The 72,089-nt window shown below is 41.0% G+C and overlaps 6 annotated features.

Annotated features, from left to right (window-relative positions):
• Positions 19,112–20,311: an enhancer, noted in NCBI's record as "CDK7 strongly-dependent group 2 enhancer chr20:59251235-59252434 (GRCh37/hg19 assembly coordinates)". NCBI's record gives its function as "activates an origin of replication core promoter dependent on BRD2, BRD4, P300/CBP, MED14 and CDK7 cofactors, with strong dependence on CDK7, by STARR-seq in HCT116 cells {active_cell/tissue: HCT116}" and the evidence as "EXISTENCE:reporter gene assay evidence [ECO:0000049][PMID:35650434]".
• Positions 34,415–35,092: an enhancer, noted in NCBI's record as "NANOG-H3K27ac-H3K4me1 hESC enhancer chr20:59266538-59267215 (GRCh37/hg19 assembly coordinates)". NCBI's record gives its function as "activates a minimal SCP1, AML or CMV promoter by ChIP-STARR-seq in naive H9 embryonic stem cells {active_cell/tissue: H9 hESC(naive)}" and the evidence as "EXISTENCE:reporter gene assay evidence [ECO:0000049][PMID:30033119]".
• Positions 35,093–35,769: an enhancer, noted in NCBI's record as "NANOG-H3K27ac-H3K4me1 hESC enhancer chr20:59267216-59267892 (GRCh37/hg19 assembly coordinates)". NCBI's record gives its function as "activates a minimal SCP1, AML or CMV promoter by ChIP-STARR-seq in naive and primed H9 embryonic stem cells {active_cell/tissue: H9 hESC(naive and primed)}" and the evidence as "EXISTENCE:reporter gene assay evidence [ECO:0000049][PMID:30033119]".
• Positions 35,770–36,446: an enhancer, noted in NCBI's record as "NANOG-H3K27ac-H3K4me1 hESC enhancer chr20:59267893-59268569 (GRCh37/hg19 assembly coordinates)". NCBI's record gives its function as "activates a minimal SCP1, AML or CMV promoter by ChIP-STARR-seq in primed H9 embryonic stem cells {active_cell/tissue: H9 hESC(primed)}" and the evidence as "EXISTENCE:reporter gene assay evidence [ECO:0000049][PMID:30033119]".
• Positions 57,701–58,301: an enhancer, noted in NCBI's record as "H3K4me1 hESC enhancer chr20:59289824-59290424 (GRCh37/hg19 assembly coordinates)". NCBI's record gives its function as "activates a minimal SCP1, AML or CMV promoter by ChIP-STARR-seq in naive H9 embryonic stem cells {active_cell/tissue: H9 hESC(naive)}" and the evidence as "EXISTENCE:reporter gene assay evidence [ECO:0000049][PMID:30033119]".
• Positions 71,267–71,945: an enhancer, noted in NCBI's record as "OCT4-NANOG-H3K27ac hESC enhancer chr20:59303390-59304068 (GRCh37/hg19 assembly coordinates)". NCBI's record gives its function as "activates a minimal SCP1, AML or CMV promoter by ChIP-STARR-seq in primed H9 embryonic stem cells {active_cell/tissue: H9 hESC(primed)}" and the evidence as "EXISTENCE:reporter gene assay evidence [ECO:0000049][PMID:30033119]".

Consider the following 72,089-nt stretch of genomic DNA (forward strand, 5'->3'; position numbering starts at 1 on the left):
TTTATGAACACCCGAGTGGTTACTGCAGACACTTTTGACAGGCCCAGCAGTCTGGCAAATTAAATCTTCTAGCCCAAGCAAATCCTGATCTGGAATTTCCGCACAATCCCCCTGCCTGTTTCCTGGGTTTGTCTGTCTCTTCCTTGATAGGGTATCAGTTTACCTCCCTGTGGGTGAGGGTTAAATAATAAAAAGGTTGAAAACAAAACAAACTTATCTTACAGGCAACCCACCGCTACTATTGCTTTTTCATAACAGAAGAGAGAAATGGGACCAGGAAGAAAAAAAAAAAGAAGAAGGTATCGTGGAGGAAGTAAAAAAAACACACAAGGTGGAGAGTGAGACGGGAGTCTCTTGGTAGGTGGATAGGCAGCTCCGAGCCAATGCTGCTAGAAAAGAACCTGTGGTTAGATTCCTTTCCGTTCTACTGGGGCAGAAAAAAAATTGTAAATGTTACATTATGAATGGGAGAACTGGCCTGGAAAAAATATGAATCTCCCATGACCTGCCCCAACCTCACAGCTACCCAGGGCCGTGCACTTAGCTGAGCTGATTTCCCTCCGGTCCATCCAGCACATTTCTTTTTCATTTACATCTGCATTCCCCCTTCTCAGTAAAGCCGGGAAGCAGAAGGCAACCTGAAAACGAACTGCTGGCCCCGGCCTTCCGGTCAGAGTCAAAGTCAGAACGTCCTTTCTCACAGTGCATTTCAGCCACCTCTGGCCTGGTTAGAGCAGACCTGGGGCCTCTTGCAGGACTGATACAAGCAGGTGAGGGCAAGCATCACCGATGGGCAGCCTGGGCCAGAGAGACCCTCCATGTGCCAGCTCCGGACCTGTTTTTAACTCATCGGCAACATTTTTAAAAATAAGGTATTTCACATAAAAGTCAGTATGTCCAGGTTTTGGGGGGAATGATAAGATTCAGTATCAAGGGGCTCCTGTTCCCAGATGGAAGGAAACGGGCAGGGCCGCCCTTCACACAGCGTTGCTCCGTCCAGCCGCTCACTCCCTCAGAACTCCTCATCACGCATCCTCTCACACGGGATCCTCTGTTCCTTTCATTGGTCGCTGCCAGTCCCCGAAGGTATCTGCCTGCACAGGAGAGTGATGGGTTTGGGATGGAGGCAGAGGCAGAGATCGATGCATGGGCAGAGGAGACACTCTCTATCCCGGAACCCGGAGGCTACCCAGGCTCACCATTGTTTTGCTACAACAGTCATAATTTGATGAAGATTTACCAACAAAAGAGAAATTAGAGCAGATTCCAGGTTCCATCTGCAGAAGTATCCCTCCAGCGTGGAAGGCAGTGTGATAGGATGCTGGGAACCCAGGCTTAGGGCTGGATGGCTGCTGCTCCCTGAGAGTGGGAAAGTCGCCCTTTGGATGCCTCAGTTTCTCCATCCGGAAAACAGGGATCAGGACAGAACCTGCTCCAAAGTTCCTACAAGGAGAGGGTGAGATAAGGGCTACAGCAGAATGATACCTAACACAGAGGGTGCAGCCAGGAAGCACACTATTGTCCTTTCATGACCTGTGCTTCCGAAATGCTTTTCTGAAGAAAGGGATTAGAAGGGATTGGATGGTGGGGAGATTGTAGAACAGCTCTCCTCATCTGAGCTCAGGAGAGAGAGCAGGGCCGCCATCCTTCCTTCATGAGTATCTCAGAGGAAATGGGGCTGAAGACAGGACTGTCAGCGGAGCCCTCACGCCCCCCTCCCTCAGCAGCTGCCAGCCAGCCAGCGGTGGGGCTGTGATGGTCGGGGGAGCAGCAGGGGGAGGGGGAGTTGCTAAAGTGCAAGGCCCAGAACAGGGTCCTTTTGTCCGGGTTTGAGGGCAGTGCCTGGTCTACAAATCCTATTCCCGACAAAGATGCAGGCTAGACTTACCCTGCAGACGTGCTTAGCTGCTACTGGGCCTGCTCCTGGCCTCCGCGGCGCTTCTGAGACTGTCCACCAAGGTATGCAGCACTCGTGGCTGTAAATTCTTAAAGGGTCTGCCTTCCCTGCTGGTCCGTTAGTCTCAAGAGGCCCAGGCAGCTTCTCTCTGTCCACGCCCCTCCCCCAGAGTTGAGTCCTGTGCCCAACACACATCAGACCCCCGATGACTATCCCCTGAATGACCAAACCGGAGACCCTGCTGGACACAGGCAGGCTCCTTCTGGTGTCCACACCCCCTCAGGGTGTTTGAAGGGAAGACTTTTATAGAAGCAAAGTCTGCCCAAATAGCATTTCCGTGGGGACCAACAGTGTGCTGGCCAGTCTTTACCTCCATCAAGTCACAGCCAACATTGGGTAGTATCCTACCACGATCACAGACCCACCCCGGCCCAGCGAGGCTAACTACGTGAGCACTGGGTGAGCTGCGCCCACAGCTGCAAATCGTCATGGACATAGTGTATGCAAACTGCTTCTGTTTTCTCAAAATGCTTTTCTCTCCTACTGCAAGCAAATCAGAGCCAAGCTCACATATTAATGTTTCAGTCTCAAAAGTAAAAGATATACCCAATCCCCTTTTTTAAAAATCAAGAGTAGGTCGAATTCAAGAAGTAGACCCTGATAATGGAAAAAACTTACATAATTTTTTAAAAATCAACATATGGAGCAATTGTTAGAAAAAGGACACAGTCTACTGCATTCCACTTAAAGGAGTAAATGGGTAAACACCCTTTCTGCTTAGTTTTACTTATAATCAGGAGACAACACAACTTCAGAGTCCTTGGACTTTAGAGTGGGCTACAGACAGTTGGAAGAAAGCTAGATATTTGTTTTTGACCAAAACGGAATGAACTTACCGATAGAGAGACTGTCAGAAGTTGGATGATGCTACATCTACAGAGAAAAAACAAAATATATGAAATTCAAAGAATATAGGACGGGGAATACTTCTGACTTCCCCCAAAGGAGAAAAAGCAAGGATTTTTACCCCGATTTTAAAGTAAATCAAACCAGGGCCCAAATCCCCACTCTGACACTTCTGACCTAACCCTGTCGTCTGTACTCATAAAGAACTCCAGCTCGGGTGCAGTGGCTGACGCCTAGAATCCCAGCACTTTGGGAGGCCAAGGCGGGTGAATTGCTCGAGCTCAGGAGTTTGAGACCAGCTTGGGCAACGTGGCAAAACCCTGTCTCTACCAAAAATATGAAAGCTAGCCAGGCACGGTGGTGTGCACCTGTGGTCCCAGCTACTCTGAGGGTTGAGGTGGGAGGATCGCTTGAGCCCAGGAAGTTGAGGCTGCAGTGAGCCATGATCATGCTACTGTATTCCAGCCTGGGTGACACAGCAAGACCCTGTCAAAAACAAACAACAACAACAACAACAAACAAAACCGAACTCTAGGATGGCAACTTGGTCAGGCTGTAGGCCCCGGTTCTTAAACACTGAGCCAGGTGTTGCTCTGAAAGTATTTTACAGATATAATTAAATCCTTGATTTGTCCACTTTAATAAGATAGTACCCTGTACAGTGGGTGGGACTGAGTGAATCAGTTGTAAGACCTTAGAAGCCGCGCTGAGGTGCAGAGCTTGGCCTGTGCCCATGGGTTTCCACCCCACACCGTCTTCCTTTCTGGACTGCCTGCCCTATGGGTTTAGAACTTGCTTGGGAAGCCCCTACAACAGAATGAGCCCATTTCTTGTCATCAATGTCTCCAGATATATAGATAGATAGGTAAATAGATAGATAGATATAGATAGATGATAGATAGACAGAACAATAGATAGAAAGATAAATAGATAGATAGATAGATAGATAGATATCGAGATATACTCTTCTACTAGTTCTACTTCTCTTGTTGAACCCTGACTGATACCAACTCCTAAATGGTTTTATTTACAAGCCGTTGACGGTCCTTCAGATGATACTTTAACCTGTATTCATTAGATCCCAACCAAGCAATGCTTTAACATTTCAAAGCAGAAGCATCATTAAATTTGAATACCTGACCCATCCGCCGTCTCTGCCTCCTCCTTCCTTCTTGGAAACCAAACCAAGGTTATATGTACCTTTTTACATTATATATGTAAATATATATGTGCATATGTGTATATATATGTATTTTCTTTATTGTGTATTATGAAAGAAACTTTCATAAAATAAAATGTTGAGGCCAGAAAAAAAGATAGGTTGAATCTGGGATGTTGCTAGCAAAAAAAAAATCGTAGTTCTTATTTGAAGTATTCAGTGAGTATCTGTATTTGAGTGTGCAGCAACCTGACATGGGTCCACCTCTGAGGAACTCACCATTTCAGGCAGATAGCCTTATTTAGACTCCCAGTGCCATTTGTGAGATTACAGTCTAGAGACTCCTGAAAATAAAAAGCCTTTGACCTACAGTAGGTGGAGGAATGATCACACATACACACACAAAAAAAGCAGAAATGAAATGATTCAATACAGGGAATGGAGCAGTGGTTAGCATGTGTTTGCTGGCTATTCTCTTTTGACCACCAGTGGCTTGGAGGGAAGGGGGCAGACGATAGGTTTCTTGTGGGGCGAGGTCTCTGCTCAATCATTGGACAAGGGAGCAAGTCCCCGCAGCGTGGCTTGAGGGGACATTTGGCTAACACAGCCCCTGACTGGGTCTGCATTCTTACAGCTCACTGTCTGGGTGACTCAGTGCTTGCTTTTTACCCGCCATTCTCCAGCCTCCTCACATTTGAGTCTAGCGGGATCTCATATTTGAGTCCATCTTAATTCATCATTTAACATAGGTCTCTGTGCTCCGAGGTCCCCAGGGTACATCTCAGATGTGGCATCTTAGTTGTCTGGTTTGAAACGTCTAAAACGTTTTGCCGACTCGCATGAGATATTTTGTGGGAAAAGGAGTTCTGAGTGGAATACACCAGTAGGAAGCCTGGATTCCTCATTAAACCTCCCCTCTTAGAGCCTCATGGTGAGTACTGATATATTAAAGTCCTGCAGGGGGGACACTTGCTTTGCTTCGTTCAACCCGCTTTTCTTGGACGTTTTAGCCCAAGGAACCTCTTTGCAAAAGAACACTTGTAACACCCAGGGAGCTACTGTGCCAATGAATATGGTTTAAGGAAGCCTCATCTACAGAAGAGAGACACTCCATTGCGTGCAGAAACTGTAAATGAAAAAGTTAGAGCAAATGAAAACTTCACTCCATTTTAAAACAATTGAAAAGTAAGAGGGTGCATTTGAGCTGAATTTTTAAGATGAACAAAAGTCTAAGATAATGATATTGATTGATATTGGCATCTCTCCATCCTTCCTTCCCTCCTCCACTCAGGAATGCGAATATGAAATAGTCCATCAGTCGTGAAGCCCTCTCTTAACTTCAGACTCTCTCTTGCTTTGCAATGCTGACTGCTTTCTGTAATAAGTCCCTTAGTGTTAGAGGGTGCCCCTTTAACTCTGCTTCTGCCAAATTGAGAGCCAACTCTAGCACGTCTGCACATCTCAAATGCAAACTGCCACCCTGTTTATTCTGAGAAGCTGTCAGAAGGACACTGCTTCTTGACTGTTTGGCATTTTAATAGGAGGGCCTCTGCAAGCCAGTTTGCATATTGCAGGGGCTCTCTGCCCATCAGGTGCTCACACCCTTTGGTGCCAGGGAAGGAGATCTCTCCTTTCTGATTCCAATCTTTCCCCAAAGAACAATTCTTCCCCAATTTGACGTATAAAAGGCAGAACCAATTTGCATCTGCCAAAACAGCCCAGAGATGGTGTTTCCTGATCTTTCTTCCCTTCTATAGGATCTACTCTTTGTTAAGCTCTGACCCTAATGTCATTAGAAAGAAATGCTTGCCTTCTCCCCACCCCCAGAACACAGGAAACCTTGCAATGCCCCAGCATGAGTGAAGGCAAGCAGGAACATCTCCCCAGTTGTCTATGCCTCAGTGCCTGGCTCCTGACCCTCACTGACTTTCCCAAGTTTTCTTGTTGGCTGGAAAGAGTAGGTGTTCCAGAGTCTATGAGGCAGGGCTGAGCTGTTCCCAGAACACCAACATAGAATCCAGCATTTTCCCCCATTAGGCACTTAGCTCTCCAAGCAAGAGTGCTGCAATGAGAGGCTGTGGCTTTCCAGAAAGTGAATCAGGTTCTCTCAGCTCCTGGAGGAGGTTCTGATTCTGCACATGCATATAACCCATAGAAAATAATCCTCTGAGAAACTCAGCATTTTGGAATCCCCAAATACCTCTCTCTACACTGCATCATCTCTAGCATGGATTGACGTAACCAAATGATGGCTAGGAACCATCAGGGTTTCCTATCAAGCAGTGCAATAATCTACATCATTAGCAACTGTAATGTGGAAGCACATTACCCTGCAGAGGTTTCCTGAGCACCTACTACGTGTAAGAGACTGTGGTCAGTGATGTGGGGACATCAAGCACTGTTCTCATCCTCATAGACTTTGGAATATGACTGAAGAGGCAAGCCTAAAAAATACACAACAGTACAAAATTATAACAAATAGTGTCTAATTAGGGGCTTATTTGCTTGAGTGGAAGTACAGGAGCCATTTGTTGCTTTTGTGTTTTGGGGTGCTGCTTCTCCCCCATTCCATTTGATTCTCCAGGGGATCATGGATCAGATTGCCTGGCTATCCCAGGCTCCAGGGATGCAGGTGATTCAGCTCTGGTCAATTGAGTGCTCCATCCCCAGCAACAGGGGTTGGTTCAAAATGAGACCATGTGCCCAAGCAGGGCCAATCAATCACTGTTGCTGGAATTGATTTGCAACCTATGAAAACTGTGAGAGAAGGAAGCTCTTTCTGCTGGGATTGCTGAGCTGATGGTTCCTGAATTCTGTGCAGAGCTGGGCCTCGGGGAAGGGTGCTGGGGCAAGGGTCATGAAACGCAGCAGGTACTTAGTCCTGCACAGCCCTGAGAGCCAGAACCTCCTTGAATTTGGCCTGAGGTGCCTCACTCACCTCTCCCTAGTCCTGGCCCTGACCCTATGCCTCAAAGCCATATTTCCCTGCCACATGGAGGAAACCTGTTAGGAAAAGGAGAGAAGAAAGGTAACATACCAAGGGTAAACAGGGTAAAGACACAGAAAGAAACAGAGCCCCAGTGACATCTTGGGAGCTTCTAGACCCAGCCATGCCTGCAGCATGTACTTCCAGTCATGGAGCTGATATGTTGAGTTTTTGCATTGCTAAATACGTCTTGGTTACAACAGAAACTGGCACCTTAATATAAAATGGACATTTGGCTGAAGTGACGTGGCAAGGAGGGCCAGTGGGACCCATGCCCCATTCTGGGGAGGTGGCCGGCCGCGCCATGCTGTCTTAAAGCAGCACATGGACAAGGACATTGCAAACTTGGGGAGTCAGACCTTATGCCTGTCTAGATGTGAGGTCCAAGGGCTCAGAGGAAAACAGGCAGGTTGTTGGAGAGTTATTATTGACCTTGTGGAATGTTTAGTAGCATCCTAGGACAAAAGACACTTAGCCTGCCCATCTGAAATTAGAACGGGAACAGAAAAAGTCTTTATTTATTGATTATTTATCAAGAGACAAAGCTCTGGATCCAACTACACCTGAAGGGAGCTTCTGCCTTGCTTTCTAAGTCAGGAAAACCAACCATGATTGCTAAGAAATTGCCCCTTTTCTTGAGCCAGTTCAAGATGGGTAATGTCCATTGAAACTAAAGGACTTCTGGTGAAGGTAGGATTGGAACCCAGCCCCTCTCTGACCACAGTCTAAAGTATAAGCTCCTTGGGAGCAGGTGCCTGGAGCCCTCCACTGTATGCTCATTGCCAGTGCAGCCTGACACCTTGCAGGCCTGGTCCAACGTGAAAAGCGAACAAGGGAATCAGTGTGCAGTGGAGAGGCATCTGGGCTCCCTTTAGAGGAGGGAGGGGTCACTTTGCTGGGCACACCTACTAGGCATACGGCCACTGTTACCTCAGAACAGCTAGACAATGAGGCAAGGTGAGAGGTTTCTAGGAAAGACCACCTGGGGCCCTGGGCCCTGGTGCTGACAAGCCCCACCCTCAGCAGAAGGCAAACACCTCCACCTTCCTGGGCCTCCTTCAACCTTCCTGCCTTGTCCATGAAAGGATCTGAGAGTTGGGGCGAGGAGGTTGTATTAGTCTGTTCTTGCATTTGTATAAAGAAATATCTCATGTTATCTTCTAGAATTTTTATAGTCTCAGGCCTTAGATTTAAGTATTTGATCCATCTTGAGTTGATTCTTGTATAAGGTGAGAGATGAGGATCCAGTTTCATTCTCCTACATGTGACTTGCCAGTTATCCCAGGATGGCTGTAAGTATTTGGGTTTATTTCTGGATTCTCTATTCTGTTCCACTGGTCTATGTGCCTACTTTTTTTTTTTTTTTTTTTTTGATCCAGCAATCCCACTACTGGGTATCTACCCAGAGGAAAGGAAGTCATTGTACAAAAAAGATACTTGCTCATGCATGTTTATTGCAGTGCAATTCTCAATTGTAAAAATGTGGAACCAATCCAAATGCCCATCAATCAAGGAGTGGATAAAGAAATTGGTATATATACATACATACATACATACATACATATATAAAATATATAATTAGTATACATATATACCATATATACCATATATAGGTGTGTGTATATATATATACACACATACACGCACACCGTATATACCATATATTGGTGTGTGTGTGTATATATGTGTGTGTGTGTATATATATACACACACATATATCTATAATGGAATACTACTCAGCCATAAAAAGGAATGAATTAATGGCATTTGCAGCAACCTGGATGGGATTGGAGACTATTATTCTACGTGAAGTAACTCAAGAATGGAAAACCAAACATCATATGTTCTCACTCATAAGTGGGGGCTAAGCTATGAGGATGCAAAGACATAAGAATGACACAAAGGACTTTGGGGACTCAGGGGAAAGGGTGGGAAGGGGGTGACGGATAAAAGATTACAGATTGTGTTCAGTGAATACTGCTCAGGAGATGGGTGCACCAAAATCTCAGAAATCATCACTAAAGAATTTACTCAAGTAACCAAACACCACCTGTTCCCCAAAACCTATGGACATTAAAAAAAAATTTAAAAAGAAGAAACAGGACAGGCATGGTGGCTCACACTTGTAATCACAGAACTTTGGAAGGCCAAGGCAGGTGGATCACCAGAGGTCAGGAGTTTGAGACCAGCCTGGCCAACATGATGAAGCCATGCCTCTACTAAAAATACAAAAATTAGCTGGGCATGGTGGCACATGCCTGTAGTCCCAGCTATTCAGGAGGCTGAAGCATGAGAATCGCTTAAACCTGGGAGGTAGAGGTTGCAGTGATCTGAGATTGCACCACTGAAATCCAGCCTCGGTGACAGAGTGAGACTCCGTCTCAAAAAAAAAGAAAAGAAAGAAAAGAAAAGAAAGGAAAGGAAAGGAAAGGAAAGGAAAGGAAAAAAGAAAGAAGGAAAGAAAGAAAGAAAGAAGAAAAAATGGAAAGGAAGGAAGGAAGGAAGGAAGGAAGGAAGGAAGGAAGGAAGGAAAGAAAGAAAGGAAAGAAAGAAAGGAAAGAAAGAAAGAAAGAAGAAAGAAAGAAAGAAAGAAAGAAAGAAAGAAAGAAAGAAAGAAAGAAAGAAAGAAAAACCTGAGACTAGGTAGTTTATAAGGAAAGGGGTTAAATTGGCTCACAGTTCTGCAGGCTGTAGCGTAAGCATGTTGCCAGCACCTGCTTAGCTTCTGGGGAGGCCTCAGGGAGCTACAATCATGGCGGAAGGCAAGGGGGGAGCCCGTGCATCACATGGTGAGAGTAGAGGCAAGTGAGAGTGTGAGGGGGGAGGTGCCAAACCCTTTTACACAGCCAGCTGTTGTGAGAACTCACTCACTATTGCAAAGACAGCACCAAGCCAAGAGGGATCACCTCCATAAGCCAATCACCTCCACCAGGCCCCACCTCCAACACTGATTCCAATTCAACATGAGATTCAGAGGGGACAACATCCAAACCATGTCAGAGGGTATGCAGAACACACCCAAGGTGACTCTGAATGAGTCACAACCCAGAGAATTCCCTCCCCCAGCCCCTGCGACTGGCTTCTAACCAATGGTATATGAGAAGTGCAGGGATTTTTTGGACATAATTAAGGTCCTAGTTTAATTAGTTGATGATGATTATCAAAACGAGATTATCTCAGGTGGGCCTGACCCAATCCAGTCGGGGGGCGCCCTGTTAAAGAGGCCTCCATCCTTCTCTGATGTCAGAGATGTCAAGCAGAGACATATCCTCCTGTGGCCCTGAAGAGGCAAACCCCACGTGCTGTGAACTACCCGTGGAGAGGGCTGGCTTGCAGGAGCTGCAGGCTTGGAGGAGAACTCCACCCACCACCTGAGATGGCAGCCCAGGCAGCACCTTGACTGTAGCCTTGGGAGACCCTGAGTCAAGGGCACAGCAAGGCCCTGCCTGGACCCGAGAGGAGCAGCAACCCTGTGGTAATAAATGTGTGCTGTCCCGAATGGCTATGTTTATGGGAATTTGTGAGGCAACATTAGGAAACGGGTGCAGTGGAGTAGGGAGGGGAGAGGAACGGGTAGGTGAAGGAGATAATCCTCTGTGATCTAAAATGAAGAGTCTTTTGCTGTGCAATGAAAAAATGAAAAGAAGAGGCTTTGTTCTTTGCCTTTCCTTCATTTAAGTGTGGCAAATAATCTGCAAGGAGTCCCCGAACCTGTGTAGAAAATGGGGTTGGGAGCACATCAGAGAATGAGCTTACCCTGTTGTGGCCTCTCGGAGGAAAGCAGGCTGGGAAGGAGGAAGGTCTTTCATGCTGTCTATATGAGCTGATTTAATTTCTGTTCTGAATATCCATGAGCTCATTTACACATGTGCATTCAGCCACATTTCTCTGACTCGAATTTATTAAACATTTCTGTTCGTGCCCTTTGTTCCCAAGATTTCCTCTTGCCTCTGTTTTCCCACTTAGCTCTCCGGGAAACCTCAACCTCGCTATAACATAATGTCCTCAGCTATCTTAAGAACTGTGTCATTAAATAGCAGAGTGGATGAAATGTTCTAATTCCCTTACTCAATTATATTAAATTATACATTCCCACAAAAATCTCTCCCATCACTGCATTATTTAAGTAGAAAGAGCTAAATAAAGAAGACCTCTATTTTTCATTCCTAATTCTCAGATAATTATAAATATACTGACTTTTTAAAAAAATCATGGATTAACTTTCATGGAGTTGGTTGATTTCCTTTTTATGGAGACTTGATTTTGACAGAAGCCCTAAACTTGTAATAAAGATAATGCTGAAGGTACCACCCATTGTGTTCACGAGAACACCTCACCTGGGCATTTCTATAGCAACTATCATTACAGAGCAACAGGCCAAGGCAGAACGCACTGAAGAACACTTTTTCTTTGGTTTTGTTTGTTTGTTTGTTTGTTTTCTTGAACTCAGCTGTTTTTTGTGACCCAAGCAATGTTTCTGAATCCAGGCTGTGCCCTTTGTGGAAAATGTGTTCATTATTTTATGCAGGGATTTGCAAATGCTCACAAACTGAATTTTAGCAAGTTGAGCTCTGGTTTCCCCATTTACTTACATTTTATTTTCCCAAATGGGTTTTCCGTGGGTGTTGAATGAATATTTGATGGTTCCTTGCTCTACTTCCTGTCCTTCAGAGTTTTTCTAACTCATTGTAATAAACCAACAAAAAGGAGAGCTAACTATTCAAAGAAACTAATCAATCAACATTGATCTAAAACCCAGGTTCATTTAAATAATGCAAATCATCAGACCATATCATTTTTAATATTGGGAAAATGCAGTACAGCATGTAAGAGCATGGACTCCAGAGACAAATGTCCAGGGTTTGAATCCTAACATTTTCATTTACTAGCTCTGTGACCTGGGCCAAGTGACTTAACTACTCTGTGCCTCAGTTTCCTCATCTTCAAGCAGAATAATAATAGTATCCAGTGTACAGGGTTATTATGAGGGTTAAATGAGTTAATGTACTTAAAGCACTTAGAGTGGTGCTGAGCCCAGCATAAACGTTGTATGCATTTGCTGTTATTATTGTTGCCATTATGTTTATTTTTATAAGATAGATTTTGTGGAAATGGACACCGCAAGTGATTTGCTGATTTTATTTATTCACTCCCTTGCTCATTTATTCATTCACCCCACAAGCATTACTTCTATGTTCTCAGGATAGGGCCAGATGCTGTTGCGTTAAGATGTAAATTTTCTGTAGCATTTTTCTCATAAATGGAAAAGAGCTTAGGTTCCCCTGTCCAGGTTGAGCTGACTTATTCTTGCCAACACTGAGTCTTTTCCAGTGTGTTTTCTACAAGTGAATACAGACCATAATTGTTTTTCATGGGCTCTAGATGCATCTGCCGAGAAAATGTCACACAAATGAGGTCAGTGGGAAAAAATAAGCCGGATATACCGTGTAGGCGTTCCGTTGAGCATCTGACGTTTTCCTATTCACTCAACTTTCTTGTTACTTGAGAATCTTTGCAAGTCCTGGGTTTTGTGCAATAGAAATATAGGAACAACAGATTCAGGATTTTATTATTCTCTTCTGCAAGTTTATTTAAGAACATTCTGAGCATGGGTAGGTTTTCAGTGGGCAATATCTAGCTCACAGAGGGAATACCTGCATTTTCATCTCATAGATTGTGCTAAATCTATTTTAGTGGGGCAGGGATTTAGGACGCAACTGCTGTGGTCATACAGGTTACCACAAATGCATCCCTAAGAAAACATTAAAGCAAGAAAAAGATGTAACCAGCCTTCTATTCAGACAGCATCATTAATTTCTATCACACTACACTGCCTTCAGCCAAACATTCATTCTTCTTTTTACTTATTGCAGCAATTCTTCCATTTGAGAAAATAAGATTAGCTATGCTACACCCACTTGGTGAAGATAATCAAATTACATGTTTTCTTTCTTCTTCAAATTTAATCAGTGGCAACATCTGTCTCCCCAAGATGAGACAAACTAGCTCAATGCCACCCTTTAAGCCAAGGTGTCCTCTCCAGTTCGCGAAGGATCTGAGAACCCCAATTCATCACCCCATCCACCCATCCAGATAGAATGCCCATAAACATCAGCACAGTCACATTCAGTGGACACAAATGGAATGGTAAGACAGCAAAACTTTTAAAGAAATCATTTTTTTAGGCATTTGGATAACATCTTTCCATTGGGATACAAAATTTTAATTAAAAACAAAAACAAACATCTATCAAAGCACTCAGACTTTACTCATTCTAAGCTTGAGGTCATTGATCCAAGGCAGCGCTTCTCCACTGGGGGCATCGACTGGGTGGAGGGCAGATATGGTGCTAGGCCACTGAGCCCAGGACAGCCCACAACAAGGAAGTGTCTGCCCAAAATGTCACTAAGTCCCAAGGCTGAGAAATCCTATTACAACGGTTGATGTGGGGATACAGCATGGTAAGCAAGTTACTTTTTTCGTCTTGCTCTATCACCCAGGCTGAAGTGCAGTGACGTTCTGCTCACTGCAATTTCTGCCTCGTGGGTTCGAGAGATTCTCCTGCCTCAGCCTCCTGAGTAACTGGATTATAGGCAGCTGCCACCACGCTCAGCTAATTTTTATATTTTTAGTAGAGACAGGGTTCCACCATGTTGGCCAGACTGGTCTCAAACTTCTGATCTCAAGTGATCTGCCTGTCTCCACCTCCCAAAGTGCTGGGATTACAGGCATGAGCCATCTCGCCTGGGCTAACAGGTTACTTTTCTAGGACATTTAAAACAATAACTTGCTAAGCTAAGTCATAATGTAGATATACCTTAAAGAGGAATATTTTAATGCAGTGTCAAGCTGTAAGTTCTTGAGTTACCACCCATCTGACTAAAATTATTAAGGTTTTTTTAAGCCACAAAGCTACCCTAAAATGTCACTTTTTTGTGTCATACTTGTAATTACCATTGTTGTAAATATAAAACAATGTTTATTGAGCAGATATTACCTTCTATCCAATGAGGACACCAGCTTCATCGTAGTTCTGGTAGCAAAAGAGCGAATGCATAGGTGCTTGGTTCAGTAAATGTCCAGGCTACGCACCGTGCAGGCAGATGGTGCCTGGCCAGTAAGGGGCAGTTGATATCAGGCACTGCTGCTCCAAAGTTGCTCACTTCTCAGCTTAGAAATGTGCATATAAGAAAGTTCAGGGACTCACTGAGGTCATCCAGCTAGTTAGCTCAAAAACTGAATCTAGACGGCAGTTCTTACCTTCTTATCTCCATTCCACAGAGAAAATTCTCCCTCAAATTAGCAGAATTAGCATGATCCCGTCTTCACAGAGGCAGAGGCAGAGTCCATTTTGCCCCACCTAAGGGTTCTCACTCACCCGGCTGTGAGTTTGTGACTCAAGCTTTCCTGAGCCTGTGGACCTTGTTCCTTTTAAATAATTGAAATCTCATAGCAAGAGATGCATATTTCTTCCTCATCTCTTCAGGGGCCACAAAGTTAAATCCCAAGAGAGCAGGAAGGTGGGGAGGCAGAGAATGTAAAGGAACGCTTAGAGTTAGCAGTCTTCACAGCACAACCCCATCACACCACGGGGTCGGGGCTGGTATCTCCCTTACAAAAAAGAAAGCTCGGGCACAGAGACATTAAGTGACTGACCCAGGTCTTCTAACCCTTTAGTGGAGAAACTGGGGTTTGTCCCAGACTGAGAGCATAGCCCAAAGCCTCAGCTGCGGGTCAGTGCTGCTTAGGAGCCAGGGCACTGGATTGAAAGTTCAACACCTCAACGCTCACTAGGCTGTGTGATGTTGGAAGGGCAGTTTATGTCTCTGAGCCTGAGTTTTCTCATCTGTAATTTGACGATAGCAATAAGGTGAGGATTAAATCTGGCATTTGGAATATGGTGCTAAGGCCAGTGCCAAGCACATAGTAAGTACATTGGGAAGGTGAAAAGGTGGGCCCCTGTCACCATGCCTACTGGCCCAGGTGCTTAATGAAGTTTGCCATATGGAGGCTCCATGTGCAGAAGATGAAAAACCAGCCCAGTATGCAATCCAACTGTTCATTGAAATGAGTAGAGCTTAACACAATTGAGCCATGCGGTCTGTTTCACCTTGAACTCCGGGTTAGCTAGAGCAATCTAGGATACCTGTTCTGTCTCACTTCTCTGTAAATGTTACCCCACTTCCATGAGATTGTACAAACAGGCCCTAAATTGCCTGCTCTAATACATTTATGTAGTTTTCCCATGGATGGTGTTAAACAACGCAGCCTCTATTTCACACTTGAAGTACAATTCTTCAGCCTTTTAGCTCCACCACAGTTGTGAAAATTGGGGCATGTTATCTGGCTACCCATAGAAAGAGCCAGAACATCTCTTCTCCACGCGTGGTGAATTTCTGTCTAATGTAAAAGCAGGGTGACCCGCAGTAGCCTAATTTCTTTAATCATTCTAATTAACAAGTGTATAGGGTTTTATCTAAATACACCAGAAAAAAAAATGCAGTAATGACAGATACAGTAGGCAATTAACAATACGAGGTCTAGAAAGCTGATGGAAAAGCTTTGAGCTCCTTTGTTATTTCTCCTTTCTTAAAATAGACCCTGGCCATATTACAATACCCAAAAAAGAGAAGAAAATATCTAAGCAAAGGCCAAACTGAGTTGCCATGTGCATCCCATTCTCTTTGAGGATTCTTGTCAATTTTCCACTCTGGAATTTATGGCACTTCATTCCCACAAATTAGACGACAACTGTTAGACTCAGTATCAAGGTTTTGCTGATGATTTTACCCCGCTCCTCCAAAATAGGAGTTCACCAAGAAAACACATAGAATTAAGGCCAAACATGCATTCCACATCTTCATGGCTGATGAAGGTGTGAACCCCGAAAATCTGAGACAGGTCTCAGTTTATTTAGAAAGTTTAGTTTGCCAAGCTTAAAGATGCGCGCCTGTGGCAGAGCCTCGGAAGCTCCTGATGACATGTGCCCAAGGTGGTCGGAGCACATTTTGGTTTGGTCTGGATCTGGAAAGGGGAGACAACTCGAAGAGGGACAGGGCTTCCAGAGCATAGGTAGATAAGGGACAAATGGCTGCATTCTTTTAAGTTTCTGACGAGCCTCTCCAAAGGAGGCAGTCAGATATGCATTTATCTCAGTGAGCAGAGGGGTGACTTTGAATAGAATGGGAGGCAGGTTTGCCCTAAGCATTTCCCAGTTTGATTTTTCCCTTTAGCTTAGTGATTTGGGGGCCTAAGATATTTTCCATTCACAAAGGAAGCACCAAATCTCCGTTGACTCTGCCAGTGAGTGACAGCCTCAGCACCACTGTCTACAGCCACCAGGCGTGGCCTCAGCATGGGGACTCATTAATTCTAGCTTTGCTCACCAAAAAGAAAGGATGTGCTATTGTGGTTTCAGGAGCACTGCAGTCACATCTGCATCAAAAGACCCTGGAAGATAGCACCCACCTTCCAATCCCAAGTCTCTGGAATTCGACTTTTCTCATCTAATTTTTAAAAAGCATATAGTGATTTTTTTAAACTAGCAGAAGAAAATAAAGGAAACTGAGTAGGGATTTACAATACATTACTTGTCAGGATTGAGAGACGAATGACCAGAGAGGTTGCTGTGCCAGGAACACTTTCAGGCTGTGGGTCTCAGGAGGGTCCTTGGCTTCTAGGAACCTGTAATTTGACTGAGGCAGGACATTGAATTAAAAACACCATGAGATGAGGCAGAAGCTCCTTTTTAGCCTGGCACTGTGCAGCTCCCCTTCCAACCTCCCACAGCTTGATGGCTCTCTGACATCCCGTAGGAATATCTCTCTAGAAGCCAGAGGACATATAGGAGAATTGATGAGTGTGTAGATGAGGAGTCAGGCCACCTGTTTTTGACTCCTGACTTAAAGCCATTGACTTCACCAGTCTCTACCTGAACTCTTGCATGGATGAAAGGAAGAGAAGAAGAACATCTCTGTGAGTTTAATCTGAACAAGAGATGAGATGGTGTTTGTTGGGTATTTGGCACATGGTGAGCAAATGTCCATTTCAGTTTGTGTTATTATAAGCAAAACAACCTTGAACTCTTCCTTTGTAAAAGCTATCTTTAAGAAAATAGTCAAATACTAAAACTATTGATAAAAATGAGGCAAAAGTGAAGTCGTCCAAAAATGAGATGTTTTTGGAAAATTTCAGACTTTACAAATTCACAGTATAATAAAGCCAAGGTCTGTTGTATTATCATTCCTGATAATTTAGTGGAATAACATGGCAATAAGTAAAAAGGCATTTAGAGCTCAAAAGCAATGCAGCACTTTATTTCTGTAATGATAAGTGTTATTTGTATAAATTCTTTGTTTCCCAGGGAAAAGCCACCATAGAAATTGAAGTGTCATGTGTCATAGAGTCAGACAGGCGTCATGACAGCCATTCACAATCGTGGAACCTTGAGCCGGGCGGTTAACCTGTGTAAGCCTTGGTTTCTTCATCTGTAAAATGAGGGTAATGCTATCCACTCTTCAGAGCCATTGCCAGAAATATATGAATGAATGACTCCAAAATGTCTCCCATATTTGCCTCTTCAACCGACGTTTAATTCCCTCTTTGCTAACAGGGAAAATGTCCCTTTACTGCTTAAGGGAGAGAGAATAAAGGCGGAAGCACCAGGTTAAGAAATTCTGATGTTTTCACGCATTAGCTGGTGCTCCTAGCTTTCTGATTTCCATTTTCTAGATAAGGCTTTAAGGATAAATTTTTCCTTAAAATAATAAACATTCATTCTCATCATATTTGGTTCTTTTTTGTCAGTTTTTGTTTACTATTTAAAATATTAATTCTAGCTTTGCTCACCAAAAGGAAAAGATGTGCTATTGTGGTTTCAGTAATAAAATAATAACTACCTTCTCTCACTTTGAATTCTTGCACTGTACGCTTTCCTTATTTTTACATGAATGATGGAACCATTCACAGAGTTTGATTACAACAGTGGGCAGGTTAGTGAGCAATTCTTCTTTTCTCTGATTTCAATTGCTTTGAAGTAGCAATAGGTGAATTGAGGAGAAAGAATAAGAAAAAACAAATATGGGTAAATAAAGGTAGAATATAAGTGTTCAAGAGAGAATACAGGTTATTTATATTGTGCCCTTTTATCTGAATACACTACAAGAAAAAAAAAGTTCTGCACTTAAAAAAATGGATTTGAAGGCTCAATACCTGTGGCTAAATAGAAAGTATATGAAATATTATAAACTAAAAATAATGTCTTCAATGTGTATGCCATTTCCAGTGTGTACAATGCTTTTATACGTGCCAGCCTATTTTTCTTCTAAATGGTTCTGTCTGCTCAGTGTCATTCACTCCCTCATTGATGAAAATTCTGACACTTGCAGGTAAAATAGCTTTCTCCATAGCCAGGTAGCAGTGCTGGCAAGAACCTAGATGTTTTCACCCCAACCCTATGTCTTCTCCAAGAACCACAGCTGCTTTCCAAACACCAGGATGGTCATTCTCACTCTCCAGGGTTTTAAGATGTGCCTGATGTCTGGTGCCCTGTCTTGGAGGAACATGTAAAAGGGAGAAGGCATGTCCCTGTGATCTGCTATTTCTTATTCCAGAGTTCCACAACCTTGACACTACTGATACCTGGCAGATAGTGGGCTGAATAATTCTTTGTTGTGAGGAGCTGGTCTCTGCACTGTGGGATTTTTAGCAACAATCCTGGTCTCCACCCAATAGATGCCATTAACACCTTCACCCAGTTGTGACAACCAAAAGTGTCTCTAGACATCACCACATGTCCCATATGTTACAGAACTGTCCTAGCTGACAACCATTGCCTTATCCTGCTCAGAATATTACTTATAATTACACGTTATCACTTTTTACTGTTTAATTACTTGTTTTATGTTTTGATGAAAAATTAAGAACTTTCTTGCAATTTAAGTCATCTCTCCAAGTTTTGAGAGAAAAGAAAATACAAAACTTTTGCAAACCTGGCATACCAAGAGTAAATAACAATTATGCCATATGGGTTTATGTCTGGGTACAGAATTTTTACAAATATATTTCAGATTCAAATTGTTCAAAAATATCTGTCTAATGATATGTAGTTTCAGAGTAAACACTTCATTTTTCTTCTAAATGAGCATTCAGTTTGTAGAAATGGAGAACTAATGTATTTTCTGCTGCCAAAAACAATCTCCATGGTATTCAGAGACCCTTGTTGATTACTTTTTAGCTACATAATGTTTACATTATTCAAACCAAAAATACCAAAATGATGGGTGTATGGATCATCTTGGATTTGCTTTCTTATCTGGCTTTCAAATCCAGTTTCCTGTGTAATCACAACATAAAAGGAGAGATAACTTGATAAAATGGAGAATTGATTGTAGGTAGCTTGCCTCAGTAACCCAATTCCTACTGAAAGGAGCAAAGAAATGAAAAACTGGGGGAAATGACAGTAGCATTAAAAAGGAAAGTATCTCTTCATGGCACAAAATAGAGGACTTTCTGCTGGATGACGTGCATGTGAGACCGCCTTCGAGGAAGACAGGGAGGGGCCAGACTGCAGCCAAGGAACTAGAGAAGGCCGGATAGGCCAAGGGGAATGGAACGAAGAGACCCCATGTGTGACAGCAGCAATCTGGGAGGGAGTTTCTGCAGGAGCCGCGGATAGTCCACCTGGGCCGTCTGGGTGGTCAGCCCCCAAATGCAAAGGAAGGAAGAGCAGGGCTGTCACTTGACTCTTGGTGGCAGCTCCAAAAAGGCAATGGTGCCTGCTCACCAACCAGGAATGAAGACCTTCCAATCAAAAAACAAGACAAGAAAAGCTGCCCCTGATGAATCATTTTCAGGAAACACAGAGAAGTCATTACACACCCAGAAGATTTTCCCACTGGGGCCCCTCTCAGCCTCGTGAATCGCTCTGGCATGTGATCAAGAGAAAGAATTCCAACAAAATCCAGGATGACACTAAAACAATGTGAAGAAATTCAGGTATCAACACTGTTTGGGGGAAAATATCCTAGATTGAAAGAGACCACCTCTTACTTAATGATGTCTAAATTTAAACAGTGACCCACGCCGGAGTTCTTGACATGGCTCTCAACACCGTTATGGAAATTGCAGTTCATGCAACGACTGATTGATTGGTTGATTGATTTGCCTATCTGGAAAGCCAAGAAAGTCAGCTGAAAACAGAAGAGAAGCAAGAAAGATCTCTAAGATGGGGATATTTACAAATAACATTTAAAACACAATAGCCATTTAATATCAACTGCATGCCAGGCACCGTGCTAAATATGTTTTTTAATCTCTTTTAATTAAATTCTACTTCTTGCTAGCTGTGTAAACTTACACAATTTATTTAACCTCTCTGGGTCAGTACATCATCGATTCTTTTGTATTTGTTGACACTCGCTGTGCAGCTTAGAATACACTGAGTGTATTTTCAAGCCATCCGTCTTGAAAAGTGTGTATATGCTCCACCTGTTACTGTCAGCAACCCACGACCTCCACCAAATTGTGATGGGCACATTGCCATAAATTGTATTGTTATCCATACTCATGTGTTGTAATCACATTAACTGATCATTTTTTGCATTGTGTGTTACTTTCGTTAGTACTGCAGATTTGTCATTTTGTTTCTGTCAATATTTGGTTTACTTATTATGAAGCGATGTTATTTGGTGAATACAAATTCAGGATTTTTTATATTCATGGTGAATTTTCTCCTTTCCCATGATGTAACAAAACTCTTCATCCTAACAATCCCTTTACCCTAAAGCCCTCTGTGTGTTGTTCACATGGCTACCTCAGTTTTCTTTTGCTTTGTATGGTATTATACATCTTTTTAAATCCTTTAACTTTCAGTCTTTTTTTTTACCTTATATGTTAAATTTCTTTCTTGTAAATAGCATATTGTTGGATGTCTCAAAATGCAAACTGAAAATTCCTCACTTTTAACCGAACAATAAAATTTATTTTTGCTGATTATGATTTTTAAAATATTTGAATTTGTTTGCACAATGTTAATGTCTTAATGATTCTTCTTCTTCCTATGTCATAGTAAATTGAGGAGTCTTCATTTCTTTTATCTTTTTCTGTTTTTTCTTTTTTTTACCCTTACATCAGATTTGGATGTTTTGCCTTCTATTTCTATCCCTTTATTGGGAACTCTTAAAAATTTAATGCTAGGTATTTAACTTTCAAAGTCTAAAATTAATAAATATTTATATTCTTTTTTCAAAGAACATGTAGACTTTAGAACTCTTTAACTCTGATCATTCACTCTTAAATCTCCCTTGTTCTTGCTATGTGGTATTTAGTTTCCACCTTCTTTGTAAGCCACCCACATTAGGCAGTTTCTCAGGATGCACCTCAGGAGATGAAAAATAAGAAGTAGAAATTATGAGACCAGGAAGGTAAAATGAGAAGGTTCAAAAATACATAATAAGACTTTAGGCATGACAAAAAAGAGAATGAAGAAAAAGCAGCCATCAGAAAGATAATCTTCAAAAATTTCCAGAACTGAAAAACAAGAGTCTATACATTTTTGAAGCACAATAAGCCTCGTACAACGTAAATAATATCAGTCCCAATTAATCTGATTGTAAAGAAACAGTGGGATCCCAAAGATAACAAGGAAATCTCAAAAGCAGTCATAAGAAAAATAGGTTACTTAAAAAAATAACAATTAATTGCCAGAGGTTGTTTTTAATCAAGCACAAGAGAAGCTAGAAGAGAATAAAAACTTCAGATTGCTAAACAATAAACATTTATCAATCTATACCCAGATAAACTATTAATCAAGATAAGGGTAAATAAAGAAACTTTCAGATATAAAGAAATTAAGAGTTTTACATTTACAGATTATCATCAAAAGAATGACCAAAAGATTAGATTTTTCAGCATAATCTGTGTATTACTATGATTACAAATTAAATCTGAGGTCTCGATGGATTAAATAAAAACCCACAAAGGTTTCTTTTCTTGCCCTGATTGCACTGGCCAGGACAGAACCAACACGCTTTATTTTTCTGCTCACATAAAGTCTACTGTAGGTTGAGCAACTCTCTCAGTTCACAGAAAAGGAACTCAAATACATTAATACTCAAATGAGTAATTTCTGAATATAGACCCTGAAGAGCATCATACACATGCACAAGAAGATGGTGTACATATATTTATTGTTGCATTTCTAAATAATACGAACACATTGAAAGCAATTTTTAAAAAGCCTATAAATTAAGAAATGGATACAAATTGGGGCATACCATGAAATACCACAGAGCAGGAGTTGACATACTCCATATGGCTTATAAGATCTGAAATATTTACTGTCCAGTTCTTCTAGAGAAAGTTTGCCAACCCCTGGGATAAAGCACTTAAAGTGTATCAGTGTAGATATATCTAAAAACATATAAAATTATCATTTAGCCTAGAAGAAAATGTGAAATTCAAAAGGATATGTACAACTCGAGACACTGTGTTTTATTTAAATATGAAGCACACAAAACAGTGACATGCATACATGTACCTGTATATTAAAAAAAGACAGAATCCTAAAGAGGAAAGCTCTGTATAAACGTCAGAGCCCTGGCTACCTCCACAGAGGGCAGGGAAAGGAATGAGTAGGGGAGAGGTGGGAATGGCAGCAATATATTCATCAACACTGGTTGCTCTTCAAAGTCTAAGTGTTAACATTTGTTAAAATTCTGTGTTTTGGCCAGGCGTGGTGACTCACACCTGTAATCCTAGCACTTTGGGAGGCTGAGACAGGTGGATCACCTGAAGTCGGGAGTTCGAGACCAGCCTGACCAACATGGAGAAACCCCGTTTCTCCTTTAAGTTCTGGGATACATGTGCAGAATGTGTAGGTTTGTTACATAGGTATACATGTGCCATGGTGGTTTGCTGTACTTATCAACCTGTCATCTAGGTTTTAAGCCCCGCATGCATTAGGTATTTGTCCTAATGCTCTCCCTCCCCTTACCCCTCAGCCGCCAACAGGCCCCGGTGTGTGATGTTCCCCTCCCTGTGTCCATGTGTTCTCATTGTTCAACTCCCACTTACGAGTGAGAACGTGCGGCGTTTGGTTTCCTGTTCCTGTGTTAGTTTGCTGAGGATGATGGCTTCCAGCTTCATTCACACATTGATTTTTAAAGGAGCAAACTTTTCACACATGAATGATGTCTTAAGACGGCACCTCTTCACGTCAAGGATGTGGGACTATGACCCCTTCAGTGTCCCATGCATTCCATTGTGGACTGTATTATCTGTCTCCTTGTGTTCTCATTCCCCAACCACTGCTGCCGCCACTCATAAGCCAGATGATAAGCCCTCTGCAGGCAGGATCCATGTCTTTCTCCACCTTTGAATCCTTGGTGCCTGTCACTGTACCCAGGACTACCTGGCTATTTATCACATCATTGCTGCAATAAATGCCTGACTCTATGTTCTCCGTGTTAGGCTTAAAATATTGATTTTTAAAATGTCAGTTGTACAGAAAAAAAAAAGTACTCCAACAATCTGGTGCTTTCCATCCCCAAAGTTTAGAACTCTGGTGAACTCTCAAAGGAGACAGACTTGAGTAGAAGAATAGAAATAAGATCTTCATTTCCCAATACGGGAGCACATGTTGGAGACATTTTAACGTCAAACAGGTCAATCAGGATATAATTGCCTCTGAGAGACACTCAAGAAATCAGAGACATTCTTTACCTGGAGCTGAGTGCCACTTGAAAAGATGACAGCCTTTCACGCGTTTGAAAACATCAAAGACTATCAAAGCACCAGCTCCAAACCTGATCCTCACAATCCAACACCAGCCTACGAGTCAGGAATGAAGGCAGCAGCAACAGGAGAAAAACCACATTGCATACGTAAATCTAAGTCACAGGAAACACAAATCCCAGAGACAACCTCAGTTATGTGGCCCTCTAGTTGGACTCAGAATGGTTCTGACCAACACTGGGTTCAGTGTGGCCGAATTTACATGGAGGGTGGGTTTGCAGCAGAGGATGCCATCTCTGTGGGCTTTCAGAGGCATTGAAGAAGGAGATCCTTTTCCCTCCCTGGGGTTCCAAGAAAACACTCTCTTGGGTTGACTTTACATTTTACAAGTAAATGCAAATAATACCTGGAAGAGATAACACTCTTTTTTCAGATCAAACATTAACACTTAATTTGAATTAACTTTAGCAGTTGAGGAGCATTGAGACCATTATGAAATAATGCTATTTCTCTGGTTAAAGCTGGTTCTTACTTCCAATGACATGTTTTGGAACACGCTCGTCGATGGACAAACACATGTGTCCTTCCTTCGAGATTAAACAGTTTGAGTTAGTCTTAAGTTTGTCTTCTCCATTGTTGTTTGGCAAGAAAACTTGCTACCTCCTTTCAGAAAACAATGTGTCAATGCATTTTTAATTAAAGTCTTATTTTGAGATAATTATAGATTCACGTATTTATAAGAAATAATGCAAAAAGATCCTACATACTCTACCCAGTTTCCCCCAATTATAATATCTTACAAAACTATGGTACAAACTCACAATGAGGATATTGGCATTAGTACAGTCAAGACACAGAACATTTTCATCAATACAAGAATCCTTTATTCTGTCCTCTTATAGCCACACCCACGTCCTCCCACAAGCCTCATCCGTGTGACCACAATTCTGTTCTCCATCTCCAAATGTTATCACTTTAAGAATGTTATGTAAATGGAAATACAGTATGCCATCTTTTGAGACTGGCTTTTTTCACACAACAGAATTCCCTTTAGATTCCCCTCTCAATTCTTGTTCCTATCAATTGCTTGTTCCTTTTGATTGCTGAGTAATATTCCACAAGATGGATTACACTGCAGTTTGTTTAAACTTTCATCTCCTGAAGGAGATCTAGGTTGTTTACACTTTTTGGCTATTACAAATGAAGCTGTTATGAACATTCATGTACAGGATTTTATGTAAACCTGGGATAAATGTCCAAGAGTACAATTGCTGTGTTGTATGGTAGCTGCATGTTCACTTTTATAAGAAATTGCTGAACTATTTTTCAAAGTGGCTGTACCATTTTACATCTCCACATGCAGTATATGAGTGTGTCAATGTATTTTATGAAATATGTAAACCCTTATGCCCCTTAACTAATAATTACCCTTTAGGGAATCTATCCTCTAAGGATAGCTCAACATATAGAAACATATATGTGTGTGTGTCTGTGTGTGCTTTATATAGCCTATTTTTTGACTTTAAGGAAAGCTAAAGGGTAAGCTAGATGGGATTTTATATTTAAGCCTAGAAGAAAAACATGTTAAAATTGTATTTATGGAAAAATATAATCAAGTGGAAAAACACATTGCCCTATGTTTCTCAGGCAACAGTGCTTCTAATATGCCTATTTGTTTTGAACATATGGTTATATCCTTCACACCACTGTACACACTTGCTCTCCAGGGAGAAAAATAGGTCTAGAGCATTGGCTTAACCAACAGAAGGTTAACCAGCAGAACCTTAACCAACAGAAGGTTAACCAACAGAACCTTAACCAACAGAAGGTTAATTAGCTGGTGAGGAGTAGGAAACCATTAGGGCCTGCACAATTCCTTAGACTGGTAGATGGTGGTTGAGGGTCACCGAGAGGCTCTTGCATGTGTTGTCAGGAGAATGTCAGAGGTCAGCACGAGGCATAGGAGGTGACCACAGTGAGAGAAAAGGGGGCTTGGAGGAGCCTCCAGTCCACTTCACAGTTGATGGGCACCCTAGCCATGGTTGAGAATTAGCAGCTCCCTGTTCCTCAAGGCAAAACCCAAACCAAAACAAAACCTTTCCCAGAAATTACATTTTTCAAAGACTATTTGAAATAATACCACATAGACAGATAGATTTTTTTTAAGAGAAAACAGTAACCTATCTAGCTAGCATCAAGGGGAAAAGATCTTAATAACGTTGCCTGTATCTTCAGAGTCTTTGGAGTTTGCTGCTGTTATGTTTTCAAGAAACCCAATATACAAAGAGATCAGAGCAAGTGAACACTTGGGTCTTGCATGATGTGTCTGGAGAACTGGCCTGCAGAAGTGTCAATCAAATCTTAACACAGAATTTAGTTCATTTCTAAAAGATTACAAATATGAATTGACTTCTCAATTAAATCTGTTAACCATAGAAAATAATAATAAAAAAAACACAGCACTTCAGTTTAATTTAATTTTGACTGCCTTTTCAAATGCCAGCCATGCTGGTGGCGGGAGAGACAGAGGCGCCTCCAGAGACCATTGGGTGTGAGTCCTCAGAATCTGTGGATATCTGGAACCTTGTGGTCTTGTCACAGAGAGGGAAGGAGACATGAAAGCAACTTAAACCCTTGGGAACCATTCCTGAATTTATGAAACCCTCTTAAACTTAGTTAACATCTCCTCTCCAGGTGGAGAAGGAAAAGCTTCGGGGTCATATTTTGAAATTCACTGGACCTGGATTCAAATTCTGTTTCTGTTACAGACCGTGTGGCCTTGGGAACTCATGAACAATTCTTTTTTTTTTTTTTTTTTTTTTTTAGAGATGGAGTTTTACTCTTGTCACCCAAGCTGGAGTGCAATGGCACAATATCATCTCACTGCAACTTCCGCCTCCCAGATTCAAGCAATTCTCCTGCCTCAGCCTCCCAAGTAGCTGGGATTACAGGCATGCACCACCACGCCTGGTTAATTTTGTATTTTTAGTAGAGGCAGGGTTTCACCATATTGGTCAGGCTGGTCTCAAACTCCTGACTTCAGGTGATCCACCCACCTCGGAATGTCAAAGTGCTGGGATTACAGGTGTGAGCCACCGAGCCCAGCCTCCACGAGCAATTCTTGAGCAAGTCACTCAATCCTGTTGAGCCTTAAACACTCCCCTGGGAATGAGGACTCTCATCCCCGCTTGCAAGGCCGTGTAGGCATGACGTAAACTTCTGAATGTGGATCATTAGCTGCAGGTCCACATAGATGACATACTGGCTGCTGCCGGGTGGCTGGTGAGATATGAGGGACTATTTCCCTGTCACGGCTGAGATTCGCCCATTGTCGGTGAGTTCATGAGGATGCCGTTTTCTTTGATGCGTTCACTGATTCTGCAAGTATTTGTTGACACAGGCACAGTTCTAGGCGCTGTGGAGAGAGCAGGGAGTGAAAGGGCACCTGGCTGGTGAGGAGGGCACCCTCTGTTACAGGGAGAGATGGTAAACAATTCCTTATGCCCAGTAGGTGGGATGGACACTGGGGAGAAAGCTAGAGGGTTGTTCAGGGATAGAGAGCAAACCTGAGGGTGGAGAAGGAGGCCCTGTTAATAGTTTGTCAGGATAGGCCTCTGTGATAAGGAGATATTTAAGCACAGCCCTGAAAATGCACGGTGACGAGGGGACACGGGAGACTATTATGGGATTGGCCAAACACACTTTTAAAAATATTTTCTGGCATCAGCTTCTGCTTGTTTCTGCTAATGAACTGGGATCCAGAAGCCGGATCTGCTCTGCCTCGGGAGTGCTCTGTGGCTTTCCTGTTTGCTGCTGGGAGGCCTCAGCTGCCACAGCAGTGTGCTCGGATCCTGCAGCCCTTGGGTTTGCTGTTGGGAGGCCTCAGCCGCCACAGCAGTGCACTTGGATCCTGCCTGCAGCCCTCGAGGGACTTCCTCCTGGGGGCTGCCCTCCACTCCCCATCCATCTTCACTCCCTCCGGCTCCCGGACCTCTCTGTACCTGATCTCTTGTGCTTGTCTACCTGCCCATCTCCTCCAACTTGGGTCTAGACCTCCAGGGTGGGAACGTGACCTTACCCATCTTTGTTTCCTCTGGTATCTGGCTTGGTGTTTATTTCACAGTAGATCCTTCCTCAGCACAAGTTAGGTGAGTTGCTGAGGGAAAAAGAAAAGAAAAAACTAAGTAGGTTTGCCATTAAAGCAGCAAAAACAACAACAATTTATACTGACTAGCCCTTCTGCAATAACAGAGGTTTTTTCCTATTTAGACAAGACAGAAACCCACCCTAATTAGTTCGAGAAAATGGGGGGAAAGGTGGCCTATAGAAAGTGAGAATCAGGCCCATAGGGTGCTGCCACTGGAAAGTCAGGGATTTCTACTTGTCCCCCTCCCTGCTGGTCCCAGGTCCCGCCTCCTAGTCATCATTTCCTTCCCCTATAATTCCCAGCGTGTGGGTACCATTGGCTGGTCCGGGCAGTGCCTCGAGTCCTGATGAAGTTTTGTGACCACCTGGCTTCTTCAGGTCTCCTTGATCTCACGTTTCCAACGTTCCATCCCGGAGACAGATCTCAATGGGCTCAGGCTGGTCTGGGGTCTGCCTCTGTGCCCAGTAGCTACAGACCCTGGAGGGGACATGTTCTGTGCACAGATCTTCCTCACAAGCTCCCTGTGATGATTTCTCTGCCTGCTCATTAGTAAGCTCCGCAGTGCCTCCTGCAGAGCTGTGCCCACAGTGCCACTGAGGGTCTAAAGTCAAGTTGGGGCTCAATAACTACTTGGAAAATATTGACTGAACGCTGAAGGTGAGAGCAGGGCAATGGTTAGAACGCCTTCCACACCCATGAAAAATGTACAATAAATGTGAAATATTTAAAATAAATAAATGTGTTTCTGTTTCCTTATCAGGGCCTGGTTTTGCACTTAGCTGCCTCCATCCATGGTTCTTCTTTCCCTGCCGTACTTTCATGAGGTGATTAACCCCAATCAGGTATCCCCGCTTTTGAATCACAGGACTAAAAAATAATTATTTTGCTGAACATTCTAAGTGAAGAACAGTGTTTGTGATTTCCATACCCTGAGATGGACACATTGCTGTGTGTGTCCATTTTCTGAGCCTACTTTTCTTCTCTAGACAATGGAGATGGTAATAATAATAACAGTAGAAGTAGTAGTAGTCCTCTTGGTATACTCCATATCGTTGTTGTGAGAATTAAAGAAAATAATGTGAGCAAAGTGACCAGTGACTAGCATGGTACAAAAAGAAAAAAAAATCAGCCCTAAATGGATGTTCGCTACATCTTTTGCAAATACCACCCCCGCCCCTGCTGTACTGTCATCATTGTCAGGAGCATCACCAGGGGACCAGCCCCTGCATCACCCTCTCACCCCCCACCCTCTCACCAGGTGTCTCCTAAAGGCAGCTGCAGAAAAATCGCTTGTTGTTTTCTAATGTGGACAAAAAGATTCTACAAGCTCTGTTTCTATTATTTGAGGGTAAATGTGAGAAAACGACAAGCAAAAAAAAAAAAATCACTTGGAAAAAAGTTTGATTTATGTCTGCAATCATACACAGTCAACTTTTAAACTATATTCATTAGCTTGTGGAATCTCTTGTATTCCTCGGCACGTAAGACACAGTTCAGAACCCTGCAAAGACTTCAGCTCACCTTGGAGATGAAATGTGAAGCATGATCAAGATGAAAGACAGTTTGCAAGAAGCATGGACACAGAAATTGTTTGCAATTTAGCCATTCTTCATTTTGTGTGATTGGAAGTGCTAGCCCACTTACAAATGACAATAGAATAAAGAGTTTTAAACAAGCATTTTCTAGAATGTTGATTTCCTGGAGGAGGAAAAAAAATTGTTGTATCCTGCCAAAAGATTGCAGCACCTATAAAATGGTAAGGTCATTTTTCTGCTGAAATGTCACAGTGAGATTTTTTAAATAGATTCCTGGTGCAGTTTTAATAATGTCGAGGTTAAAGATAAGGGGAAAAAAGTATTTAACAATGAGAGTGAAGCAAAAATATTGCCGTTTAAAGTGGATTTTAGGCGTAGCCTTTTACGATGTCAGGGCAAAATATAACCTTGTATACTGCTAATAGTTTTCTAATTGTTTTATTCATAATTAATAACAATCAGCTCAACCACACTGGGCTGATGAACCTGCTTTGACCCTCATGCTAAATATCATAAAAGCAATCCCCGGGGAGGTCTGGAGGAGGGAAAAGGAACAGGGAATGCATGAAGCCCTGTGAGTTTCTCAAAATAAAAATCGAAGAGTTGGCCGGGTGCGGTGGCTCATGCCTGTAATCCCAGCACTTTGGGAGGTTGAGGCGGGTGGATCACCGGAGGTCAGGAGTTCAAGACCAGCCTGGCCAACATGGTGCAACCCCCATCTCTACTAAAAATTAAAAAATCAGCCAGGCGTGGTGGCAGGCACCTGTAGTCCCAGCTACTCGGGAGGCTGAGGCAGAAGAATCGCTTGAAACTGGGAGGCAGAGGTCGCAGTGAGCCAAGATCGGGCCATTGCACTCTAGAAATAAAAAAAAAAAATCGCAGTCTGTTCTGCAGTGGACCTTGTGGAGAGTGTCCATCTAGCTCTCTTCTCTTGAGCTGAACCCCATGACTCAAAGCTGCTGGTGGCCAAGGTTGTGTCACGTGACACGACTGCATCCATTGTTGGAGATCAGTGTCGGAAATGTGGACCAAGCTGGGTCAGGTCCTTTGTCCCTAGAATTTGTGCTGAGGAAAGGAACCTGGGAGATGGGGGTTGAGGGTATTTTTGGCAGCATGTCCACTTGCTCCTCAGTGGGAGACTTTTGTTCTATGTTCATCTCGGTAAGTCTCTAGTAAATTGCCTGTTTTAACTTAATTGAATGTATTAATGAAGATGGTTTTTCATAACAATCACTAGAGAGATTATTTCTCCTACTTAGGTTGTAAGGAAGGAGGGAGCCAGGGCGAGTTGGGGAACTCTGCACTCTCTGTAAATCTCTTCTTCTCTCTTTTACATTACACAAGAGTTTATGTGGATGAGAATAGAGAAGTTCAGCAGCCATTTATCCAGCCTGGGAGGCTGGAGAAAAGTTTCTTCTTTGCCTGCATCTTCTCTCTTCCTGCCTTTCCTAGAAGTACCCAGACATTTTCACCCTTGGCCAGTTCTGAATCCACAAGCTACCTCTAGCTACAAGGAAAACTGGGAAGACATTCTTTTTTCCTTAGTGAGAGGAATAGGAGGACAGGGAGCTGGTATGACTGTGGGATCAGCGGCCTATAGGGTCTGCCCCGCTGGCCTGTGTGGCTTTCAGTTGATGACCCAAGGGTCCAACTATGACAATTATGGTCAAGAGACTAGGACCCTCCAGATTCTAAGTTCACATTCTCACATCTACCCTACTGAAGCCTACAAGAAGGAGGAAGGTGTGATTCAGCCTCAAATCCGCCTTCTCTGAGACGACGCATGGGCAGCTTTAAGTGCTGTCTAAGATGCCACATGACTACACGTGTCCACCAAATACACCAGTTCTTTGCTATCTTTGCTTCAGTATTTTTTTTCCTATTTGGAGATGTCCTTCCATACTCCCTGTCTTTCTCTCCCCCTCTCCCTCCCTCTTTCTCTCGCCAGAGGGCAGGCTGTCATGATGGGGAGTACCATGTCCATGCTTGGTTTTTGAATATATTCTTTTACATGTAAGTGTTCATAGCAATATACAGCATATTTCATATCATTCTCAAAGATTACATGAATGATATCATATTGCTCACATGATCCAGGAACTTTCTCTTTTTTCCACATGGCATTAACCTCTGAGATCCATCCATGTTGGTATGTGTAGCTTCAGCTTATCTCTCTTAGCCACTGTGTTCTCTTCTACCCCGTGGCTCAATCTTTATTGAGCAATATTGCCCAGGCGGGTCTCAAACTCCTCATAATTACAAGCCATTGTAATTATTTATAATTACATCCTATGACTATAAGCCAATTAAGAAAGTGATCAAAGGAAAATTAAAACCTTTCTATGAAAAATTAAATCTCGTTGAAATCTCAGCTGTAGTAGCTAAGTATGCCAGCATGTACTTTGGTGAGATAAGGATGCCAGTCTTGTATCTTCCTACTCATGGACTATTAGACTGTTTCCACTTTATGGTCATTGCAAACAATGCAGGAAGGGACTTTTGTCTTTTTAGGTTTAGAAGCAAGCACTGTCATCTAACTATTTGTCTAGGAGTTGAATTTATGGAACAAAAGGTATCCATGTACCAGCATCTTTTACCAGATTTTGCCAAATTGTTCTCTACTTCCAATTGCAGTCCTGCCAGCCTATAGATGTTCCATTTTCCACATCTTCAGCCATTCTTCCCATAAAACACAAATGTTTTTGCTATTCTAATGGATAATGAGAAAGGGTCTATCTTTGTGATTTTGATTTGCGCTTTCTTAATTACTGGCAAGTTTGAGCATCTTGTTCTGTTGAATGCTCACCTGGGCTCCTGTTCTCTGAATTGTCCATCCACAGCTCTTGTTTAGAGCAGAACCTTGCTCTATAAGTGCTCCATACTCATCCTTCATCAGTTATGTGTGTCGTCCATGTGTGGTCTCAGTTTCTAGCTGTCTTTGGCTTTAAGGTATCTCGTATTTTACAGTTGTTTTAAATTTAAATGTGGTACATCTATCAGTTGTTTCCATTGTGGTTTGTACCTTTGAGTCTATTTCAAGACATTTTTCTCTATTCAGAATCATAAAATAGTCTTTTATAATCTATTCTAAGAGTTTTATTGTTTCACCTTTTTGCATTGAAGTCTGTAGTCAACTTTGGATTTACTTTTGCATATGAAGAAAAGCATATGGGGCATATAATTTACTTCTACGTGTGAAAGAAAAGTATCTGATGATGCATATTTCAAATAGGCAGGCAGGTATAGTAACAACATTGGCAGAATGTCCTATCACTTCTCAGCTTTTGTACAGGGCACTTCGGTGGCCCGTGTGTGGGGTCTTTCTGGGCTCCCCATTTTTTTTTGCAGGAACCTGTTTTTTAAATCCCTGATTTAATTCCCATGGGTTTTTATTTTCAATATAGTGAATAATAAGCAGGGCATTTTGCTTTGATGTTGCTTGTAAATCATTTTATCATGTTAATAAAGTTCCTTTTATTCCGATTTTGCTAGAAGGGTTTTAAAATGATTATATTTATTTGGATGTTTAATTTAGTAACATAATTTTGTGTATGTTGACATGACTATTCTTTAAGTTACTAGTGTGTTGAATTACATTAATAGATTTCTTAATATCAAAATAAGAAATAAGTGAACAATGCCTGTCTTATGATTTAATTGTTTGTGTGTGTGTGCGCACATGTGTGGGAACATTCAGCTTGCTGATATTTAATTTAGGTTTCTGGATCTATGTTCAAAAGTGAGAGAATGTATCTCTGGTCAATGCTATGAATAATTCCATCCTTTTACTTTCAATTCTTTTTCTTTCTTTCTTTTTTTTTTTTTTCCAGAAAGAGGAAGTCTCACTCTGTTGCCCAAGCTAGTCTCAAACTCCTGGCCTCAAGAGATCCTCCCTCTGCTGCCAAATTCTTTTGTGATATGAAGTTGATTTTTCTGGAGTAGGGAGGTTATCTAATCTGGGAATATTTGTGTTTTAAAAACAGTTATGGGACCAGGAGCGGTGGTTCACACCTGTAATCCCAGCACTTTAGGAGGCTGAGGTGGGCAGATCACTTGAGCTCAGGAGTTTGAGACCAGCCTGGCCAACATGGTGAAACCCTGTTTCTAGTAAAAAATAAAAAAAATTAGCTGGGTGTGGTGGCCAGCATCTGTAATCCCAGTTATTCGGGAGGCTGAAGCAGGAGAATCACTTGAATCCAGGAGGCGGAGGTTGCAGTGGGCCAAGATCACGCCATTGCACTCCAGCCTGGGTGACAAGAGCCAAACTCTGTCTCAAAATAAATAAATAAATAAATAAATAAATAAATAAATAAACAAACAAACAAATAAAAACAGTTATGGTATTTAAGTAACAATGCAGTGATCCTTTCCTGGGACTGACTTCGACCCTCTTAGTTTTGTTGCTGGTTTGACTCATCAGGAGCAACTAGCACTGTTTCTTGCTGAGCTGAGATGAACCATTCAGGGTGGTGCCCACTGCACCCCCAATGGACAGGCTTCACCAGTAAGCAGAAGCAAGTCTGCACCCCGTGCCAGTTCTGCTAAGAATGTTCTTATATATTTTGGCAAATGTTCAGCAAACACTAGAACTAACAAGCAGCTTAAAGTGAGACAGCTGTCCTTCTTGAAGCTCAAGATTAAACGTACACAGTCCAAGTCAAGCAGACAGTAAATATATTTCAGAATCAGAGCTTCAGGAAGGAAGGATTTTCAAATACTGTACAATGGAAAAAAAGAAATCACTGATGAAACCTATTAAAATATCCTTAGAAAACACAGGTAAAATGTAGTCAAAAGATCCAAAAGAAAAGATGGTCTCAGCAACTCTTGTCTCAACATTGGATAGCCTTGCAGAGATGATAAAACTTCTTAGTGATGCCTTAGCCTTGATCATATGGCAAAGGGAAGCTTATCATGGCAATATTTTGCAAATAATGCCTTAACTCTATTTAAAGTACAATTCTAGGATATACACAAGAGACACAATAATGTTAGTTATGCAGGAAGAAGCTCAGAGTCAGAATAATTTGCATAAAAGGTATGGCTCTAAAATACTAATTCTGATGCGTCTAATATAAATTAAAAAATGGTTCCAAGGATAATCCAAAAGTGATTTGGAATCATTGGAGAACATTCCAACATTACTAATTTATACGTGCATTTTGGCAGCATCTTTAAAAAGAAAAACTTATTCCATTTATTTATAAGTACATCCTATGACTACAAGCCAATTGAGAAAGTGATCAAAGGAGAATTATAACATTTCTAGGAAAAATTAAATCTCATTGAAATGTTAGATGTAGTCCCTAACTATTCCAGCCTGTACTTTGGTGTAATAAGGACACCGATCTTGTCTTGGGCCCTGTAGTTGGTTGAATATGTCCACCTTATAACCCTTGGAATCTGTGAATTACGCCTTATTTGGAAAAGGGGTCCTTGAGGATATAATTAAGATAAGAGTCGTGAAATGAGATCCCACTGGGTTATCTGAGTGGACATTTTCACTCGTGTCCGTGTAAAGAGACCACCAAACAGGCTTTGTGTGAGCAACAAGGCTGTTTCTTTCATCTGGGTGCAGGCGGGCTGAGTCCAAAAAGAGAGTCAGCGAAGGGAGATAGGGGTAGGGCTGTTTTATAGGATTTGGGTAGGTAAAGGAAAATTACAGTGAAAGGGGGTTGTTCTCTGGCAGGCAGGGGCAGGAGACACAAGGTGCTCAGTGGGGGAGCTTTTTAGCCAGAATGAGTGAGGAGAAGGAATTTCACAAGGTAATGTCATCAGTTAAGGCAGGAACAGGCCATTTTCACTTCTTTTGTGATTCTTCAGTTACTTCAGGCCATCTGGATGTATACACGCAGGTCACAGGGGATATGATGGCTTAGCTTGGGCTCAGAGGCCTGACAGACACTAAATCCAAGGACAAATGTGCTGACAGATGTCAACCTGAAATAGTCAAAAGGGTCAGAATCTAATTTAAAGTGAGTTTACTCCAGCATAAATTGGTGTGAGGCTGCCACCCCACCACCCCGAGAAACACCAGCTCCAAAGGAATGGAGTCAGCCTGCCCAAGTAGGGAAGTGAAGGTTTCACTTACAGCAGCAGAGAGGGAGGAGTTTTTTTAGCAGGATGAAAACTCATTCATACAAGGTTGGTGCATAGTTACAGCAATTTGGTTGGTTATAGGCAGTGTTTCTTTTGGGAAAGGGTGCATTTAACATTTCTTACAGAGGGTGTGATAGTCATGGGTTTTCTGTCATCTGGTCTAAGCAAAGCAGGACAGCAAGGGGAAGTTAATCGATAAAAGTGTCATTAATTTGAAAGGCAGGAGGTTTCTGTCCTTGACGTCATTTAATTCTTTCTAGGCATTGTACAGAACAAGAAAAATAAGAAAGCCAGTTAATCTATAATCGGAGAACAGAAGTTGTGTCCATATGTGACTGAGCTCACGATCACATCTCTGTCAAGGCTTAAAGTGTTTCTGGGGGTTCCAGCAGCTTTTGAATTGTATTTGTTTTCACATAAAAGACAAAAAAGGGGAAGATGCAGACTTATAGAGGAAGGAGAGAGAAGAGATTGGAGTGATGCAGCAAAGAAAAAAAAAATGCAAAAAATGTCTGGAGCCACCAGAAGCTGAGAACGGCAGGGAAGCATTCTCCCCTAGAGCCTTCAGGGAAGGACAGCCCTGTTGAGACCTTGATTTGGAACTTCTGCCCTCCAGAGAAGACATTCCTGTTCTTTGAAGGCACCGACTTTGTGGTGATTTGTTATGGCAGCCCCTGGAAGTGAACACAGTTCCCATCTTGAACCACATCACTACCCGTGGGTGATGCCAAGCCAAGAAAAATGGCCATGACTTTGTCGATAGATCGTAATCAAAACCCAAACAAAACAACTGCAGCCCGAAATGCTGGGATGACTTCAACAAGGAGACTTATTAAGGGTATATAGAATGACAAGCCAAAGCACAGGACAGGCAAACGTGACAACCTGTGGAGAGTGACCCTGAAGCAAAGGCAATGAAAACTTCTGAAAGGGGCTGTCACAGAGGCGTGGTGACACTGCAGGACCTTAACATGAGCGTTGATCGCTTCCAGAACTGGGACCACCTGCAGGGCTCCGACCCCACAGGAACGCCCTGCTGAGTCGCGTGGCTCCACTTTAGGGTGGATGCAGGGAAGTCTGGCAGAACAGCCTCCAGGATGGAAAAATGACGCAAATCCTGCTCGAAGAAGATGGGAGCAGAACAGAACTTCCTGCAGAGACCCAGGAGCTACAGGAGGTGTTAATCTCACCTGGGAGCTGCCAGAGGGAGGTTCTGAAACCAGTGAAATAATGGAGTTTCAGGTCGACGTCAGCCAGACCTAACCAAATGCTGGGACATCCTGGGGCAGGAGGCCTCTTCCCATTGTTGGCGGTTGAAAAGGGAAGAGAAAACAATTTTCAGGGAGGCTCAGGGAGTAAACCAGAATCTGAATACATTTTAGTAAGGAGGGAGAAAAATGGTAAATTTCCATAATAAAGAAGAGGGAATGTGGAGGAGGAGGTGAGGGGGAAGTGGCCCATTAGTTTCAAACTGCTGTGGGTCTCTTGAGGGCAGAAGTTCCATTTCATCACTTTTATTCTCAAGAAACCCCTTGGAACACTGACTTAATATTTGTTAGCTGAATTTTTTTCTGTAGCTTAATGTTAGTTTTCCATACATGGTTATCTTTTAAGGATAGCAGTAAGAAACTGACATTGTTTTGCCCCAGGGACTAGGAATGTCCCAGGTACTGGACCCATGGCTTCAGTTGGGAAATCTGTGTAATTGACATGATTTAGGGAAGGATTTCTTTTTTTTATTGTTTAAACAAGTATTTCCCTTATAACATTATCGATTCACTCATCAACAAGTATTTAATAAATGTTCACTGTGCTAGACAATAGGATGGCGAACACAGACCTCCACCCACTCTGTGCCAGGCAGCACCCAAGCACCCTCTAGCCACCAACTCACTACCTACTCTTGGCAACCCTGTGAAGTAGGTTCTTATTTCCATTTTGCATGTGAGACCACTGAAACAATGAATAATGTAATTAGAAATAATTTGCATTTATTTGCAATGACAAAATAATTTGAAATGGAATGAAATAAGAAAAACTGAAATAATTTGCTCCAATTATGTGGATTATGTGGTGGTTGTGGGGAGGGTGGGAACGAACCCAGGAATTCTGGCTCCAGCCAAATCCTGGGCTCCTCAACAGACTCTGAACTTCTAGATGTACAATGACTGATGACAGGCAGAAGGATACCAGCCCATCCTCACGTCACAGGCAGAGTGGTGGGATAGAGTCTTTAATCAAATACTTAATCAAATTATGAATCAAATAATGTTAAGTAAATATACAATTACAGTTGCAATTAGCCGTATAGATTCATCACCAAGGGGTTTGCTGTAGCAAAGGTCTGAAAAGCTTTCCCCTGGAAAGGCATACTTAAGCTGATACCTAAATGATGTCATGAATTTGGTTAAGAAGGTGGGGGGGATGCTTTAGGCCAAAGTGAGTCACAGGCACAGATATGACTTTATGTCTTGTACAAGGTCCAGGTATTTCCCAGCACCAGATGCATCTACCTTGTAGATCAGTGGTCTTAAAATGTGGCACATAGCTCAGGAGCAGCAGCAGCAGCCCCTGGAAACTTATTGGAAATGCAAATTCTTGGGCTCCACCCCATCACTACTGAGTGGGAAATTGTGGAGGGTGGGCCTAGTGCTGTTTTAAGAAGCCCTCCAGTTGATCCTGAGCTCACTCAAGTTTGGGATCAGCTGCTATGGAAGATACAGTGGGCACATGCCCAGGCCCCTTCCCCAGCAGATGTGCCCATTCCCCGTGGCTGAATATTGGCCCCTGACAGCTCACAGCCACCGACTACCCACTCAGGAAGGCTGAGTCAGCACTGCTGAGTCAGCCTCACAGGAGCCTTTTGCTCCCGGATGCTGAGCTGCCTGTAGCCTCCACTCTCCCACCAGACCCTGATGACACATGACTCACATCATGCTTGCTCCCTGCCTCAAAGTAAGAATTGTGTTGAAGTTGTGTAACCACCCCAAGGATTCTTCCTGCTCACTGCACAGGCAAAACTGATTCATTGAGACCATGGCATTGCAAGAAAGAGTGTAGCCAATTCGAGGCTGGCCACATTATGTGGGAGACGAAGTTATCACTCAAAATCAATCTCCCCCAAAATTCAGAGGCTAGGGTTTCTCAAGGACAGCTTGGTGGGCAGGGGGACTAGGAAATGGGTGCTGCTGATTGATTGGGGATGCAATCAATGGGATGTGGAAATCGGTCCTCCTGCTCTGAGTCCACTTTTGGGTGAGGCCACAGGACTGTTTTGAGTCACAGCTCTGGGTGAGGCCAGCTGGTTGTCAGGAATACAAAAGCCATAAAAGACATCTCAAAAGGCCAATCTTAGGTTCTAAAATAGTGACACTAACTATAGGAATAATTGGGGGAGGTGCAAATCTTATGACCTCTGAAAAACTGGCTGGCAACTGTTTCACTGTGCCTACATCTTAGCAGAATTCGGTCCCCTCTTATCCTTCCAAACTGGTGGCCTTCCATGAGGTTTATAAAGGTGGTTTCGTTTTAGGGAAAGGCTATTATCATTTAAACTATAAACTAAATTTTTCCCAAAGTAAGTTTGGCCCAAGCCCAGGAATGACCAAGGGCAGTTTGGAGTTAAAGGCAAGATGAGGGTTGATTAGATCAGATCTCTTTCACTGTCATAATTTTCGCACTGTTATAATTTTTGCAAAAGCAGTTTCAGTTGTGCCCCAGAGCTGCCAGTGAGCCATATTCTAGTTTAGAACGTTTCCTGTCTCCTTGCCCTCTCTGGCCTCCTTCTGTCTTCTCCCAGAGACAATTTCCCAATAAACCTCTTGAACAAGAATCCCCATCTCAGGTTCTGTTTCTGGGAAACCTTACCTGATGCAGGCACTGTCATTCTGGAGGCCAGCAGATAGAGCTTGAAGCAAAACTGAGACAGAGACAACAGAAGCATCAGTGTGGAGCAGGGGACACTCTTCCCTGGCCCTCCTGCCTTTTCTTTATCCCAATCATGTGCCTTCAGACTCATCCCTCTCAACAGAAAAATTTGCCTGTGTCAGTGAAAAGAGTCAAACTCTGTAAAATATTTGAAGAGATTTCTTCTGAGCCAAATATGAGTGACCCAGGCCTGTGACACAGTCCTCAGGAGATCATGAGAACATGTGCCCAAGGTGGTCAGGGTGCAGCTTGGTTTTATACATTTTAGGGAGACATAAGACTTCAATCGAATACATTTAAGAAATACATTGGTTTGGTCCAGAAAGGTGGGACAACTTGAAGGAGGGGGTGGCTTCCAGCCTATAGGTAGATTTTAAAATTTTCTGGTTGACAATTAGTTGAATTTTTCCAGTGACCTGGGATCAATAGAAAAGAATATCCGGGTTGTGATAAGAGATTGTGGAGACCAAAGTTTTATCAATGCAGATAAGGCCTCCAGGCAGCAGGCTTCATAGAGAATAGGTTATAAATGTTTCTTATCTGACTTAAAGTCTGTGTTGATGTATCATGAGGCATGTCCCACCCCCACTTCCCATCAAGGCCTGAGCCAGTCTTTCAGGTTAAACTTCAAAAGAGTCCTGGCTAAGGAAGAAGTCCATTCAAATGGTTGGGGCCTTAGAATTTTATTTTTGGTTTACACCTGCTTGCTTACTAAAAACAAAGAGGTTATTGGTTGTGACATCCTTCTATCTGCTTCTACTTTACAATAGACCATCCTTGGACTTCCACTTAGCTCCAAGCAAATATTCTCAGTTCTCAGCTTTTTTCCTCTGCCATGCTTCTGTTGGGCGGCTCCCTCCATCACCAGCAGGATGTGCAGTGGTCAGTGCATAGGCTTCTGGCTTCCTTTAAGACAATCACCCTCTGTGCGCAGCCTGGTTGCAGTTGATGTTCTGCCTGATGATTCCCAGGGCTCAGATGAGGCCAAACAGATGCTTCTTCCAGGACATGGACTTTTGGGTCAAGGGGTGCAGGACTAAGAACAAACACCATGGCTGATTCATCCCAACAGCTCCACTCTGATGAGACTCTCCAGTGCCTCCTGACACTCAAGGTCTGGCTGCTGCTCTGCCTCCTGTGCTTTCAGACACAGGTTTGGTATTATTATTACTATTTTGCCTTTCCTCTCATTTCTTCCATAAGTTCTCCTTTGCTCAAGTAAATTTTCTAAAAGATACACCACCTTTATGAGAACAATTCGTACCAGAAATATCAGCATCTTAACAAAATTAAGATTTATCCTTTACTCCTGCAAAATCCGTTTTGGATCCAACAAGCCTCTTCCATTTTGTAGCTTAGCCATGAGAGACAAGTGGCCAATGAGATCACTACTTTAGGACAAGAAAAAAAGGAGGAAGAGGTGGCGCTTCTGGTCTTAACTGTTGCGGTGACTCCCCACCTCCAGCCAGGAGACGATTGCCTCACTGGTTCCACGCTCAAGTGCAAGGCAGAGAAAAGTTGAGAGAACACCATCTCTTTTGCTCCTTTTAATCCCAACACCATTCTCCCCACTTACCCTTCTTTACCACTGACTCTCTGATCACTCCTGGTTATTCCTTGGCACTTGGTTTTGCTTCTGGTAGGTGCCACTTGAAACCATTTTTTTTTTTTTTTGAGATGGAGTCTCACTCTGTTTCCCAGGCTGGAGTGCAGTTCCGTGATCTCGGCTCACTGCCACCTCTGTCTCCCAGGTTCAAGCGATTCTCCTGCCTCAGTCTCCTGAGTAGCTGGGACTACAGACATGTACCACCATGCCCAGCTAATTTTTGTATTTTTAGTAGAGACAGAGTTTCACCATGTTAGCCAGGCTGGTCTCGAACTCCCAACCTCAGGTGATCTGCCCACCTCAGCCTCCCAAAGTGTTGGGATTGCAGGCGTGAGCCCCTGCGCCCAACCTGAAACCATTCTCTTGACATCATTGAGAACCTCCCTGATCCCTGTTCCCTCACTAAGGGTCTTCCCTCAGTTTCTTATCTGCCTGCACTTCCCTACAGTATTTGATGTTTCCCCATCCCTTCCTCTGAAGAGTTCTCTATTCCCTTTAAATGTATAATAGTGCCCTAGTCTGACCTGGTAGTCACCTTTTCTTATCTCCATATCCTATTTTACTTCTGATTCCTAACCTCTGAGTATACTTCTTCAAATTTACAAACTAAGCTCTCTTCTTTCTCGTTATAGTTTTAGAAGCTCCATCTAGTTTCATAACTTAAGTTATTGCCTTTCTGAGAGTAATTCCTAAATGGTAATACTTAATCCTGATACTGACTCAGAACTTCCGGCAGAAATGCAAGTCCATCTGGTTTTTGAACAGATCCACCTCCAGATGTTCATACCCAAGATAATGATGCAGTCTTTAATCTTGTCTTCCTATCTAGTAGTGGATCCACTAAGCTAGGTCCCTTTGGCCTTGGGTGCCGCTGATGGCCACTTCTCCCCTAGGCTGCCCTGAATCTCATGCCTATGCTTGTCCCTGAGCAACCTCTTTCCATTTCCAGAAGACTGCACTGTTTAGGTTTTAGTGAATTTTGGCTGGATTTTAAATAAATTCTCCTGCCTGGTATTTCCTTCAGGATTTTTCATTTCCCCGCTGTTCCCTGTGGTGCTAGATTAATCTGCTTAAACTGCTATCAAAGAAAAACTGCATGAGGTGGGATAAACAGGCAAGGAAGACTTTATTCAAGACTGGGGCAATAGGGGAGAGAGATTGAACTCAACTCCACTGAAACAAATGGCAGGATAGAGTTTAAGTGCTGGGGTGAGCCAGTGGAGAGGGATGGGAAGATGTCAGGAGTGAGGTCGGCCAATGCAATTAAGCCATCTGGATTTTCTGATTGGTGCTTATAAAACTAGGCTCTCACTCTCCCACAGAGATGATTACATTTCAAAGGAATCGCTTCTAGCTCCTTGAGAAAAATATTCCTGAGTGTAAAACTGGCAAGAATCTAGGAGAAGATTTGTATCTCACATGGGCAGAGAAATGATTTGCAATTTCAAGTCTTTCTAAAGTTAATGCTGTAAGCAAAGGAAGGTCAGAAAGAAGTCTGTCTGGAGTCCAGTGAAGATGAGGGTTATGTTAGGCCCACATGGTCACCGCACGGCTGACCTGGCCACTGGACTGCTGGAGTCCATGCAAAGGCCCCTCTGCCATCCAGTGATCCTGCAGATTCCCTGCAAGGGACACGAGGCTCCAGGACCTTGGCTCCATCCTTAGCACCCATTCATGGCCTCATCGTTTCCATTCCTGATCACACCCCAGAGGGCCTGTCCTAAATATTTCTGTGCCCATGTCTCCTTCATTCCCTGTCATTCCCTTTCTCCATCACCAAATGTTGAATTTTCAAACAACCTTCAAGGCCCAAATCAAATGAACTTTCCATAAAATTTCCCTAAATGCCACCCTTGGGCCTACACCATGAAGCATTAGTTTTCCATTCTCGTTGTCTTCATGGCAAGACTAAATGAATGAATGAGTGAAGAACAAAGGAAGGCGTGAAATACATGATATGGAGAAGTCTTCCTCTCTGTGTTTCAGCTTCAAAGTTAGATCTAAGTTGTCAATACCAGTTTTAGAATATGGAATTTACACATACTTTAAAATATCAAAAATGTGCCAGTTCAGGTAACGTCCTTCTGAAGCAAAATGTATTGTCATCTAGCTCTTACTTCAAAATGCTCAAGAACAATATCCATGTGGCTACTATTTCAGAGTCTCTAGTAGCAAGTGTGTAAAGTACTATCTCTTGCTGAGTTTGGGCAATTGCTTTTGCATATGAGAGGACTAGTCATTAACCAGCAGAATTTTCTGTGATACCTACATTTCCCCCTACAGTTAATTCTCCCTTAATTCAGAATATCCTGAATTTTATAGCTCAGGAATTTGTGCAAGTGGAATTTCTTTCACGAATAACATTACCTTATAGACAACAGCACATGTACAGCCACTTTTTCCAATATTCACGTAAATTTTTATGGACAACAATAAATCAAGGCTGAGGGAAATACAAATTTCGAATAGAAAAGTGTAACACCTATATTCTTGACAGGAAAACATTGTAAGTGCATTTAGATTTTGCATCTATATTAGCAGAGAAGTTCGTGCCTGCTAGCCCTGGCTTAATGGTGATGATGGTATTTGTTCCTTTTCCTACCCTCTTCTATTCTAAGGTGAAGATGATTAATAGGTTGCCAAATGAATCGTACAATAAGCTTTCCTGATCAGAGTATTCCTTGAGCTAACCATGTAACAGCTCACTGCTGCACAACTGAGGATATTGATGAATAGTTTTATGATTCATCTGGGCAGATCCATGAAGCCAATTACTTCATAAGGTGGCATTTCATCACAGTTGCCTTCGATCCTCTGTGGCTGGCTCATTGATTAGAGCTTGCCAAGGAAAGCAAGTGTAACAGTCTGGGATCCAAAATTGCTGACAGTCATTCCTGGACTTTGGCGTGGGTGTTCTGACAATGTGCTTATAATTTCTCTAGGCTGGCTTAATTACTCTACCCTTATATAAGGTTTAGTAACTTGACATAAAGTGGAAGAAAATCCACAGTAACATTAGACAGAATCTGCAAATCTTAGATTCTGATAGGACTCATCTGGAACTGCCTTCCCATCCACCCTCCCTTTTTATTGAAGAATTTGATCATTGAATCTGGACACGCATCTATGCATCATTTGCTCAATTTGGAGGAGTCAGTTAAATTAAAAATTCAAGCTGAAAAAATGTGCATTAGTAGGTAGTTTTGATTTTTCTGGCTTAAATACAATAGAATTATATCTGGGTACAATTGCATTGATGCACTATGCTGCTAACAAGAGGAACAATTTGCAACTAGCAAATGGTATGTGGATCCATGTACATGCATAACTGGAAAATTAGGTGCACATAAAATATTTTTTCAAATGATGTATTTTTACACAGTTTGCTCTCCTTTAACCTCATGCTGATGCATAATTAATACAGAGATGTATTCACTTAACTACTGACTTCTAGAGACTGCCCGAAGGCATCTATTCCATCTCAGAGACCCAATGCAGTGTGACATCCAATGACATTTTTGCCATTGGAATGCAGAGTAGTTAATGATGAGAAAGAAGCTTCTTGTCTAGGAAAAAAGTAGGAAGCAGGCAGTAGTTTCCTGTAGTGAGGGACATGGGACTTCCTTGGGATCGTTTCCATTTAGTGGGATGGCACAAGAGAACTCTGGAGCTGGGAATCAGAGCTGGTATGCCTTTTAAAAAATAAATGTTTCACTATATTTTAAGAGTTTTAAAATTATAAAAATAAATGTGAAGATATGTTATAGTTTGAATATATGTCCCCACCAAATCTCATGTTGAATTTTAATCCCCAGTTTTGGAGGTGGGGATCCAATCACCTGGTGGGAGGTGAGTGGATCCTGGGGGCAGGCTTCTCATGAAGGTTTATCTCCATCCTCTTGTTGCTGCTCTTGCAATAGTCAGTCCTCGGGAGATCTGGTTGTTTGAAAATGTGTGGCAATTCCTCACTACTCTTTTGCTCCTGCTCTGGCCATGTGATGTGCCTGCTTCTGCTTTACCTTCTGCCATGAGTAAAAGCTCCCTGAGGCCTCCCCAGAAACTGAGATATGGACACCATGCTTGTACAGCCTGCAGAACCGTGAGCCAACTAAATCTCTTTTTTTAATAAATTGTCCAGCCTCAGGAATTTCCTTATAGCAATGCAAGAACAGCCTAATGCAAGATGGAACAGAGTTCCCATATGTTCTGCACCCCGGCCCTTGTTATTTAAACTGCTTTATTGAGATATAATTCACATACCATAAAATTCACCTATATAGACCATACAGTTAAATGGATTTTGGTGTATTTGGAGTTGAGCAACTATCATCACAACTAGAGCACTTTCATTACCCTAAGAAGAAACTCAGTACCCAACATCAGTCACTCCTCTTGCTTCCAAACCCCTCAGCCCTAGTCAGCCTCTGATCAACACAGGCCTATCACTATAGATTTGCCTATTCTGGACACTTCGTATAAATGGAACAATATATGATGTGGTCCTTCATGACTGGCTGCTTTCTTTTGATGTAATGTTTTCAAGGTTCAGCCATGTGGTAGCCAGTATCAGAACTTCATTCCTTTGTGTTGCCAAATTATAGGTTATACTATGAAGATGCCACATTTTATTTAACTGTTTAATAGTTGATGGACATGGTATTGTTTCTATTTTTTGGCTACTATGGATATTACTGTCATGAACATTTGGGTGCAAGTTTTTGTGTGGCCACGTATTTTTATTTCTCTTGGTTAAATACCTAGGAGTGGAACTGCCAGGTCATATGGTAACTGCATGTTGACTCTTTTGAGGAGCTTCCAGACTGTTTTTCAAAGTGATGGCACAATTTTCCTTTCCCCTCAATAATGTATGAGGGTTGCAATGTCGCTACATATTACCAACATTTGTCATTGTCTTTCTTTCTTTTCTTTCTCTCTCTCTCTTTCTTTTCCTTCTTTCTTTCTTTCTTTCTTTCTTTCTTTCTTTCTTTCTTTCTTTTCTTTCCTTCTTTCTTTCTTTCTTTCTTTCTTTTTTTTTGGGATGGAGTCTCGCTCTGTCACCCAGGCTGGAGTGCAGTGGCATGATCTCGGCTCGCTGCAATCTCCACCTCCCAGGTTCAAGCGATTGAACTCACTGCCTCAGCCTCCCAAGTAGCTGGGACCACAGCCGCATGCCACCACACCCAGCTAATTTTTTGTATTTTTAGTAGAGACGGGGTTTCACCATGTTAGCCAGGATGGTCTCAATCTCCTGACCTCATGATCCACCCTCCTTGGCCTCCCAAAGTGCTGGGATTACAGGTGTGAGCCACCACACCTGGCCATCTGTCTTTTTCATGATAGACATCACAGGAGTGTAAAGTGACATTTACCTATATTGGCTTTGTATTTCCCTGATGGCTAATGATTTTGAACACCGTTTAATGTGTTTATTGGCCATTTTTAAATCTTTTTTAAAGAAAGTCTATTCATATAATTTGCTCATTTTAGAATGAGACATTTTCTTTAAGGGTTCTTTTCTTATCAAACGAATGATTTGTATATGATGCTGCTATGTAAATTGTTTTCTTAAATTTCCTTCCACCCTGTGGCTTTTGTCTTTATTTTCTTGGTGCTGCCCTTTGAAGCATAAAAACGTTAATTTTCATAAAGTCAAATTGATCCTTTGTGCTTCCAGTATCTCATTTAAGGGAACTTTGACTAATTCAAGGTCATGATGATAGACGTCTGTGCTTCCTTCTAAAAGTTTTATAGTTTTACTTCCTACACTTAGGTGTTTAATCCATTGTGAGTTAATTTTTGTTCATGGTAGAAGGGAGGGTTCTAATTTATTTCTTTTATAGCTGGATATCTAGTTGTCCCAGCATCATTTGTTCAAAAGACCTATTTATGTTTAACTGAGCTGTCTCGACACCCTTGTCAAAAAACGATGGACTATAAATATATGCGTTTCTTTCCATGCTCTCAGTTTTATCCCACTGGTCTATACGTCTGTCCTATTAACAATATCACACTGTCTTAACCTTGGATCTGTAGATTTGGATAGTATTGTCATTTAAAAAACACTAGGTCTTTTGATTTATGAACATAGGGTATTTTAAAATTTATTTAGGTTTTTTGAAATTTATTCAACAGTGTTTTGCTGTTTTTCAGAGTACAGCTGCCCCTCCGTACCCATGGGGGATTGGTTCCAGGACCCATATGCAAACCAAAACCCATATGCAAATGGATAATCAAGTCCCTGAGGTAAAATGCTTAAGTAACTTTGCATATAACCCCATGAACATCCTCTTGAATATTTTAAATCATCTCTAGATTACTGGTAATACCTAATACAATGTAAATGCTATGTAAATAGTTATACTGCATTGTTTAGGGAATAATGACAAGAAAAAAATGTTGCATGGGTTCAGTACAGATGCACCCATCCTTTAAAAAAATATTCTGCGTCTGCAGTTGGTTAAACCCACAGATGCAAAACCCACAAATGCAAAGGGACAACTGTGTAAGTTTTGCACTCGTTTTGTTAAATTTATTCCTAAGTATCTCTTTATTTTTGCTACTATTGTAAATTGTTTTCTTAAATTTTATGTTTGTACTGTCCATTGGTAATGCACAGAAATACAATTAAATTTTGTATGTTTATCTTGTACCCTGGAACATGCTGAACCTGATTATTAGTTTTATAAGTGTTTTAGTGGATTAATTACAATTTTCTGTTTGAGAGATCATATAATCTTCAAACAGAGATAGTTTTACTTCTTCCTTTCCATTCTGGATTTTTTAAATTTCATATCTTATCCTATCTACACCTCCACTACAACTCCAATTGAATAAAAATGGCAAGAATGGGAATCTATGCTTGATTCTTGATCTTAGGGAAATTTTCCACCTTTTAAATTAAGTTTGAAGTTAACTATGGGATTTTTCATAGGTGCCTTTTTTCTTGGTGAGGAAGTCCCCTTTTATTTCTAGTTTGCTGAATGTTTTATCATGAAGGGACATTGTGTTTGTCAAATTCCCTCTTTGTGTAAATTGGGATAATAATGAAGTTTTTCACCTCCTTGATTCTATTGATATGGTGTAATTTTTTTTTTTTTGACTGGGTCTCACTCTGTCATCCAGGCTGGAGTGCGGTGGCACAGTCTTAGCTCATTGCAACCTCTGCTTCTCCAGCTCAAGCGATCCTCCCACCTCAGCCTCCCAAATAGCTGCGACTCCTATATTACATTATTTATTTTATTGTTCTAATTTTGACCATTTGGAGCTTTTTCTGCTGGCTCATGTGTTCCTTTGACATGCCACATCATTGTGTGAGCGTGTGTATCTGTGTTTGGTTAGCACTATATCACTTATTGATACTAAATTGATGATCTAGGATAATCACATCTTTTCTAACTTAATTCTATAATCAGTCATTTCTCCAAGAAGCCCTACTTCCTTTCATTGGAGAATAGTGTTAGAAATCAAAATATTATCACTTAATATTCTTGTTATTAATGAGGTATCATTACTTCTAGGAAATCTCAGGTAACTGAGCAAGGAAACGTGTAAATACCAACCCATGTCTACACACCTATCTATAAATATTTCTAGATCAATCTCTCCCTCTCTCTCAAGCTAAACTTAAGTTCATACAGAAGTCTCTTATCCACTACCACATGGATTATTCTAGTCTTCTCTCATTGTTTATCTATAAAGTCCCACACTAACAGTGAGTAACCTGGCTTCAACCATCCACCATCCGTTTACTCAATTATTTATCTCTATTTACATATATAGCAGTATAGAATTGCTAAAACATACTCCCATGGGAAACAACATTATCAACTAGACCATGGTGCTTATGTGCAGATTTTTTTTTTAGTTTTGCATAGTCCACTCATTTCCAAAGCTACACAGGTCAGCAACATTTTCCCCACTTCCGCCAGTGGCATTATGTCATTTATCAGCAACATAGTCAGATGTTTCGTCACATTCCATGTTCCATCTCAGAATTCCCCAGCTACCTAAATGCTTTTTATTTATATTTGCATATATTAAGGTTCACTTTGTGCTGTAATGTTCTTTAGGTGTTAAGAAATAAATAATATCATATACACACTATTAGAGTGCAACAGAGGATAGTTTCACCATCTTAAAGAGAAATTCCTGTATTTCACATACTCAACATTCTCCTCCTCGCATAAATGTCTCCAAATCTGTTCTTTTTTTTAAATGTTGTGTGGACTAGTCTATGTTTCTTGACTTTCCATATAAATGTTAGAGTCAGGTTATTCATAGTTACAAAGTGGCTCACTGAGACTTTTATTAGTATTGCATTGAATTTATAGGTCAATTTGGAAAAAAACAGACACTTTAACAATATTAAATCCTCCAATTCATGAACATGGACTATATCTCTATTTACTTAGATGTTATTTTATTTTCTCTATTTTTTTACTTTCAACTTCATTGATTTCTGCTCTCATTTTATTCATTACATTTTTTCCTCATGCTATAGGGTTAAATTGTACACCTTTTTCTGGATTCCTAAGGTGAAATATTATATTGATTTACATTTTTCATCTTTCTAATACATTCATTTCATGCTATACATTTTCTTTTAAAGAATGCTTTCACTTTCTTCCACTTTTTAAAGTAATTTTTATCTTTATTTAGTTCAAATTACTTTTTACATTTCTCTTGAGACTTTTACTTTGATCTATATGTTATTTAGAAATGTGCTATTTAATCTCCAAATAGTTGGAAATTTTCTAGTTATTTTTGCTATTATTTGGTTTCTGGTTTAGTTCCATTGGGATCTGAAATATATTTTTATGATTATTAAAAATTTATTAAGTGTAATAATTTATGACACAGAACGTGATTTATTTTGGTGCATGTTCCATGTGAACTTCAGAGAGAAGCATATCCTTCTGTTGTTGGATAGAGTGTTTTATAAATGTCAATTAAATCAAGTTGATTGATAGCACTGTTCACATCAACTACGGATTTTCTGCTTGCTAAATCTATCAATTACTGACAAGAAGTCTGTTGAAATCTCCATTTATTATAGTGGATTTGCCTATTTCTCCTTGCAGTTCTATCAGTCTTTGCCTCAGGTATTTGGATGCTCTCTTGTTAAGAATATGCAGGTATACCCATCTGATTGTACTTTGTTTCACTGCACTTTGCAGATACTGCAGGGTTTTTTTTGTTTTTATTTATTTATTTATTTATTTTGAGATGGAGACTCGTTCTGTCACCCAGGCTGGAGTGCAGTGGTGTGATCTTGGCTCACTGCAACCTCCGCCTCCCGGGTTCAAACAATTCTCTGCCTCAGCCTCCCAAGTAGCTGGGATTACAGGCACCCACCACCACACCTGGCTAATTTTTGTAGTTTTAGTAGAGACGGGGTTTCACCATCTTGGCCAGGCTGGTCTTGAACTCCTGACCTCGTGATCCACCCTCCTCAGCCTCCCAAAGTGCTGGGATTACAGGCGTGAGCCACCATGTCCAGCTGATACTGTGTTTTTGACACAAATTATAGTGTTGTGGCAACCCTGCATTGAGCGAGTCTATCAACACCAATTTTTTTCCAATAATTTGTGCTCACTTTTTGTCTCTGTGTCACATTTTGGTAATTCTCTCAATACTTTAAACTTCTAATCGTTATTATATCTGTTATGGTCATCTGTGATCGGTGATCTTTGATGTTACTATTGTAATTATTTGAGGAACCAGAAACTGCACCCATATAGGACTGCAAACAATCAATAAACGTGTGTGTTCTGACAGATCTCCTGACCGGCCATCCATCTCTCTCCCTCTCCTCAAGCCCCCCTATTCTCTCATCCACAACATTATTGAAATTAGGGCAATTAATAAACCTACAGTGACTTCCAGGTGTTCAAGTGAAAAGAAAAGTCACACATCTTTCACTTGAAATTAAAAGCCTGACGTGAGAAATGGGAGAAAATTTTCGCAACCTACTCATCTGACAAAGGGCTAATATCCAGAATCTACAATGAACTCAAATTTACAAGAAAAAAACAAACAACCCCATCAAAAAGTGGGCGAAGGACATGAACAGACACTTCTCAAAAGAAGACATTTATGCAGCCAAAAAACACATGAAGAAATGCTCACCATCACTGGCCATCAGAGAAATGCAAATCAAAACCACAATGAGATATCATCTTACACCAGTTAGAATGGCAATCATTAAAAAGTCAGGAAACAACAGGTGCTGGAGAGGATGTGGAGAAATAGGAACACTTTTACACTGTTGGTGGGACTCTAAACCAGTTCAACCATTGTGGAAATCAGTGTGGCGATTCCTCAGGGATCTAGAACTAGAAATACCATTTGACCCAGCCATCCCATTACTGGGTATATACCCAAAGGATTATAAATCATGCTGCTATAAAGACACATGCAGATGTATGTTTATTGAGGCATTATTCACAATAGCAAAGACTTGGAACCAACCCAAATGTCCAACAATGATAGACTGGATTAAGAAAGTGTGGCACATATACACCATGGAATACTATGCAGCCATAAAAAATGATGAGTTCATGTCCTTTGTAGGGACATGGATGAAATTGGAAATCATCCTTCTCAGTAAACTATCGCAAGAACAAAAAAGCAAACACCGCATATTCTCACTCATAGGTGGGAATTGAACAATGAGAACACATGGACACAGGAAGGGGAACATCACACTCTGGGGACTGTTGTGGGGTGGGGGGAGGGGAGAGGGATAGCATTGGGAGACATACCTAATGCTAGATGACGAGTTAGTGGGTGCAGCACACCAGCATGGCACATGTATACATATGTAACTAACCTGCACATTGTGCACATGTACCCTACACTTAAAGTATAAAAAAAAAAAAAAAAAAAGCCTGACGTGACAAAGCTTAGTGAGGAAGGCATGTGGAAAGCCAAGACAGGCCTCTTTTGCTAAACAATTAACCAAGTTGTGAATGCCAAGAAAAGTTCCTGAAGGAATTTCAAAGTGCAACTCCAGTAAACACACAAATGATAACAAAGCAAAACAACCTCATTGCTGATGTGGGGAAAGCTTTAGTGGTCTGGATAGAAGATCAAACCTGCCACAACATTCCCCTAAGCCAAAGCCTAATCCAGAGCAAGACCCTAACCATCTCCAATTCTGTAAACGCTAAGAGAGGCGAGGAAGCTGCAGAAAAAAAAAAAACAAAAAACTTTAAAGCTTGCAGAGGTTGGTTCATGAGGTTTCAGAAAAGAAGTAATCTCCATTGCATGAAAGTGCAAGGTGGAGCAGCAAGTGTTGATGGAGAAGCTGCAGCAAGTTATCCAGATCTAGCTAAAATAGTTCATGAAGGTGGCTACACTAAACAACAGAATTTTAATGTAGATGAAACAGCCTTCAATTGAAAGAAGATGCTATTTAGGACAGGCTGACTCTTGTTAGGGGCTAATGCAGCTGATGACTTTAAGTTGAAACCAAGGCTGATGTACCCTTCTGAAAATCCTAGGGCTCTTAAGACCTATGCTAGATCTACTCTGCCTGTGCTCTAGAAATGAAACAATAAAGCCTGAATGACAACACATCTATTTACAGCATGGTTTACTGACTGTTGTAAGCCCACTGTTGAGATCTACTGCTCAGAAAAAAGATTCCCTTTAAAATATTGCTTCTTGGCTGGGTGCAGTGGCTCACACCTGTAATCGCAGCACTTTGGGAGGCCGAGGTGGGTGGATCACGAGGTCAGGAGTTCAAGACCAGCCTGGCCAAGATGGTGAAACCCCATCTCTACTAAAAATACAAAAAAATTAGCCGGGCGTGGTGGGACGCACCTGTAATCCCAGCTACTCCAGAGGCTGAGGCAGAGAATTGCTTAAACCTGGAGGGGCGGAGGTTGCAGTGAGCTGAGATCGCGCCACCGCACTCCAGCCTGGGAGACAGAGCGAGACTCTGTCTCAAAAAAAAAAAAAAAAAAAAAATGCTTCTCATTGACAATACACCTGGTCACCAAAGAGCTCTGATGTAGATGTACAAGGAGATTAACACTGTTCTCATGCCTGCCAACGCAACATCCATTCTGCAGCCCAAATATCAAGGAGTAATTTCAACTTTCAAATCCTATTGTTTAAGAATTATATTTTGTCAGGCTATAGCTTCCACAGACAGTGATTCCTCTGATGGATCTGGTCAAATTGAAACTTTCTGAAAAGGACTCATTATTCTAGATGCCATTAACAACACTCATTATTCATGGGAAGAGGTCAGAATATCAACACTAGAGGAAGTTGGAAGAAGTTGATTCCAGTCTTCCTGGATGACTTTGAGGGGTTCAAGATTTCAGTGGAGAAAGTAACCTCAGATGTGGTAAAAGCAGCAAGAGAACTAGAATTAGAAGTGGAGCCTGTAGCTGTCATTGAATTGCTGCAATCTCATGATAAAACTTGAATGCGTATAAGGAGTTGCTTCTTATGGATTAGCAAATAAAGTGGTTCGTTGAGATGGAACCTACTCCTGGTGAAGATACTGTGAACACTGTTAAAACGACAACAAAGGATTTAGAATATTACGTAAACTTAGTTGATAAAGCAGCAGCAGGGTTTGAAAGGATTGACCTCAGTTTTGAAAGAAGTTCTACTGTGGGTAAAATGATATAAAACAGCATTGCATGCTACAGGGAAATCTTTCATGAAAGGAGGAGTCAATTGATGCAGCAAACTTCAGTGTTGCTTTATTTTAAGAAATTGCCAAAGCCACCCCAACCTTCAGCAACTACCACCTTGATCAGTCAGCAGCCTTCAACATTGAGGCCAAGACCTTCCCCCAGCAAACAGATTATGGCTTGCTATAGGTTCAGATGGTTATTAGCACTTTTTAGCAATAAAGTATTTTTAATGAAGGTATGTACATTATCTTTTTAGACATAATGCTGTTGCACACTTAATAGCATTATATACACTGAGAAACCAAAAAATTTGTATGGCTCACTTTATTGCAATGTTCATTTTATTGTGGCAGTCTGGAACCAAACCTCCAATATCTCCAAGATATGCATGTACATACTTATGGTTGCTAATTTTTTTCTTAGAAAATTGACCCTTTATTATTATGTGAAGCTTCTTTTCATCCTCAATAGTTTTCCTTTCTTTGAACTCTGCTGGGCTTGAAATCACTATAGCCACCCCAGATAATTTTCACTGGTGTTAGTGTGAGGTATCTTTTTTTTCCCCATCCCTTTGCATTGAATTTATCTAAGTGTTTATATTTAAAGTGGATTTCTTGTGGACAACATGTAGTCAGGTCTTGTTTATTTATCTTTTCTACTCTAGTGGTCTTATTTTTTAATCCACTCAACAATCTTTTCCTTTTAACTAGTGTATTCAGACCATTCATATTTACAGTGGTTATTGATATGGTTGGACTAATGTCTACCATGTTTGTATGTGTTTTCTTTCTGTTGCAGTTGTTGTTTGTTTCTTTATAATCCCTCTACTTTTCTTTCTCAATTGAGAATTTCATACGATTATATTGTATCACCTGTCTTAGAATGTTGGCGATACTTCTTTTTGATATGCTTAGTGTTTACTCTAGTTTTCTATGTACATTTTTAACTAATATAAGTCCACTTCCAAATAACACTATAGCATTTCACATGTCCTATAGGTAACTTACAGCGTTTCCCACTTTCTCCCTTGCATCCCGTAAGATGCTACTGTTATTTATCTTCCCCACGTGCTATATTCATTACCTGTCTGATCCACCGAGAATGAGAACCATACAATACTCTATTGTATTTTCATTAACTTTTTCTCTGAAGCTCTTCCTTTTTGTATGTGGATATGAATTTTGGTTCTATAGCATTTACATTTTTCTGAAGAACTTATTTTACAATTTCAGGTAGGGAAAACCTGCAGCCAATGAACTCCCTCAGATTCTGTTTGTTAGAGCAAGTCTTTATTTCTACTTCACTTGTGAATAACAATTTGGTGGCTATAGAATGCTAGGTGAATAGGGGTTTTTTTCTGTCAACACTTTAAACACTTATCTCTGCTCTTTATTTTGTTTATTTTTTTGTATGATTTCTGATGATAAACCCACTGTAAATTATGTCCTTATTCTTCTAGGTTTGCTCCTCAGTGAGTAAAACAATTTTTTTGTCTCTAGCTTCTTTTGATTTTCTTTTCATTTTTTTGTTTTCTGCAGCCTAAATATGTTATGCATAAGTGTATATTTATTGATAATTAACATTCTTGCTATTGGGTGAGCTTTCTGGATCCATATTTGGTGTCTACCATTAACTTTGGAAATTCCTTGGCAATTATTACTTCACAATTTCTTCTGATCTGTCTCTCTTTAATCTCCTTTTGGTAATCCAAATATTCATGTTTTTCACCTTTTCACATTGTCCTAGAGATCTTTGATGTCCCATTCGTGCTGTCGTCATTGGTGCTGTTCTCAATTTTTTTTCTTTCCATCTCATTTTGGCAAGTTTCTCTTGCCATATTTTCAGGCTCATCAACTCTTTCTTCCCTTCTCTCCCATCCATGATAAGCTCATCAAAGGACATGTTTTATTTGTGTTATAGTAGGTTTTTTCTGAGTTCTACTATTTCTGTTTTGTTATTTCCCAGAGTTTCCATCTCTCTTCTTACCTTACCCATCTGTTCTTGCATATTATGTACTTTTTTTTTAAATTAAATCCTTTAACATGTCAATCATCGTTTTATAATTCCAGTATCTGAATCAGGTTACCTGACTAAAGTTTTATCAATGGTTTTGGGCACTGTGGCTTAGCTTGGTCAACATTTCCTAAAGTGAGGCAAGTGAAACATTAGCCCTATAGAATTATTTTCCTAGAAAAAAAATTGTGCATATCCATTTATTAGATATATACTTATTAACAATCTACACTAGATATTAGTATTTTAAGGATTTATTGAATGTACAATTAATTTTAGAGGGCTACAGTAGAGAAACTAATTTGCCTAACAAAGAGATTTCTCAACTTATTTGAGTTTAGAGATGTTTGTGGATACCTGTATTTCCTAGGTCTTGTATTCCCTGGAATATGCTTTGGTAAACAATACTGTAATTGAAATATATTTCTCAACCACTCCTTTATTCTTTTCTAGATTTTGTTAAGACCATGCATTTTTTTGCATATAATAGGTTCAAAAACATTTGATTTGATATTTATTATGGTATTCACTATGAAACTGTCCCAGAAGTCTTAGGTGTTCATTAAGTCTTTTATTTGTATATTTTTAGTTATGTGTTTTTTAAACTTAGAAGGCAAAGCAAATGTATAGAATATCTTTACCTAGTCAGCATCTATGAAAGCTCCAGTTCCGAAAGAAAGCAAAAGTTTATTTTTTTTTTCATATACCAAATGCTATTAAGTGCCAAGGTATGCCAAGTATAGTTCTGAATGTTCTGTCTCAGCTGAGGAAAGAGAAAAGGTCCTGCATGACAGAGTGTATAGTCTAAGTTATAACTCTGTGTTCTTGAAACAGCCCTTCCCTAAGAGACACACAGATCACGGCTTGTACTGTTTCTTATTTGTTAAGGCCTATGAATCATAATGAAGATGTGTCATGAGAAAGCCTGACAATTCTAATATTTCCTTAGGACAACCTGCATTTAAATCAGGGATTTCCAAAGTGTATGCCATGAAGCACTATGGAGTGTCATTATGTGCAATGAAAAATATGTTCCAAGATGAAATAATCTGCAGTACTTTGTGTTTAAGAAAATTAACCCTATTTACTTAGCGAAGGCATTCTTAGCACCTTTAACATACGTTCAATACTGTTATGCCAGGTTAATCTATCTGTGTATGAGGGGGTATCTACAACATTTCCCAAACTAGCTTTCCAGGGAATATCTCATAAATGTGATGTTCCATAAGTTATGTTTGGGGAAATACATTTCTATTCCCTGTGTACATAAGAAATGCCAATGTACTCAGATAAGAAATTTGTAAATGTGCCAATTTTATAAGCCCCCTTACTAAGGAAGGAAAAAAGTCTCAGGGGGAAACATACCAAAGTTATAATTCTGAATGATTTGGACTTTAAAGATGCTTTACATATTCAAAAAAAGTCAAAAAAGGAGAAAAAAATCACATTGCAAACTGAAAACAAGCTGAAACAAATCGGCCTATTTTTATATCAAAGTGGTAACATAATAACATGGAGAAAAATTATTTCAAGTAATCTTTGAAAACAGCAACCTGACTTTAAATCCTTGGTGGTTATATTGAAAGGATGAAGAGAATTATAGAGAAATCTTGCAATTCACTCAGTGGTTTTATTGTTAGTAGTAATTTGGGTATCATAATTTTGACATCATTTAATGTATCTTTTAGAATAAATAACTGTTAATGTTATTAGTGCAAACATATACATACCTATACACACATAAAATCAAAAAGGATAAGAAACCATGTCTTCGTGAATTTTCCAGGAAATAGTAATAAAACAGGGATTTAAAGCACACACACACATGCACACACACACGCACACACACACAGACACACACACATCCTAGCTTTACCTACTCAGAGGGTTTTAAAAGCAGGGATGCCTCGGAGCTGGTAGCATACGAGCTTAGTTCTTGGCTTCTAAGCAGCATTTCCCATTAAAAGAAAGGAGAGCTCAAAGACATACAATGATGTATCAAAGGTGAATCCATTGGATAAATGTGGGATAATTTAAGCATCAAAAAACAAAACAAAACACACAATGTGGGTTTCTTTTTTTTTTTTTTTTTTTTTTTTTTTTTTTGAGACAGGATCTGGCTCTGTGGTCCAGGTTGGAGTGCAGTGCTGCAATCACGGCTTACTGCAGCCTCGCCCTCCCAGGCTCAAGCAGTCCTCCTGCCTTGGCCTCCTGAGTATCTGGGACCACAGGTTGTGTGTGTGTGCATGTGTGTGTGTGCATGCGCGTGTGTGTGTGTGAGCGTGCAAGCGCGAGCATGTGTGTGTGTTTTAAAACATTTTTAAAGTTTTCTTTTGTAGAAATGTGATCTCACTGTGTTGCCCAGGCTGGTCTCAAACTGTCAAACTCCTGGCCTCAAGTGATCCTTCCACCTCTGCTTTCCAAAGTGCTGGGATTACAGGTGCGAGCCACTGTGCCCGACCACCAATGGTTTTAACTGTAAATACATGAGCCAATAAAAATATTGAACTACAAAAAAACCCAGAGCAGACGCAAAGTGGGAAACCCAAAACAGAGAGTGTGGGAGAGGAGGGGATGCGCCTCCCAGGTTCCTCTTCAGAAAATCCTCGGCAGAGCAGCAGCAGGGGGCGCAGGCAGCACCTGAGCTTCAGCTCCTCCCACCAGGCTCTGCCTGGGATCCAGGGAGCACCTCCCTCAGGCTAGTGCTCTTTGGGGTGTCAGGAGCCCTGAGTGAGGCAGGATGGAAAGTCCTGGCCACTTCAGTCCCACACAGGGCCACTGGGCAGCTGACCCGTTCTGGAGGCGATGCCGGCCCCAGAGTTTTCCTCCAGGTTGGCCAGGGCTTGCTCTGCCTGCACTACAGTTCAGCTTCTCCCTCTGCCCAGTTCTCCCCTTCCTTCATAGGTGAGCATCTCTAATACACATCCTGCAGCCCAAACTCCATCTTCGCATTAGATGGGGAGGGGGAATCCAAACTGTAACAAGAGAACAGAAAAAGAAAACTCATTTGTCACTATTAAAACTGACAATCAGGACCACATTTTACCCTGAAAGTTAGGAAAGAATTAAGCATTTACCCAGAACCAGTTTATCCTCAGTGTGAGAAAACAATTTAAATGGTCCATTTTCAGGGCATGATGAATCTGAGCACTGGCAGCCAGCCTGGAAATGTAACAAACTGCATGGCTCATGCACCTGGAAGGTCACAATAAGTGAGCAGAATGGAGAGGAGGGGTCGGCCCATAAAAGGGAAGAAAGTTTCATGATTGGGAAATCGAAACTTAAGCGGGGAAGGAGACGGGGTATAACCTTATAAGGGGGATGAAATTTAGGCGACGTCCAGGAAGATCGTAACCCCGGAGAACTCAACCAATGAAGAAGTGGGGGAGGGACTTGCGTGCTAGGAGATAAATCACCTGTTGTGACTGCCCTGGGTGTGCCTGCCTACAAGACAGCCCATCTTGCAAGACTGTTATTAAAAGTCTCAGTTTCGCTGATCTTCGTGCCTGTAAGTCCATCCTTTGGGTTTGGGCAGATGAGTGTGTTTCTCACATCAGTTAATAAGAAAAGCTGTTCTTTATAGGAATATAGCAAGTAATAAGTGAGGAAGGAGGGATACAGTTAGAAAACCACCCTTCCCCAAGCTCTAAAGAAATCATTGATCCTGACAGACAGATTATCGGTGATGGCTAAAATCATTTGGGAGAAGATTCTTGGGAAAGGGACATAGTCTCTGCAAAATTATTATTTTAGAAAAACAAAACAACATGGCAGTAAGGGAGGTGGGGTAAGAACTGTAGAAAAGAGGGGACAGATTGAAGGCCATCCCCACCAAAGCCATGTGTAAATGTGTAAATGTTGACTGGTTGCTGGAAAGTGGAAAATCAGCTTGAAACACTAACTCCCCCTTAAACTGTGGGAATAACATGCCGGAGTTCAACATGGGGATGCAGATTGACGGGTATCTCTTACATCCTTACATCCTTACATCCTATGACTGAGGGGTGAGCGGGGAGTAGAGATTTGTGAATGGGTATTTGCTGTTGTGGCTTGCCCCCTGCATTCATTTTCTTCTTAGGATAAGGGGATCTCAGATCTCATTTGCTGAATCATTTACATCCCACTCAACGATCCCTGGGTTTGGGTGGGAGTAGCCACAGGACCAACCCCAAGAATTGTGTCACTGGCACCTGGCCATTCAGGCACAGTGACTGGACAGGGGTAACCACACGACACAGGGAGCCCTAGTGCTTTTTCTGAAACCACTGGGAAAGAGTTATAGACTTCATTAAAAGGTTAGTAAATGAGTAGGTGGTCAGCCTGGAGCTACATGCTGATCCATACAACAGCAATGGTGGCCCTGCCTGAGAATAGAGCAAATGCAAATGCAACCAAAGGCAGAGAAGGAGAACGACAGCATCATCTGGTTCCCCAGATCCAGCCATAACTGAAAGCAACCCCCAGACCTTTCCAGAAATAGAAGGCAGTAAGTTTCCTATTTGTCTAAAGCCAGTCTGATTTGTATTTCTTTCCTTTGCAACTAATAAAGTGCTGAATAAAATATATGTAATAGTCAAAAATGTGGGCAAATTTAGGTGTATATATGTGGGAATCTTTTAAAAATTTTCATAGAAAAAAGCATGCAAATTTTTATTTTTAAATTTTAATTATGAAACATTTCACATAAGCATAAAAGTGCAGAAAAGAACAAATTATCCATGGGCCCACCTCTGAACAGATATTAACATTTTGTCATATTTGCTTCTGAGTTCTTTACTGAAGCATCTGCGTGGTTTGAAATGCAAGGTAGGAAGAGTATAAAGTGTTCTATCTGCTCTTTCTGTCTCCTGAGATCTTTTCCCTTAACGACTTTCAGGATTCGTGGATTTCAGTGTATCTTTTCATAACTATTCAAGTACATCCATTGGCTATACATTTTACCACAAATTACAACATTTATGTAATTAGACTTATCCTTTGCATTTTCCAAATAATATATATTGGAGATTGTTTCCTTATAGGACATATAGAGCTGATGCATTTCTTTAGCAGCTGTGAAGCATCCCTAAATCTAAGTCAAACATTTTGTATAATTGTAATTTTGATAGATTTTACAAAAGGTCCAATGTAGAGGTCATATCAATTTATACTCCCACTGATTATGTATGAAAATCTATGCCACAAAGGCTGGTCAGGTTTGAATGATCAAATCTTTGCCAAGGTGATCAGTGAAAAAACGGTATTCCGATGTTGTTTAAAGTTGCATTTTATGTTGAGCATCACTGCATCTATTTAAGGGCCACTTGTATTTCATTTGTATTTTGCACCTATTTTTTATTGGTTGTTTTAAAATTGGACACACACACACACACACACACCCACACACCCACACTGGCCATTTGTGACATAAATAGCCAATGAATTTTCCAGTTTCTTATTGGCCTTTTTACTTTTCATTATGGTGATTTTTCTCATATAGAATTTGTAAAATTTTATTTCTATGTCACCAAGACTAATCTATTTTAGGGTTTTGTGTCATTTTTAGCAAAGTGTTATGGGTTGACCTGTGTCCTCCCCAGTTTAATCTGTTGAAGCCCTAACCCCCAATACTTCAGTATGTGACTGTTTGCAGAGACAGGACTTTTAACAAGGTAATTAAGTTAAAATGAGGTCGTATCTGTGAACTTTGATCCAATATGACCGGTGTTCTTATAAGAAAAAGCTACAGACAGACACACATGAAGGGAAGACCATGTGAGGACCCAGGGAGAAGATGGCCCTCTGCAAGCTGTGGAGCGAGGCCTAAAACAGATCCTGCCCTCAAGGTCTCCCAAGAAACAAACCCTGCTGACATCTTGATCTTGGACTTCCAGCCTCCAAAACTGTGAAAACTAAATTGCTGTTGGTTAAGCTCTCTTGTCTGCAGTACTTTGTTACTACAGCCCAAGTCAATTGAGACAGAAGAATTTCTTACATTAAGATTTTTAACACGCAAAGAGTTCCATTATCCTCCAGCAGATAGATTACTTTATTGTCAACATTTTTATGCATTTCTTATTTTTTGTGTCTTCTTCAGTGGGTAAACTCCACTTCAGAGAGATGCTACCACTTCTAAAAGAAGGGCGAGGAGAGGAGATCCCAGCACTGGGTGATGACTGGGCCTCCCCCGTGCATCCTCTCTTACCCGTCTCTGCCACTGCTCCCATAGGGGGCGCTGAGCCCTGATAACAGGTATGGTAGCAACTACGATGAGACTTAGCTCTCCCCAAAGAAAACAGAATGGGCTGGAAGTGTGTTCACTCCATTCAATCATCACGCAACATATCCAGTAACGATCTCTCAGACATAGCAAGAGAACATTTCCTCTATGTAGCAGCCTGTCTGCCCTGCCCAGGAAGCACACTCAGCAGCAGCCCCAGGCCACGGGCACTCCAGCAGGTCTTCCTCAAGCACTGGTGAGCAGCAGAGAATTCTTACAGGCTAATACCCTATCCAACAAGCTGTGCTTGTGTCCCCAGGGAGAGATCAAGTTAGAAAAACTCATCTTGAACAGAATTGTATTCACAGCTCTGGCTTGTGCAGAGCTGGTTTTGTTTTCTAATCAAGCATCTGGGCTGAATATTTATTCACTTTCGCCTGCTCGTAAACTCATTGTATGGCTTTTAAGTGGGGGAAAAATGTCCCGTTTCATTGTTAGTTGATACTGAAAGTGTTTGATAAAAGAGCCAATTTGTCCTTTTCCCCATTGGATTTAGATTCGAGTTAACAAAAAGTCACGACTGAAGTGGTTGGTCATACATCAAAGAGTTTAGATCTAATGGGCTTTTGAAGAGACAGTGTAAACATGTGGGAATAGTGTTCTAAGGCAGTAATGTTTCTTTAGAACACCATGAGGCTTTTATGACTATGAACAGTGTTTAAATTTTAAATGGCTTTTAAATAAGTTCTTTCAACCTCTCTTTCTTTCCTCTTGCCACAATTGGACTCTAAGTACATCTTGTCAGTATTGTACCAATCATAGGTATTGTGGTTAGCATGCAACATTGCTGCAGGGGAGGCAAGAAGACACATTTGACTTTCCATGCTATACATTTGTCATCATATGAACAGGGCTTTTCTGCATGTATTATTGGTCACAAGATCACTTAACACTCTTCCAGGACTCTTCTCACAGCCTCAGATTGGTCAGTTCTGTGGACCGTGCTGGTATTTTCTGGATTCATCTTCAACGTGCCCTGCTAAGGTGCCATAGAACCAAAGGTCAGATAATGGAACGCTAGACTATTAACACTATAATAGACTGGCTCACCGTTGGATGTCCAGCATGTAACATAGTGCCTCGTACCTAGGAAGCCTCAATGAGTGGGTAATCTTTTTTAAAAATTGTGAACTGAGTAAATAGACCAACCTTCAAAATAAGGACAACTAGAAAAATCATACAACATATTAAAAATGTTGCAAGAATGCGATAGAATGCAAACATGAAAGTGATGGATTACTGGGATATGAGTCCATAAAGATGCTCTAACATTAAACATGATAGTGATGGATTACTGGGAGAAGAGGCTGGGAAGATGCCCTAACATTAAGGGGTGCTACTCCTCTGTGGTCATTGACGTGAGCCAGAAGTAGCCAGGCCATTACAGACTCTGCAGCTCAGCTTCTAATGATCTCAGTCACTAAAAAGGGATAAAGTTGAACCCAGATTACTATAGGAAAGTTAAATGGCATCAGCTGGGACCCAAGTCATTTCTGCAAGCAACTGTAAAAACACAACGTCCAGGACATTATATAAAATAGCCAGGCTCATGAGATGGAAAGATAACATATTTAAAAACCAATAGAAAATACAGATAACAGGGACAAATTCAAAGGGAATCCAAAAAAACTGAGCTGTGGACCTAATAAAATCCCAACAACTGTTATTATCATTCACGTGCAAGGAAGTAAAAGCCATTGAGAATTTTTAGAAAGAACCCAGAAACTGTTAAAAAAGATAATCAATTGAAAATAATGAAACAGAAAAAAAAATAAACAAACATGTAGAACTTGGTAGATTTAACATAAATTGGATGCAGAATCAATTAGTGAGATGGAAGACAGGTTAGATGTCAACGTCAAGAGTAAATCACAGACTGACAAATTGTGGAAAGTACAGAAAGGGGCACAAGAGACATTGCAGATACCAAGAGAAGGATGGGCGCATGTGTAATGGGAATTCCAAAAGAGAGGAGAGAGAAAATTGAACAGAAACAATATTATATTGGCAGATAACTTTTCAAAGCTAAAAAAAGACAAAAATTACAAATCTAAGGAGCTTTATAAATCCAAGCATAGTAAAATTTTTAAAAAGCATATGCACTAAGGTATATTACAGTAAAACATTTGGAAACAAAAGGTAAAGGGAATTTTAAACATTCTCAAAAACAGCCAGATGAAAGGGGCCGGGTTCCTCCAAAAGAACAATGAGAACTGAAATCCACAACTCTCTTCTCAACAGAAGAAACGCAAGCCCAACGCAATAAGACTATGAAAAGGTGGTAAAGGGCTAAAAGAAAGCAACTACCAAGCTGGAATTCTGCCCAGCACAATAATAACTTTTAGTGATGGAGAAGAAATAAATACATTTTCAGACAAATATATGAGCAATTTTAGCATCTCCAAGCCAGCACTAAAGGAAATACTGAAGTTGTTCATCAAGCAGAAGGAACCTGGCTCAGACAGAGCAGAGAAAGTAACAAAGAACAAAAAAAAATGGCAAAGGTGAAGGCAAACATAAATAATACGGGCTGTATAAATTACCGTAATAAAATCCTTTAAAATAATACAGCTTAGGCCAGGCGCAGTGGCTCATGCCTGTAATCCCAGCACTTTGGGAGGCTGAGGTGGGTGGATCACCTGAGGTCAGGAGTTCGAGGCCAGCCTGGCCAATGTGGTGAAACCCTGTCTCTACTACAAATACAAACAATTAGCCGGGTGTGGTGGCGGACACCTATAATCCCAGCTACTCAGGAGGCTGAGGCAGGAGAATTGCTTGAATCCGGGAGGCAGTGACTACAGTGAGCTCAGATCACGCCATTGCATACCAGCCTGGGCAACAAGAGCAAAACTCCATCTCAATAAATAAATAAATAATATAATATAATATAGGTTACTCAAGGAGTTGTTCCTAGTTCAGTTTTGTGGCCTTTCATCCTACATATACATATTTTGTTTGCAGCCAATTCTCAAGGGAACCCCTCTGCAGATTTCTGGACCTCTTCTGTGTGCAGCTCCCTTCTTTCAAGTCCTCTGTCCCTCAATTTCAAGCCAATTACATCCCCACCAACTCTGTCTCCTCAACTTAGCAAAATCATCAGGCTAGGTGTGAGCCACTACTCCCTGTTTTGTAGTCTGAAATTTGCTTTTAGCAGAGAGCTTGGGCAATCTTAGGGCTCAACTTGCTAATTCCTCTTCTCGTGCGGCCCATTTTCCTACCCTATTGTACAATATCCAGTTTTCTATCTGTTAGTTCAGAAATTATATTCACTTTCCTTCATTCACTGAAAATCTTCTAAGGATAATTAATAAATGCCTTTCCTATAATTCATATATAGTTCATCAATATTTTAAACTTTAATCTAGAATGATGAACACTAATAAAACTTATTAGATATCTAAAGGAGCAGACAAGGTGGCCTGTAACCAGGAGAAAAGTCACTCAACAGAAACAGACCCCAAAATGACAATGATGATAAGATTTGCATACGGGGAGGTTAATACAACTATTACAAACATGCTTCAGTTGCTCGAGGATGTAAGAAAAATATAATGAGAAGAGAAGTGGTCAGTATAAAAAAAAAAAAGAAAGGAAACTTCTGTAAAGATAGACAAGCAGGCCACTGGATACAATCTAGAGTCTGGAGCATGCCCCACCTATGTGGACAGTGGACTTAAAATAAAGGTGGCATTACAGAGCTGAGTCTAGTCAAATACACAGTGGTGGATAAAGTGTATGTCCACGTAAGGCACAAAGGAAGCATGATTTCTATATTATGCCACACTAAAAACCAGCCGAAGTGGATCACAGACCTAAATGTCAAAGGTAGAACCATGGAGACCCTCAAACAGGAGAATATTTTCATTACCTCAGAAGTTAGGACATTGTTTTTCAAATCCCAGAGTAGTAAAACAAAAAAAAAAAACACCAGTCATAAAGGAAAAGATTTCTAAATTTGATTATATTAAAATTAAGAATTTCATTCCTTCAAGAGACACACTGAAATAAGTGAAGCCCCTAGGTTGAAAAATATATTTACATCTCACCTATGAAGAGGTACTATTCTAGAAGAGTAGGAGATACATAAAGACCTCTTTCAAATCAATACTGAAATGGACAACCTAGCAGAAAAGCAGGCAGAAGACTTGAATCGGCTCCTCCAAAAGAGGATAGTCAAATGGCTAATACATGTATGAAAATGTCTCAACCTTATTAGCAGTCAAAAAATGCAAAATGAGAGCAACATGAGGTACCTCTTACACTCACCAGAAGGGCTAAAATTAAAAAGACTAAAATACAAAGATACAGGTCAGGATATGGAGGAAGAGGAACTCACATACTACTGGTAGGGATATAAACTGAAACAACCACTTTGTAATAGTGTTCTGTATTTGAAGCTACACCAATATTATGACTACTATTTTACTATTCCTCAAGTAGGTATTTTTTATACATTAAAGAAAAAGGGATGAACTGTAGCCATGTGCAACAGCATGGATGGATGAATCTCAAAAATGAACACTGAGCCGGCCGGGCGCAGTGGCTCATGTCTGTAATCCCAGCACTTCGGGAGGCTGAGGTGGGCAGATCACGAGGCCAGGAGATCGAGACCATCCTGGCTAACACGGTGAAACCCCATCTCTACTAAAAATACAAACACAAAATTAGCCAGGCGTGGTGGTGGGTGCCTGTAGTCCCAGCTACTTGGGAGGCTGAGGCGGGAGAATGGCATGAACCCAGGAGGCAGAGTCTGCAGTGAGCTGAGATCATGCCACTGCACTCCAGCCTGGGTGACAGAGCGAGACTGCATCTCAAAACAAAAAACAAAAAACAAAAAACAAAAAACGAAACAAAACAAAAAAAAACACTGAGCCAATGAAGCCAGACTTCAAAAGAATATGAACTATGCTATTCTTTTCATCTCGTATGTTTAAAACTAAACTGTAATATTACAGTAGTGTGCTTGTATGATAAAACTTTAAAGAAAAGGAAAGAAGGGATTATCATTAAAGATGGGATAGCAAAATCACTCCTGAGAGTGGGGAGAAAGTGATTTGGTGGGGCGAGAGGGGACTTCGGGGTGTAGAAATAATCTATGTCTTTATCTGGGTGGTGATGTACTGGGGGCTCATTTTGTGACCAAGCACTGAGATGTACATTTAACATTTTTACTCTTTTCTGTATGTGCCATATTCATAATAGCACAAATGTTACACAAAGAAAAAGCAATTCAGGGTTTGAGTTAGATGTCCTTTCAGGCAAATAGCTCCCACAAGAAAAAGTCTTAGACAAGAAGATCAAGGAAAATGTGAAGTATGTATCACAAGATTCCAGAGCAGAGCATAAATATAACAGGACAGTTCCCATTATGTTCCCAGGGCAAATTCAGGAAGTAGAGTATACTAAAATATGCTGATACAGAATCTGATGTGAGCCCATTGTAGTGTGGGAGAAGGGAGGAGAGGAGAGGAGAGGAGAGGAGAGGAGAGGAGAGGAGAGGAGAGGAGAGGAAAGGAGGGAAGGAAGGAAGGAAATGGAGGGAAGGAAGGGGGAAGGAAGCAAGGAAGGAAGGACGAAGAGGGAAGGAGAAGGAAGGAAGGAATTAAGTGTATTTTAATAAAAGTGCATGTTCATTAGAAACTTTTTTGAAAGAAAATATTGTTTATCAAGTGAAAGAGATAACCAGTTGCAAATGCCACCGTTTAGAAATAATCACCTGACACTGTGGTATAGGTTTTGTATCTCTGCATCTATATATGGATATTTCTCTATCTATATCAACACAATGCAAGGCATATAGGAACTATTCAATAAATGCTATTTTCCTTCTTACCTACATCATAGGAAATTGCTTTTATTATTCTGTTTGAAACCTGTGATTTTGATCCAATGTTATAATATAAAGGAAGAACAAGTTTCTTTTTTTATTCTAAAACTTTGACATTATGGAATTCAATAGCTGGTGGTTTTCCACGCAGTGCTGTTTTTGTGATGCATATAATTATTATCATCTAACATTTACGGAGCACCCTCTGAGGAAAAGACATTGTACTAGATACAGTATGAACAATATTTCAAAGAAATCAGCAACTATAGCAACTTGCAGAAAAAAAAATTGATTTTTAAAAAGTAATTTGACTTTCTTGGGGAAATATTTAATTACATGTGGACATATTTGCATATTTTCTTTGTGACATGCTTATTTCAAAAGTAAGAGAAGATCTATTAAATTGTTACAGACTAGAGGGAAAGTAAGAAATCCAGTTATTTATAGTTTTGGGGAAAATGCAAAAGTGCAAATGCCATTCTCTACTCTTTTTCTATCTATCTCTCCCTGCTTTATCGTTTCTAATCTTATAACAATGACAGAAGCCTCCATGTTGCTGATTCTCACTTTAGATCTTAAGTAATAGCTGCCTCTTTAACCTCAAACAGTTATTTCTAACTACCCACGAGCCACTTCTACCTGATCCTCCCACAGGAAGCTCAAAAGCATCTATGGAAACCTAAACTCATCATCCTCCCCTCCTCCTCCAAAAAGATTCCCTACTAATTTACTAACTGATACTGCAACATCATCAGTCTCTCCAGCTTAAGTCTTCAGATAAATCTTTGACATTTCACTCTTCCTCACCCACATTGAATGAGTCAACAATCCTTGATTACGCCTCCTTAATCTTTCAATTCCATTTTCCTCCACCATCTCTTTACTCACTGAGTCAGCATCTTTCACCTTTACTCTTGTAGGAGCCTCTAAAAGGTCTTATGCTCATCACCTGTTAGTCTTTTCTATGCAATAGTCATAACATTCTTTTTAACACTGATCTTATCATGTTATATCGAAGATGAAACACATTTATGATTCCCCAGTGCCTGCAGGACAATGTCAAAATCCCTAAACAAGACAGCCAAGCCCTCTCATTAATGCCCCAATTCAAGATGACAGCATCTCCTCTTATGTTTGATGCAAATTTCAGTAACCAGGGCTTCTTATAATCCTTTTACACACTATTGGATTTCATGTCTCCATGTCTTTGCCTGAAATAGACTTTTTTTTGTATCAGTTATAGCAAACTTCTGTTTATCTTCTAAGGTCAAACACAAAATTCACCCTCAGTTTTTTTTTTCTTACCTACAAAATTAAACATACAGTTTTTCTGTTAGGGTCCTGAGCAGGACCTACTCTATCCAGTCACCTTCATGCATCACTCACCGACACAGTGCTCATTCATTCTTTCAAAAAGTTGGTGAGTACTTAATAATTGTGTTTGAGATGCCAGTCACAATTCAGGCACTGGGGATACCAGGTAAATAAGGCAGGCTTCTGTCTGACCTCTTTGCATCTTCCCTTCTCATGGTGGGAAGCAGCAGAACAGAAGTAAATAAATAAAGTTATGAAGAAAATAAAACAGGGTCATGGGATAGAATATGACTAGGTGGGATCTACTTAGTGTAGCCTGGAAAGTCACTTCTAATGAGATGAAATGATAACACATCTGAATTATGACAAGGAACTAGGCATGTGAAGAGGCAATAAAGCTTGTTTCAGAAAAAGAGAACAGTAGTTGCGATGACCTGAGCTTGGAACATACTGGTAGCGTGCACAGTAGACGAGTGCGCCCGGATCATGGCCAGCAAGAAGTCAGTGGCATGAGGCCAGTCCAAGGCTGGATCACAGAGTTCTTCTTTTGTAACTCTTTTTAAAAAGTTTTAATGATTGCCCTAAGGGTTACAATACACACCTTTAATTAATTACAGTCTACCTTCTAATAATGTTACAGTGTTTCACATGCTGTATAAGAAATCTTACAGCTGTATAATTCCGATGTCTCCTCTCCATCTTTTGTGATAATATAAAATGTATTGTCACACAGTTTACTTTTACATAGTTATAAATCCATAATGCACTGCTACTGTTTTTGTTTTTGACAATTACCTTTCAGAGTGATTAAAACTAAGAAAACTATATTTTGTATTTATATTCATTTTAACCATTTCTGGAGGTTTTCATTTCTTTCTGTAGATCCAAGTTTGTAAGTCATATTCCCTTTGTCAGAAGAATTTCCTGGCACACTAATCTTACTGCAAGATAGCTGATAATAAGGTCTCTAAGTTTTTTATTTGTTCAAAAAATATTTATCCCTCATTATTGAAAGCCATCTATACTAGGTATAGAATTCTGGGTTGACAATTTTCTTTCCAGCTTTTTAAGAATTTTACTCTATTGTCTTCTGACTTGCATAGTTTCTGATGATAAGTCTTATGTATTTTCTCTTTCTTCCCCCTCTATATAATGTGTCAATTTTTCTTTGGATTCCTTTAAGGTTTGCTATTTATCTTTGGTTTTCAGCAGTTTGAGTATGTGTATTTCTTTTAAAATAATTTTAAATAAGTGTCCTCTCTGTGTGTCATAACATTTTTTTTTACACTTGAATGCTGTTTACCTGTAAATGGCATGTGTAGAACAATGGAGATTGATGTAAATAATATTTATGCCTGATGTGGGCATGCAACTTTTGATAGACTGTTGGGGCTAGAGTTGAGCCTCTCTAGCCAGGAGTTGAGCTAAGTGTGGGTTTTGTTGCTACTATGGTTACTGGCTTTACATAACTCTGGCATTACCTCATGCTTCCAGTGGGGGCTGGTTTACTGGAGGGCTTTTCTTAACGATACTACTCACCCTCACTTTGGGACTTCCCTGGATGCCTGCACATCACAAAGAGTCTCCTCCATGCCCTTACCCTTCTCTGATGGTAGACTTCTATTTCTTATTTCTCTGTGCTTGTTAGCCAGGGGTGGGGAGCAGTTATGCTGTCCTGATCAACCCTTAGTCTCAGAAAATCTTGATATCCCTGGGTTTTGAGGGTGGGGCTGTCTCAGAGATCCTGCCCCTCTCTTACCACCAGAACGCCTGTTATGGTCCATGCCTAGGATGGATGCCTGCCACTTCCCAAAGGGTAAAATGTTTCTTATTTTCTCTTCCTCTCAGTCATAATGAGTTTCCACCTGTACTCAGGGGTCAACAAGGTTTGCTGCCCCTCCTGAAGCATCTTAAGACATTTGTAGAGGAGGAGGATTCAGGCAGGACATTGTGTCACTCCATGGTAGCCATTTCACTTCTATGAGCCTGCACCCCTAAGGGAGGCTTTCTCTAGCCTCTCTTTCCCAGTCTTTCTCCTGAGCTCCTGGTGGAGGTCAACGGAAAGGAATCTGCAAGTAAGTGCATGCCCATTGTGTCCCTCAGGATATTCTACACTTCGTTTTTAGCAATTTACACTCAATTCTGCTCACCTGTTTGCATGGCAGCCCCATCTTACTTGTGTGCTCTGCCACAGGTGAGCCAGTAATCATGTCTCATCTCCCTTGGATTTGACTTTTTGTCCCTTGTATTTCAGGCTACTTGATTGCCCTGCAATCTCAGTTCTCTGATGGGTTTAAGTAACATTCTGACTTTGTAGATTGTTGAGCTTTTACTTCTTGCGAGATGTGTGTGAGCAACCTTCTTTTCAGCCTTCTGCTGGAAGAGTTATATAGTCTATGAAGTCATGGCAAGAATTGTGACTGGCATGCAGTCAATGCTCAGGAAAAACGTATGAATTAAACTCACAATTCAGAAGTCGTCTGTTATTCCACAGGTGGGTTATATTGACTCATGTAGTTTATTCTCCAAACTGAGCCGGAGGCATCCTTTTGGAGCACAAATACTTCAGAGGCTTCCAGTGCCCTTAAAATAAAACATAAACCTCATTGCTTACTTACTTGGCCAGCGTAAGTCTGAACCTCATTACTCTTTCCTTTGTGCAGTGAGTGGTAATGAGCCTGATCTTCTTCCTTAAATAAAACACGTTTCCTATTTCATGCCCTTAAGTGTGCTGCTCCTTCTGTCCTGAAGAATGCCAGTATCCCGCATTTCCAAGGCTAGTTTCCTCTCTTCTCTCCTCAATGGCATTTCTGTGGTGAGGCCTTCCTTGAATAGAACCTCTACGATCTAATACAGTACCTGGGATTTATATTCTTCTTCTTCACACTGATACATGCTTTTTTGTGTCTCCAGCACTTCACATGCATGCTTGTGACTTTCCCATGGTGAAATATGAGTTCCATGGAAGCATGAATTCAGTTTATTTCCCTGCTGTGTCCCTGGGACATAGCACTTCTCAGGTGC

This window comes from Homo sapiens, chromosome 20 (genome assembly GCF_000001405.40).
Source record: "Homo sapiens chromosome 20, GRCh38.p14 Primary Assembly".
Taxonomy (NCBI): Eukaryota; Metazoa; Chordata; class Mammalia; order Primates; family Hominidae; genus Homo; species Homo sapiens.